General features: G+C 44.1%; 1 protein-coding gene across 3 annotated transcripts; it reads left to right on the forward strand.

Annotated features, from left to right (window-relative positions):
* Nucleotides 1-13655: 13655 nt before the first annotated feature.
* On the forward strand, nucleotides 13656-57617 carry LOC139376452 (leucine zipper putative tumor suppressor 2 homolog). 3 transcript variants are annotated; one of them, XM_071119066.1, is made up of 6 exons: nucleotides 13656-13900; nucleotides 38680-38800; nucleotides 50854-51447; nucleotides 51616-52203; nucleotides 52427-52690; nucleotides 55327-57617. In XM_071119066.1, the coding sequence occupies exons 3-6, from the start codon at nucleotides 50887-50889 to the stop codon at nucleotides 56065-56067; spliced, it is 2154 nt and encodes a 717-aa protein (XP_070975167.1). In that variant the 5' UTR covers nucleotides 13656-13900; nucleotides 38680-38800; nucleotides 50854-50886; the 3' UTR covers nucleotides 56068-57617. The 3 variants fall into 3 exon arrangements, 2 of the variants coding, with proteins under 2 accessions (XP_070975167.1, XP_070975168.1); XR_011627926.1 differs by lacking the exons at nucleotides 13656-13900; nucleotides 38680-38800 and adding an exon at nucleotides 45634-45791 and having other exon boundaries at nucleotides 55327-57082; nucleotides 57113-57617; XM_071119067.1 differs by lacking the exons at nucleotides 13656-13900; nucleotides 38680-38800 and adding an exon at nucleotides 45427-45791.
* The last annotated feature ends 12347 nt before the right edge of the window (nucleotides 57618-69964 follow it).

Consider the following 69964-nt stretch of genomic DNA (forward strand, 5'->3'; position numbering starts at 1 on the left):
AATCATGTAGTAACCAAAAAAGTGTTGAACATATAAAAATATATTTTAGATTTTAGATTCTTCAAGGTAGCCACCCTTTGTCTTGATGACAGCTGTCACACCCTGACCATAGTTTGCTTTGTATGTTTCTATGTTTGTTTGGTCAGGGTGTGATCTGAGTGGGCATTGTATGTTACATGTCTAGTTTGTCTATTTCTATGTTTGGCCTGATATGGTTCTCAATCAGAGGCAGGTGTTAGTCATTGTCTCTGATTGGGAACCATATTTAGGTAGCCTGTTTGGTGTTGGGTTTTTGTGGGTGATTGTTCCTGTCTCTGTGTTTGCACCAGATAGAGCTGTTTTGGGTTTTCACGTTTCTTGTTTTGTTAGTTTGTTCATGTGTAGAGTCTTTATTAAAGTACCATGAATAGAAACCACGCTGCATTTTGGTCCGCCTCTCCTTCACCTCAAGAAAACCGTTACAACATCTTTGCACACTTTTGGCATTCTCTCAACAAGCTTCACCTGGAACGCTTTTCCAATTGTCTTGAAAGAGTTCCCACATATGCTTAGCACTTGTTGGCTGCTTTTCCTTCACTCTGCGGTCCATCTCAAATTGGGTTGAGGTCGGGTGATTGTGGAGGCCAGGTCATCTGATGCAGCACTCCATTGCTCTCTTCTCCAGCCTGGAGGTGTGTTGGGTCATTGTCCTGTTCTGTTAAAAAAAATATTGTCTCACTAAGCGCAAACCAGACGGGATGGTGTATCGCTGCAGAATGCTGTGGTAGCCATGCTGGTAAAGTGTGCCTTGAATTCTAAATAAATCACTGACCGTGATGAAATTGCACATTGCTGCATTTGCAGAATAATTAAACTGATTCATGTGTATTCCACACAGATCTTACAGGGTCACAATATAGGTTGATCAAACATCAACAGCCAACAGTGTAATGACTTTAAAAGCTTGATTTCCAAATTCCTGTGTTTGTTTGACAAGATTCAAACACAGTAAACTTGCAGGTCTAAGCTGTAAGGACCTTGATGTGTTACACAGGACTGGACCTGAGTGAAAGCTGTGTGACATGAGCCGGATCCCTCTGAGGATGCCTGTCCTGGTGTGTTCTCTGTCTCTAGCTGTTGCTGGAGACAGAAAGGTAATCTGATGCGTGATGCTTACGTCTGCCTGCACCAACCTTTCCTTCGTCACCTTCAATTGCACTTAAACTTCACATCATGGTAAAGACAGCCTTCCTTCCCAAAAGCTAATTGCCCATGTAGATCAGAGACCGTGACCTACAGTTACTTCAACTCGGTGAAGTGTGCACACAGTTTGCAGAGACCTCACATGCTTTGCTACCACATGTTATCAGGGCTGGAACTTCGCTCTGACACACTCCTGCTGTCTCACTCTTACACACTGTGCTCAACCCCCTGCAATTTGCCTTTGAATGCGACAGGAGGCATTTCTGGAGAGCACAAGCCAAGTGAGCCCGGTCTTACATCATGTGCTTTGAGACCCAGAGAGACCCAACGGCTTAATTTGTGCACCATCAGGGTGGATGTGGATGCAATATAATCCAGAGCCCTGTGGGAGAGTGAGAGGAAAAGGGGGATTTCATGGCAAAGGTGCTGGCGGTGGGCTGATAATAGATGTATAATTAAATGCAGCGGTCAGACCATTAGAGGCTTAGGTGTTGGGAGGTGGAAAGATGGAGGGTAAAATAATCAGAGAGGGCGGATAGTGAGTCTGAAAGCTGTGGAGTGGGGCTTTTAGGAGCCATTGAACTCCTAGTGGAGGACACACAAAAAAACTCTGCTGGAGTGAGGGCCTCGTACTACTAATGAGGGGGCTTTCAAAATTAGCATCCCACTACATGCTGAATGAGTTGCCAGGCCTCTGACACCTCACACATGACAGCTTCACAGACAGGAGAGAAAGAGAGATAACAGAGCCACATAGAGGTCATGAGCAGATGAGCTCCCAAATTTTTCAGCATGTTTTTAAAAAAATATATAGATTTAGAGATAGACTTTTTTGGCAGGGACATATACAGGATGCTACCCTCCACAACATAACCTTCACTCCAAACCTACAACCTGATTTTGGATGGATATTATCTGCAAAGCTTATTCCCAAGCAAGCAGCAAATGCTCTGGCAAACAAACAGAAACCTGAAAACACCATCCAACCTGGAACTGAGTGAGTAATGTTTAGTCTGAAGCTAAATCTTATTTTCAAAAGCCAAGAAGAAAAATATATTACAATGATATATTTTACATTATAAGGACTGAATGCTAAATAAAGGCTAACAAGCTTGCTAGGACAAAAGATACAACTTTAATTATCACTGACATGGGAAGTGAAAGGTTTCAAAGCCCTTGAGCCCAACAGAGGTAATTAAAATATAGTACCCTATGAATGTAAAACAATTACAAGGCAAGAAAGGAGTACAAAATGAAGCTCCTTATGGAAAATCAATCTACACGTTTTGCTAACGGTTATAAAGATGGGAACATAAGCAACTTAATCTTCCACACAGACCATTCCCTGGCATGGCACAGTGCTATATTAACACACTACCCCTCTGTTAAGAGGGGGGATGTTACCGATAGGTGGAAACTCAGGATATTGGACAATGAGTAGTCAGCAAATGTGAACGTGTACAAATCTGGAACAGTAATTGTCACGTTCGTTGTACGGAGGAGACCAAGGCGCAGCGTAAGATGAATACATACTTTTAATGAAGACGAAGAACACTTAACAAACTATACAAAACAACAAACGTGATGCTATAATAATACTAGTGCAGACAAAGGCAACTAGATATAGACAATAACCCACGAAATATCCAAAGAAGATGGCTGCCTAAATATGGTTCCCAATTAGAGACAACGATAAACAGCTGCCTCTAATTGAGAACCAATCTAGGCAACCATAGACATACATAAACACCTAGATAGTAAACGACCCCATAAACCTACAAAACCCCTAGATAGTTCAAAAACACATACATCACCCATGTCACACCCTGACCTAACCAAAACAATAAAGAAAACAAAGAATACTAAGGTCAGGGCGTGACAGTAATGGTACAGGGAAACCCCAAACCATTTCAGCTGGATCTTCACATTTTCAAAAGAGAGAGCTGTGATTGGGAGTCCCATAGGGCAGCGCACAATTGGCCCAGCGTCGTCCAGGTTTGGCCAGTGTAGGCCGTCATTGTAAATAAGAATTTGTTCTTAACTGACTTGCCAAGTTAAATGAAGGTTAAAAATGTAATGTAATAAAATAAAATATAAAATCCCAGCACAGAGTGCTACTCCCTCATTTAAATGAAGGATAGATTCACCCAGCTGGAGGTAAGGCAGGTGGAGCTGGAACAGCAGGTGAACTCACTCCAGCAAAATCATCCAGCTCAACAACACCCCCTCAACCAAACCCAGAGAGCTGGAGGTGGAGAGAGACACATCTGCACTCTGGACTGTGGTGAGACAACATCAACAGGAGAAAGAGCAGGAGCAGGAGAAGAATAGAGCACTAGAGGAGAGGATCAGAGTGCTGGAGGAGAGGGTGAGGGGGAAGGCGTGTGACAGAGAACAACCATTAGAGAGGTGGCCACCCCCGCAGAGAAGCCAGCAGAACAGGCCACCTCAGCTCCCGACATAAGTCTTGACACCACAGCAGAACAGTCCACCCCAGACCCTGACCATAAGTCAACATCACAGCAGAACAGACAAATGAAAAGCCAAGCCTAGGGGATCCCACCCCCCTCTGAGTACGCTCCCTGTCAGCCACCCTTATAGCCCTCCTGAAAACAGCCCCACACCCACTGAGGACATACACGAGACACAGATTGTACTCCTTATGGATTCAAACAGGAAATATATACACTCAAAAGGAACATCAAACTCGACATACCAATTAGGATCTGGCTAAAAATACTTTAATCAGTTATAGAACCCATTGCCCTTTCTGGTCGGGGGCCGCTCACCAACCAAGAGTTAACAAAATGGGAAAAACACCAAATTGAGACTCTGCATGCAGAATACTGCAAAATATCCTACTTATAAAATCCAGATAATAGCAGTTAAATTATACAACCACCTAAAAGGAAGCTATTCCCAAACCTTCCATAACAAAGCCATCACCTACAGAGAGATGAACTTGGAGAAGAGTCCCCTAAGCAAGCTGGTCCTGGGGCTCTGTTCACAAACACACCCCACAGAGCCACAGGAGAGCAGCACAATTAGACCCAACCAAATCACGAGAAAACTAAAATATAATTACTTGACACATGGGAAAGAATTAACAAAACAACAGAGTAAACTAGAATGCTATTTATCCCTAAATAGAGAGTACACAGTGGCAAAATACCTGACCACTGTGACTGACCCAAACTTAAGGAAAGCTTTGACTATGTACAGTCTCAGTGAGCATATCTATTGAGAAAGGCCGCCATAGGCAGACCTGGCTCTCAAGAGAAGACAGGCTATGTGCACACTGCCCACACTGCACTTCCTAACCTCCTGCCAAATATATGACAATATTAGAGACACGTATTTCCCTCAGATTACACAGATCCACAAATAATTTGAAAACAAACCCAATTTTGATAAACTCCCATATCTACTGGGTGAAATACCAGTGTGCCATCACAGTAGCAAGATTTCTGACCTGTTGCCACAAGGAAAGGGCAACCAGTGAAGGACAAACACCATTGTAAATACATCCCATATTTATGTTTATTTATTTTCCCTTTTGTACTTTCACTATTTGCACATCGTTACAACACTGTATATGACATTTGAAATGTCTTTATTCTTTTGGAACTTCTGTGAGTGTAATGTTCACTGTACATTTGTATTATTTATTTCACTTTTGTTTATTATCTACTTCACTTGCTTTGGCAATGTTAACATATGTTTCCCATGCCAATAAAGCCCTTTAATTTAATTGAATTGAGAGAGTGGGTGAGAGCTGTGCTCAGCCAAGCAGGAGTAGCTAATACTCCAGAGCCTCCAACCGAGAGAAAAAAGCCAATTGAACTCTCTCTCAAATTAGGCATCTGTACAGGCACCTTCAAAGTGGGCCCTAGTAAGCCTAATCCACTATTACCAAACGCATGCAATGTCTGTCTACACCACCATGAAAGTCGGTGTGCAGCATGCTGTACCAGAGCCAATGATCTCTCGGCATAGCCATTAATTGCAGCATTATAGGCATAAGCCATGTCCCATAAGCCGATTAACTAACTGCGCAGTGTCCCCCCAATGGTCCTCATAAATATACCCTCAAAATATGCCAACCCGTCTATTATGTATGAGCGAGGGTCATTTTTTATTCATGTTTTTAGTCCTTATGCCTACTAAAGTGATGACTTTGCAGAATGACTTGGTAAGGTAGAGCGATGTAGATAGTGGTAGGCATGGCATTTTACCTTTATCAAAGGTGGCATTTCATCTCTTTCGTTTGAAGTATTGTGTCATTCTGTATTGGATATCATCAGGTCATTTAATCTGAAATAAAGTACCAGACTGAAACATTACATTAGAAAAACACATATGATATTGTACTTCAGTTACTGTAACGGTTTTCTTCTGGTGAAAGAGAGGCAGACCAAAATGCAGCGTGGTTATTTTTGTACATCTTTAATAAAGATGAAAATACAACAATCTACAAAACAAGAACCATGAAAACCCGAACCAGTCTTATCTGGTGCCACAAAGACAGGAACAATCACCCACAAAACCCAACACAAAACAGGCTACCTAAATATGGTTCCCAATCAGAGACAATGACTAACACCTGCCTCTGATTGAGAACCATATCAGGCCAAACATAGAAATAGACAAACCAGACACACAACATAGAATGCCCACCCAGCTCACGTCCTGACCAACACTAAAACAAGGAAAACACACAAGAACGATGGTCAGAACGTGACAGTTACCAAAAGAGTATTATAAACTGGGTGGTTTGAGCCCTGAATGCTGATTGGCTGACAGCCATGGTATACCACGGGTATGACAAAAAATGTATTTTTACCGCTCCAGTTACATTGGTAACCAGAGGGTGTGTGGTATATGGCCACTTCGCGTTGCGTCGTGCCTAAGAACAGCCCTTAGCCGTGGTATATTGACCATATACCACACACCCTCAGGCCTTGTTACTTAAATAAACCTGGCATCAAAGTAAGTGCACCATTCACTAAATAATAAAGCAATTCCTCTGGCCCTCTGATTGGCTACACAGGATAGTTTGCTTGGTTGGAGGACCTTTGGCTCCAAGCCGGTCAAGTCTCCAGCTCCAGGCAGTAATCACCAGACTGATGCCTGTAGAATTACAACAGATAAAAACCAGGGAGACTGAATCGAACCAGAAGGAAAATGTATGCTCATATTGAATGGCACATGTGGACCGCACAATGACTGAAAATAACACTTGCTATCCCCATTTCCCAGTCGTTCCCAGTCGTTGTCCCAATTGTTCCTTTACAAGCACATTAGAAAATACCTTTATTGATAAAAACGCAGGATTATGAGTAATGACATAACTGATATCTTGTTTTTACTCCATGGAAAGCAGTTGGAAATGTAATTTACAGTGGTAAGAAAAAGTATATGAACCTTTTGGAATTACCTGGACTTCTGTATAAATTGGTCATAACATTTGATCTGATCTTCATCTAAGTCACAACAATAGACAAACACAGTTTGCATAAACTAATAACACACAAACAATTATACATTTTCATATCTTTATTGAACACACTGTGTAAACCAAACGTTTTCTGTAGTTGCGGTCAGACCTGCACAACGGTCAGGAGGAATTTTGTCTGGTGTGAACCTCTCTCTTGAGGTCATGCCCTAGCATCTTAATCAGGTTGAGGTCAGGACTCTGACTGGGCCACTCCAGAAGGCGTATTTTCTTCTGTTGAAACCATTCTATTGTTGATTTACTTCTGTCTTTTGGGTTGTTGTCCTGTTGCATCACCCAACTTCTGTTGAGCTTCAATTGGCGGACAGATAGTCTTACATTCTCCTGCAAAATGTCTTGATTAACCTGGGAATTTATTTTTCCATTGATGATGACAAGCTGTCCAGGCCCTGAGGCAGCCCCAAACCATGATCCCCCATCCACCATACTTTACACTTGGGGTGAGGTTTTGATGTTGGTGTGCTGTGCCTTTTTTTTCTCCACACATAGAGTTGTGTGTTCCTTCCAAACAACTCAACTTTAGTTTAATCTGTCCGCAGAATATTTTGCCAGTAGCGCTGTGGAACATCCAGATGCTCTTCTTTTTTTTGGACAGCAGTGGCTTCTTCCGTGGTGTCCTCCCATGAACACCATTCTTGTTTAGTGTTTTACATATCGTAGACTCGTCAACAGAGATGTTAGCATGTTCCAGAGATTTCTTTAATCTACAGGATCGGTGGGTCCCCCGCGGGGCGGTTGAGCTAATGTAGGCTAATGTGATTAGCATGAGGTTGTAAGTGTGCTAGCACAGACTGGAATATGTTCCAGGATTCATAAAATAGCATTGAGGAGAATACCACCTTAGTCACCAGCTTCATCATTAAGCGCATCAACGACGTCGTCCCCACAGTGACCATACGTACATATCCCAACCAGTAGCCATGGATTGTAGGCAACATCCTCACCGAGCTAGAGGCTAGAGCTGCCACTTTCATTGAGCGGGACACTAATCCGGACGCGTATAAGACATTTCGCTATGCTGCCCTTAGACGAACCATCACAGGCAAAGCGTCAATACATTCACAAGGCGGATTACCAGGACTTGTACTTAGAACATGCGCGGAACAACTGGCAAGTGTCTTCACTGACATTTTCAACCCTTCCCTGACAGAGTCTGTAATACCTACATGTTTCAAGCTGATCACCAGAGTCCCTGTGTCCAAGAAACCGAAGGTAACCTGCCTAAATGACTACCACCCATAGCACTCACGTCAGTAGCCATAAAGTGCTCACATCAACACCATCATCCCGGAAACACTAAACCCACTCCAATTTGCATACTGCCCCAACAGATCCACAGATGCAATCTCAATCGCACTCCACACTGCCCTTTCCCACCTGGACAAAAGGAACACCTATGTGAGAATGCTGTTCATTGACTACAGCTCAGCATTCAACACCATTGTGCCCACAAATCTCATCACTAAGCTAAGGACCCTGGGACTAAGCACCTCCCTCTGCAACTGGATCCAGGTGGTAAGGGTAGGCAACAACACATCTGCCCTGCTGTTCCTCAACACGGGGGCCCCTCAGGGGTGCGTGCTTAGTCCCTTCCTGTACTCCTTGTTCACCCACAACCGTGAGGCCAAGCACGACTCCAACACCATCATTAAGTTTGCTGATGACAACAGTGGTAGGCCTGATCACCGACACCGATGAGACAGCCTATAGGGAGGAGGTCAGAGACCTGGCAGTGTGGTGCCAGGACAGCAACCTATCCCTCAATGTGAGCAAGACAAAGGAGCTGTCACACCCTGACCTTAGTTATCTTTGTTTTCTTTATTATTTTGGTTAGGTCAGGGTGTGACGATGGTGGTTTGTTTAGTTTTTGTATTGTCTAGGGGGTTTTGTAAGTCTAGGTGTTTATATGTCTATGGTTGCCTAGATTGGTTCTCAATCAGAGGCAGCTGTTTATCGTTGTCTCTGATTGGGGACCATATTTAGGTAGCCATATTCCTTTGGTAGTTTGTGGGTTCTTATTCTATGTTTAGTTGCCTGGCTGCACTAGCCATATTTGCTTCACGGTTCGTTTTGTTAGTTTTGTTCAGTGGTCTTTCTTTAATAAAGAAGTATGTAAGCTTACCACGTGGCGCCTTGGTCTCATCCATATGACGACCGTGACAGGAGCTGATCGTGGACTACAGGAAAGAAGGGCCGAACATGCCCCCATTCACATCGACGGGGCTGTAGTGGAGCGGGTCGAGAGTTTCAAGTTCCTTGGTGTCCACATAACCACCATCATGGTCCAAACACACCAAGACAGTCATGAGGGCATGAAAACACCCTTTTCCTCTCAGGAGACTGTAAAGATTTGGCATAGATCCTCAGATCCTCAAAGTTATACAGCTGCACCATCAAGAGCATCCTGACCAGTTGCATCACCGCCTGGTATGCAACTGCTAGGCATTTGACTGTAAGGCGCTACAGAGGGTACTGCATACGACCCAGTACATCACTGGGGCCAAGCTTCCTGCCATGAAGGACCTACAGTATATACTAGGCGGTGTCAGAGGAAAGCCCACAAAATTGTCAGAGACTCCAGTCACCCAAGTCATAGACTGTTCTCTCTGCTACCGCACAGCAAGCGGTACCGGAGCACCAAGTCTAGGTCCAACAGGTTCCTTAACAGCTTCTACCGCCAAGGCATAAGACTGCTGAACAATTAATCAAATGGCTACCCAGACTATTTACATTGACCCCCCCTTTGTGTTTACACTACAGCTACTTGCTGTTTATTATCTATGCATAGTCACTTTACCTCTACCTACGTGTACAAATTACCTCGACTAACCTGTATCCCTGCAGATTGACTCTGTACCAGTACCCTCTGTATATAGTCTCGTTATTGTTATTTTATTGTGTTACTTTTTATTTAAAAAAAATCCTTTCGTTTATTTAGTAAATATTTTCTTAACTCTTTCTTGAACTGCATTGTTGCTTAAGGGCTTGTAAGTAAGCATTTCATGTTAAGGTTGTGTTGTATTCGGCGCATGTGACAAATAAAATTAGATTTGATGTTACTTGGACCATTTCATCTGTCCTGCTAAGCATTCAAAATGTAATGAGTACTTTGGAGTTCGGGGAAAATGTATGGAGCAAAAAGTACGTTATTTTCTTTAGGAATGTAGTGAAGTAAATGTTTAAACAAATATCTATAGTAAAGTAAAGTACAGACACACCTACAAAGTTAAGTGTGTATTTTAAAGTATTTTTACACCACTGAATGGATCCCACAACACATGCCCCAACCAACTACGGCATCGAAACCACATGAGCGTTACACACTAGGATGCATCACTAGGGCTGTGATATGCAGGGCCAGAAAAAATAGGGTGTTAAGCTGATAAGAGAGTAGATCAAATGATAGGTGATTTTGTGCTGTCCTGATTTCCTGCATTGTGTCAGAGTGGCTGAGCAAGTTAGAAAGGGCAGGTAGGCATTGGGCTCAGGTGTCAGGGGATAGGTTAGGTGGGATGGGCTGCGAGCAGCTGAGGGGTGGTTTACGGAGATAGGTGGGATGGGCTGCGAGCAGCTGAGGGGTGGTTTACGGAGATAGGTGGGATGGGCTGCGAGCAGCTGAGGGCTGGTTTACGGAGATAGGTGGGTTGGGCTGCGAGCAGCTGAGGGTTAGTTTACGGAGATAGGTGGGATGTGCTGCGACCAGCTGAGGGCTGGTTTACGGAGATAGGTGGGATGGGCTGCGAGCAGCTGAGGGCTGGTTTACGGAGATAGGTGGGATGGGCTGCGAGCAGCTGAGAGGTGGTTTACGGAGATAGGTGGGATGGGCTGCGAGCAGCTGAGGGCTGGTTTACGGAGACAGGTGGGATAGGCTGCGAGCAGCTGAGGGTTGGTTTACGGAGATAGGTGGGATGGGCTGTGAGCAGCTGAGGGGTGGTTTACGGAGATAGGTGGGATGGGCTGCGAGCAGCTGAGGGGTGGTTTACGGAGATAGGTGGGATGGGCTGCGAGCAGCTGAGGGGTGGTTTTAAAAGCTCATGATCTATAATAGTTATGACTGAACATACTATTTATAATATATACTGGATGTGTTTAAGTGCTATCTATCCAGATGCAATGAATATCAAATAATTACACTGAACAAAATTATATAACGCAGCATGTAAAGTGTTGGTCCCATGTTTTATGAGCTGAAATAAATTATCCCAGAAATGTTCCATACAGACAAAAAGCTTATTTCTCTCAAATGTTGTCTACAAATGTGTTTACTTCCCTGTTAGTGAGCATTTCTCCTGCCAAGATAAACCTGACCGTTGTGGCATGTCAAGAAGCTGATTAAACAGCATGATCATTACACAGGTGCACCTTGTGCTGGTGACAATAAAATACCACTCTAAAAAAATGCAGTTTTGTGTCACAATACTATGCCACAGATGTCTCAAGTTTGGAGGGAGAGTGCAATTGGCATGCTGACTGCAGGAATGTCCACTAAAGCTGTTGCCAGATAATTTAATGTTAATTTGTCTACTATAAGTCGCCTCCAATGTCGTTTTTAGAATTTGTCAGTACTTTCAACCCACCTCACAACCGCATACCACGTGTATGGAGTCGTGTGGGCGAGCAGTTTGCTGATATCAACGTTGTGAACAGGGTGCTCCGTGGTGGCGGTGGGGTTATGGTATGGGCAGGCATAAACTACAGACAACGAACACAATTGCATTTTATCAATGGCAATTTGAATGCACAGAGATACCGTGATGAGATCCTGAGGCCCATTGTCATGCCATTTATCCACTGCAATCCCCTCATGTTTCAGCATGATAATGCGCAGCCCCATGTCGCAAGGATCTGTATACAATTCCTGGAACCTGAAAATGTCCCAGTTCTTCCATGACCTGCATACTCACCAGACATAACACCCATTGAGCATGTTTGGGGTGCTCTACATCGACGTGTATGACAGCGTTATGCAGTTCTCTCCAATATCCATTGAAGAGGAGTGGGACAACATTCCACAGGCCACAATCAACTCTATGCAAAGGAAACATGTCGCGTTGCATGAGGCAAATGGTGGTCACACCAGATACTGACTGGTTTTCTGATCCACGGCCCTAACTTTTTTTTTAAGGTGTCTGTGACCAACAGATGCATGTCTGTATTCCCAGTCATGTGAAATCCATAGATTAGGACGTAATTAATTTATTTCAATTGGCTGATTTTCTTATATGAACTGTAACTCAGTAAAATCTTTGAAATTGTTGCATGTTGCGTTTATATTTTTGTTCAGTATATATTTAGCTATATAACTAGTGTTTAAAAAAAGTGTGATGTATGTGAAATGTGTGTAGAATGCACAAAAATAATACAAATATTAAATAAAGATCTGGTTGGGTGAAGCAAGTGGCTTCCTAAGTGTTCTACACATGTCGTGTCAAGTGAAACAAGAGCAGGAGGAGAAGGCAGAACATCATTACAGAACATCTCCGGTGTGGTGTGTTTACCCTATACAACCCTGATCATATCCATGTGTAAAAATTGGCAATCTGTGCAAGTTATTATTGCAAAAGCTTCAGTTTACAATAGGCAAATTATAACTTGTGAATGTCTCTTTGTTTAAGTTCCTTGGCATACGATGCCATTGTGATTTATTGTCATTGCATGCACTGTGCTATGTGCTCATAATGGAAACTTGGACAGGTTTCAAATGAAGGAAATATATTCTCAAATGACCTAGTCTGTGTGCATTGCAGGGCCACTGAGTGACCATTTTGAGTTAAATGAGTTATGTTCATTGGCCAATTACTTTTGGATGATTATTTCCATTCTGCAAGTTGAGCTACCCCCCCCCCCACCCCCACCCCCCACCCCCCCACCCTACACACACACACACACAAAAACACTGGACACAGTGGAAACCATTACCACTCAAATTACAGCTAAGCAAGCTGTCTTGAAATGATAAACATCTTGAGCATGCACCCCTGGCTAAAGGGAAGGGAGAGCAGTGGAAAGACAAAAACACAAAAAGTCCCATTGCTCATACTGCAAGAGAGAGAGAGAGAGAGAGAACATTCAGTGGTTTGCAGAGCCTCATTGTTAATACACTTGCATCCAATTTACACAATTATCAATGAATATAACAAAAAGGCTCCTCAAATTGTCCCGTGGTCAAATAAGTAGGCCTATGGTTGAATTTCCCCTCATTTCCTTGTATGGCTGATTTATTTAGAATGATCTGTATTGATGCCTGGAACCCTACCCCAGGGCACAAAACAGCCTATTGGTAAATCCAATTACTGTGAGAATGGTTTTCAACTCTGTTCAAATAAAAGCAAGCTTGAAAAATCTGGCATGCTTATAAAGTGTGTACACAGTTGTGTGTGTGTGTAGGGAGCATTGTCACTAGGCAGTGTCTCGGGATAATGTAATGGGGACCCGGTAACGGGTCATGCTGAGTTCAACAATAGAAACGTTAGTATGTGGAAGAGAAATAACATTCTACCACCGTATATTACTGTATATATGTGGGCTTGTTTCATTTCAGTGAGTAAAAGCCGGTCTATGACGATAGAGACGAGTCAGGTACGACCTGGTTTTACATATTTAGAATAGAGGGGAAACTGTTGCGCTAGAACAGGTAGGGAAACTGTGTTACTTATCTTCAGGACAAACAATTGTATAATGAAGTCACCTGTTCATTTACTTGTGACTGAAAGTAGCCTATGACAGTCAGAGTGACATGCTATATGTGTAAAATCTTACATTGAAGGTCACTATTGGTGGTTGTGAGGAGCTGTTATTGTCAGGAAATCATCATTTCCACCTCCATTTGCACATACAGCATCACAAAAACAGCGGTCATAGACAAGGCAAGAGACCCATTTTTCAACTCATTGGTCATCCCATTAGTTGAGCCAGTGGTGGTGTAGCTATTGGGGGCTGGGCTCAGTAAGACAGACTCAACGGGCATTTTTCTACAAGCGTTCAGCACAAATTCAGCAGTCGGAACAGTGTGCTAGAGCGCTCACACCAACAACACGCGACATCGCGTTCGTTACAAAGAGGAAGAGACGGAGATGTTACGCACGAAAACTTTTCCAGCTACAAACGATAAGAGGACAGAACACCCACGCCAAACAGTTATTTTATAAAGAGTTTACCAAACGGTCAACCTCATCCTGAATTTATTCAGCGAGGCTTTTCATGGTAAGTTTTTTTTTTAATGCTGCAATATGTAACTTTTTGGGCGACTTGACAAAATTCACATAAACGTGATATATCGATCTGTCATTCTCACTGAAAGCAAGTCTAAGAAGCGGTAGATGTATTCTATGTGCTTTATTTCTATGCTTCATGTTTTTAAGATTCGTTTTTGCTATCTTTCATTTTTGTACACCAGCTCCAAACAGCTGAAAATACAATATTTTTGGTTATGGAAAATATATTTCACAGTGGTTCAGATGGTACAGTGATTCTCTGCACAATAATTGCTTGTTTGGTCACATTAACTGAAATTAGGCTATAACTATTAGCATTTTTGCAATCAGGAAATGGTGCAACGATTTCTGAAAAGGGCATTTGTAATTTATACAATGTTGCAGCCTGTGTTATAATATGTTGTGTAAATGTACTTTTATAATAGTTTTTGTTCACAAGAGACTGAGCGTCCCATATGGGAATAGTAGAAATGTTGAAAGAAGGCAGGCAGTGTAGCCTTTTGACACAGGTGTCGGCTGTCATACTTAACTGTCAATTTCTACATTACTTCTTTCAAAAAATAAGCTTCTCTGATAAATATATCTTTATACTGTCAGGCATGTAACATGCATGTCGTGGCATGTTTAACTGACCTATGTCTTTATCCTGATAGGTCAATAATGCAGAGCAAGTTGTCAATAACTGGCTCAGGACAGGAATGCATAATGACAATATTGAGTCGTTTTCATTTTACCGTCCAAACGCATTGTATGCAGCCGGCAATACATTTGTGGACCGTTCGCTAAACATTCTCTATTCAGCCTGCATCGGCTTTGATTTCCTCCATAACTTTATTTAAAGGGCAAGAAAGTTTAAAAAGACTGGGAAAATAAGCATACTTTCCTAATGAAACACAATTGTCCACCACCATGCTAGAATGGCTAAACGCTAATCCCAAACTGTGTGTATCGCGTTCAGCCAATCAGGTTGAAACTACAACCCAGGGATTTATTTTACACCTGCTGTGCAGCGGTAGGTTAATAAGGGTGAAAAATCACACTGCTGCAACACACCTTTCGGGATTAGCCTTTAGCGACTCTAGTATGGTGGTGGAAAATGGTGTTTCATAAAGAAAGTATGCCCCCCCCCCCGAATGCACTGTACAGTGCATTCGGACAGTATTCAGACCCCTTGACTTTTCCCACATTCTGCTACGTTACAGCCTTATTCTAAAATGTATAGTTTGTTATCAATCTACACACAACCACAATTTGGAATTTATGACCAAAATATTGTTGGTTAAAGCAACAGGTGGATAGTGTTTTTGAGTGCTTGTTTGTGTAATTTGCTAAAAAAGCATTTCCTCTTGTCTGTATGTGCAGCCTGTCCTCTGACAGGAATCCTCTGTAAATAAAGACAGAGCACTTTGCTAGTTAGGGAAATGGTGCCTTCAGAAAGTATTCACACCCCTTGACTTTTTCCACGTTTTGTTATTAACAGCCTGAATTTAGATTACATTTAGATTTTGTCACTGATCTACACATGATATCCCATATTGTCGAAGTGGAATTCTATTTTTAGATCCTATTTTTAGTCCGTATTTAACCCCTTTATAGCAAGCCAAAATAACTGCAGGAGTAAACATGTGCTGAACAAGTCAGATAATAAATTGCATGGACTAACTCGTGTTTAACATGATTTTTTAATGACTACCCCATATCTGTACACCACACATACAATTATCTGTAAGGTCCCTCAGTTGAGCAGTGAATTTCAAGCACAGATTCAACGACAAAGACTAGGGAGGTTTTTCCAATGCCTCGTAAAGAAGGGCACCAATTGATAGATGGAAAAAAAATTAAAATAAAAGCTGATATTGAATATTTTTGAGCATATTGAAGTTATTGGACTTTGGATGGTGTATAAATACACCCAGTCACTACAAAGATACAGGTGTCCTTCCTAACTCAGTTGACAGAGAGGAAGGAAACCGCTCAGGGATTTCATTGAGGCCAATGGTGATTTTTAAACCAGTTACAGAGTTCAATGGCTGTGATAGCAGAACTGAGGATGGATCAACAACATTGTAGTTACTCCACAATGCTAACCTAAATGACAGAGGGTAAAGAAGGAAGGCTGTACATAATATATATTTATATATATATATTGCACAATACAAATGTATTGCCAGCTGCATACTATGCAGATGAATGTTTGCAAAGCTCTTAGACTTACCCAGAAAGACTCACAGCTGTAATAGTTGCCAAAGGTGATTCTAATGTATTGACTCTGGGGGTTTAATACGTATCTCATCAAAATATATTAGTGTTTTATTTTCCATTAATACAATAACAAATAATACATCTTCTACTTTGCATTAGAGTATTTTATGTAGATCGTTGACAAAATGGATTTGTCATTTTTTTTAATCCCACTTTGTAACAACAACAAAATGTGGAAAAAGTCAAGGGGTGTGAATAGTTTCTGATGGCACTGTATGTTGTTAACGTTTGAATTCAAGTCAAGTGCTTACTTTAGCAAACAGCCTGGGGGACAATGGAGGACGCAAACATTTGCAGAGCCACGGGTTATTTACATAGCAGACTTCTTTAGAGACATTGTAGGCAGATACAGTGCCTCCTCCAGGTCTTTACCAGGACTACAATCTCAGCCTTGGGACGCTTTAGGTGTTGTCAAATTCCTACATACAACCTTTTGGACATGCAATGATTCATCTGAAATTGTTCCCTTTGCTACAGTGAGAGACACTGGTCTTGTTTAAAATATTTGACCAAGGACTTTGACTGAGAACTCATTTACAGCAACAAGCTGGAGAATAGTTACTGGGGATGGATGAGCCAATTGGAAGCTTGGGATTTTATTTTATTTTTATTTCACCTTTATTTAACCAGGTAGGCAAGTTGAGAACAAGTTCTCATTTACAATTGCGACCTGGCCAAGATAAAGCAAAGCAGTTCGACACATACAACGACACAGAGTTACACATGGAGTAAAACAAACATACCGTCAATAATACACTATAAACAAGTCTATATACGATGTGAGCAAATGAGGTGAGAGGCAAAAAAAAAGGCCATGGTGGCAAAGTAAATACAATATAGCAAGTAAAACACTGGAATGGTAGATTTGCAGTGGAAGAATGTGCAAAGTAGAAATACAAATAATGGGGTGCAAAGGAGCTAAATAAATAAAATGGATACAGTAGGGAAAGAGGTAGTTGTTTGGGCTAAATTATAGGTGGGCTATGTACAGGTGCAGTAATCTGTGAGCTGCTCTGACAGTTGGTGCTTAAAGCTAGTGAGTGAGGATGATCAGTGGTATGAGTGCCAGATTGGGAATTTAGCCAGGACACTGGGGTTAACACCCCTACAATAAGTACTAGAGGTCGACCGATTTAATCGGAATGGCCGATTTTAATTTGGGCCTATTTCAAGTTTTCATAACAATCGGAAATCAGTATTTTTGGGCGCCGATTTGCCGATTTATTAGATTTTTATTTTGTTTATTTTATTTGTATTTTTATACCTTTTTATTTAACTAGGCAAGTCAGTCAGGAACACATTCTTACTTTCAATGACGGCCTAGGAACGGTGGGTTAACTACTTTTCACCTTGTCAGCTCGGGGGATCCAATCTTGCAACCTCACAGTTAACTAATCCATCGCAATAACGGCCTGCCTCTCTCTCGTTGCACTCCACAAGGAAGTTGCTAGCTAGCATTAAACTTATCTTATAAAAAACAATCAATCATAATCACTAGTTAACTACACATGGTTTATGAAATTACTAGATATTATCTAGTGTGTCTTGCTTTGCATATAATCTGACTGAGCATACAAGTCTCTAAGTATCTGACTGAGTGGTGGTAGGCAGAAGCAGGCTCATAAACATTCATTCAAACAGCACTTTCGTGCGTTTTTCCAGCAGCTCTTATTTGTGCGTCAAGCATTGCACTGTTTGACTTCAAGCCTATCAACTCCCGTGATGAGGCTGGTGTAACCGAAGTGAAATGGCTAGCTAGTTAGCGCGCGCTAATAGCGTTTCATTATTTACTTGAGGCTAAATTGATTTTATTGATGTATTATATTAAGTTAAGTGTTCATTCAGTATTGTTGTAATTGTCATTATTACAAATAAATAAATAGAAATCGGCAGATTAATCGATATCGGCTTTTTTGGTCCTCCAATAATCGCTATCGGCTTTTTTTGGTCCTCCAATAATCGCTATCGGCTTTTTTTGGTCCTCCAATTATCGCTATCGGCTTTTTTTGGTCCTCCAATAATCGCTATCGGCTTTTTTTGGTCCTCCAATAATCGCTATCGGCTTTTTTTGGTCCTCCAATAATCGCTATCGGCTTTTTTTGGTCCTCCAATAATCGGTAAAAAATCATAATCGGTCGACCTCTAAGTACTTTGATCTTTAGTGACCACAGAGAGTCAGGACACCCGTTTCACTTCCCATCCAATAGACGGCACCCTACAATGTCCCCAGATCACTGCCCTGGGATCTTTTTATTTTATTTTTTAGGCCGGAGTAAAGAGTGCCTCCTACTGGCCCTACAACTCCACTTTCAGCAGAATCTGGTCTTCCATCCAGGGACCGACCAGGACCAACCCTGTTTAGCTTCAGAGGCAAGCCAGCAGTGGGGTGCAGGGTGGTATGCTGCTGATAGTGTCCTCCCAGCACCTCCCTTCCCACTCCCACTCTTGCATTGTATTGCTTAGCACAACAATTTACTGCTGTTGGTGCATTTTCGTGGATGTGCAGTATCAGTATTTGTTATACATAAGGCAGCAGAGAGCAGGCTTTAGATGTGCTTCTCTGAGACAATCCTCACGCAAAAGAGGCTGCATCTCTTTAATGAAGCGAAAACTGTAATACCTAATCTGGGCTCGAGGACCAAAGGGAATTTAAGACCGGATCTGAAAGAAATGCTGTCATTTTTCTTCTGTTCAATGATCAAGTTCATTTTTGTAACCTGTTATACTGCACTAGCATTGGACTTGTTTGGAATAGGGATCAAGCACTTCAAGTAGTGAAAAAGGGTGAGGTAGAGGGCTTTGTCAATATTTCAAAGTAGTGTTCGTCTGTGAGCATTTCGCTGTGTCATGGAGGAATTCCCCTTGTGGGACAGAAGGAGCTTGGGGAATATGAGGAAGAGGGTTTATGTTGTTTATTTTAACCAGGGTCGTGTCCCCTTCCCTGTTCAGTGATGAACTGCTTGTGTAAGGGATACATTGTTTTTGCCCTTGAAAGATATTGAAACTGAAGGTCAAGTCCCTCTAGATAAGAATACCAGTAGAATGGGGGATGTTTGTTTGTGTAACAGGGAAGGTAAAGTGCCATTGTGTTTCTGTGATTACTGTAGTTCATTTCAAATGGCGCATCTTGTAATGTGCTTGGACAGGTACTTTTTCCCCATATCTTCACGGTCTGTGGGATGTCTTATGTTTCTCTCCCGCTGCTGAATCCACCTCCTGTTTCTCATTGTAATTTCTGATGTTGCATAGTCTCCTTCCCACTCACTTCACCACAGTATGTTAAACAGTTTAAAACAACAACGCCATGGGTGGAAAAGTCTTGTTCTTTGTATATTTGGGTTGGGAGAAGTCTATGAAATGACTCAATCGTTTACGAGTAGAGGGAGGGCTGAGCTGAGCACTGACGACTTTATCAGATTGACGACTTTATCAGATTGACGAGATCAGAACTTCAGGGAGGCTCGGCCCCTAACCTGAAGGCTAATAAAAGGTTCTGCTAGTGGCTCGCTTCTGTCTCAACATACTGTTGAGATTTTCAGGTCTATTGTGTGTGTGTGTGTGCATGTGCGAGTGTGTGCCTACCACCTATCGACTTCTATCGGTCTGTGTTTGTAAAAGATCTGTCAACAGTACCACCTACCTTTTAGAATGGATCCTTTCCAATGCTCGATGATAGACCACAGATCAGGGCCACTGTCTTAGCCCCAGGCTTTAGTGATGTTCTCAGCCCTAACCTCAGTGAACAGCTGGGCCACACAGGTGTCTGAACGGCATAGACGGACAGGGGACAGTCAAAGGGACAGGGGGAACCCACCAGTTCTCAGTCCCTGGGAAAGGTTGAAGGTCTTCTGAGCCAAAATGTTGATATAAGATCTAGATAAACTGGAGATTATTTTAATTGAAGGCTCAATACTGTACGTCATGTCTCATCTTCAGAGGCAGGAGTTTTTCCTGGTCTGGTCACGATGTGGTTAGGATAAACTAAGGGCCTTGCAAAAAAAAATGTCTGAGTTGTATAGTGTATCCCAATGAACTAGTACTTTCGAGCCGGATCATAAACAGGGTCTCTCTGCCTCATGTTGTAAGCAGCTCTCTCAACCTTTGGTTCTCAGTCATCTCCTTGAGTGTCATACACAGACAACCGGAGTACAAACCCTGATATCTCCCGACCGTATTCAGTCAGTACTCCACCACTGTAACTACATTAACCTCTTTATCTTGCTCCAAAGCTCGCTCTTTCTTTTACATATCGCAATATTATTTTGGATGATATTATATAGATACTTTGACTCCAAGTTTCCACTTTTTCCCCCCTATGTAGCGTTAGCTTGCGCTTGTCGGTTGTACCTGTGCCAAAACTCTTGGGTATTTCATTTTATAGCATGTTGTCCATCTTATTTTAAAATAGTGAGCCAACATGTGTCAGCACTTTTATTTCCATGACTGATCAAAGCTAATTTTTTTTCATGATCATCTCGTCTCTTTGCAGCAGACATACACTGAGTGTACAAAACATTAAGGACACCTGCTCTTTCCTTTACAAAGACTGACCAGGTGAATCCAGGTGAAAGCTTTGTTCCCTTATTGATGTCACTTGTTAAATCCACTTCAATCAGTGCAGATGAAGGGAAGGCTACCGGTTTAAAGAAAGATTTTTAAGCATTGAGACAATTGAGACATTGATTATGTATGTGTGTCATTCAGAAGATGAATGGACAAGACAAAATATTTAAGTGCCTTTGAACGGGGTATGGTAGTAGGTGCCAGGCGCACCAGTTTGTGTCAAGAACTGCAACGCTGCTGTGTTTTTCACGCTCAACAGATTCCCATGTGTATCAAGAATGGTCCACCACCCAACTTGACACAGCTGTGGTAACCATTGGAGTCAACATGGGCCAGCATCCCTGTGGAATGCTTTTGACACCTTGTAGAGTCCATGCCCCGATGAATTAAGGCTCGGAGGGCAAAAGGGAGGGGTGCAACTCAATATTGAGTTCTTAATGTTTTGTTTACTCGGTGTGTAGTGAGCAATATGTATGGTGCATCAAATCTCAATAAAATCACAGTATCAAATTGCAATAGCCTACATATAGAATCGTGAGAATCGCAATACATATCGTATCGGTACCTAAAGTATCGTGATATCTTATCGTGAGGTCCCTGGAAATTCCCAGCCCTAATTTTTACACGGACTGTCAGTCTCATGGTCTTTGGTGATTGAATGTCAGTAAAATACTACTTTTGTGATGGTTCATTGCAGTACTGTTTTGCGGATAGGGATGTGTTATTACAGAACGAAGAATGACATTGACTAGGCGGCTAGGATAGAGCTGGGTGAAATCGACAAAAATCCATATTGTGATGAATTGATGTGATTCTTTAAACTATCCTTTTCCATCAAATACTAGTTTGATGGTTTTCGCCATCAATTGTCCCATTAACAATTACCCATATTAGCAAACTTATTTCATTTCAAAATTCACATTTCTATAATATAGGCTACTTATCGTATTGAACAATATCTGCAAAATGCCTGGGATAATTGGTCGGTGTCGATATTTTTCAGTTTATCGTCCCGGCTCTAGGCTAGGACCCAGGGCTGTTCGTTGGGGACAGTTAGACAGTCTAGCACCTTGTCTTGGGTCTGGGCCTTGCCGATTTCAATCAAGGAATGTTTATAGGTTAGCCTTGTGTCTGTTCTGGTTACTGTCAATTCAGATGAATAAAATACTCTGGATACAAATTGTAGAGGTTGAAAAATAACATGGTTAAAATGCAATGTCCTTCCTGAGTGCTTTGTGATTGGCCGCGGTAGTTTGTGTGACGAATACATTCCCAGCTGGTGTGGGACGGCCCTCATGGACTATACTTGAATACTCTTGCTGCTTTTCACTTTCCCCTCCCTAAAGTTTCCTGCAGCTGTCAAGGTATTAGCCAGGCTTATGGAACTGGGACGACCCTTCCCCGAGGTTGTTTTGTTTGGTTATTTTTAAATACACTTTCTCATTGCTCTTGCCTGATTAGCCTCCCACTAAGATAGAAAGGCAGATGTGTGTGTGTGTGTGTGTGTGTGTGTGTGTGTGTGTGTGTGTGTGTGTGTGTGTGTGTGTGTGTGTGTGTGTGTGTGTGTGTGTGTGTGTGTGTGTGTGTGTATACACACACACAATGAAAAGCAGACACTGGTCAGGTGTAGGTGACCCTTTGATAAGCAGAACATAATAGTAGTTGTCCTGTAGGAAGAAGCTGTTTGAGTGATTGGGTGCGATAGGCGAATTGAAGCAGGACGTGTTGTAGGTGGGAGGCAGAGGGTGATGTTGGAGCAGAGTGGAGGACTACGTGGGGGGCAGACGTGTCATAACGGCTTAAGCTGAGGGGAACTGGGTCTGAAGTAATTTGTCTGGAGAGGTGGTCTGCCTCTACTGCTGACACACACAGTGGGGTGGCCACCTACAGTGGGCTTTAGTTACTGACTACCTCCTCTAATCTCTGTTCTTTTCATTCACCAAGGAGGGGAGTCGTACACTTGACTCCACATGACCCTTGATTCACAATGTGCAGTGGTCTCATATTCCATTAAATGGTAATGTAGGGAGTAGGACAAAACCTACTCCCTACATTATAGTTCTAGTAGTTATAGTTTTAGCATATGGTCATTTTAGAATGTCTATGGAAGTATCTATGCAATTCCGAACCCAGTCCTTGTGTCTGACGATATTCCCTCCGTACCCTCCAGCCACTCTACTGTACATTAGAATTTGGAATGGTATTTTCCTCTTCGTCTGCGTGTTTTCAGGACAGGGGAAATTACTGAGGTTTTGGTTGCAATGAGGAGTAATCTCATAGAAAAATAATATTTTGACATCATCATATGTTTCTTCTTGTACAGACTTCGCTCTTTTCCCTCATGGATAAGTATACTAGTGTTCTCCTGGGCAGATGCCTGTATAATTTCTGTGCCATTCCGTCCATAAACAAATGCTATCTCTTGGACAGAATGACACATTTACACATTCGTACAGTTCAGCCTTGCTCACACAACCTTGACAGTGGCACCTAGTTTGAACTGGTGGTATTAGAGCTGGTAGAAATGGCCCATAACTGCCTGTCCATGGTCAGATTTTTAAATATCCTCCTCATATTTAAGGGTAGAATTTTGGACGAGGTAACCTGATCCTAGATTGGTGGTTAGCAAGAACCTCTACCTCGACTGTTTACATTACAATCATGGACCAACTGTTGTTTCATCACTTCCTTATTCCACCTCTGTGGCCATTTCCTTAATTCCACCTAGGGTGTGGTCCCATCACTGCTGAAGCCTTTAGCCCGATCCCAGATCTGTTTGTGCTGTATAGCCAACCAACTCCTTGGCACGCGGCTGTGCAATAACAAACCCTTGTGGGGAGTCTGAATCCAACTTTGAATCAGACTTAATTGAAAGAAAATGCCATTTAAACACCAGGGGATGCAGAACAGTAAAATGGACACAAACTATTTAATCCAACTGGACATTCATGGCCCACTTTGTCTCTCTAGATGTTTAAGGGTGTTTTTAAATGATGACCTTGATCTTAAAAGGGTTTGTAGCCTATGTCTTAATGTTTAGCCTAGTGTGGAACACAGAACACTGAGATGCAAAGTGTGATCTGACTCAGTCTGATCTCAGTCCTGGGGGGATTTTTGGTCAGATTTGGATGATAGATTGCTGGTTGTCCTGCCTGCAGATTATAGGGCTTAATCTGTCCTTACTTTTTTCTCTTTTGCCGTTCCTCACAATCCCAAACTGTCGATCAACGAAGTCTGTTTTTGAAGGGCACTTTATCTTGTCACGCATACCCTCACACAAAAGTATGTTCATCCAATCTTTAACTGAGCAGCGTAAACCCTTGACCTAGAACGGAATGGTTGCATATTTAGATGTGTCCTTTCCCTGCCCTCCGGCCATCCAAATACACCCTGAGCCCCAGCACTGAACAGCAGGCTTTTGGGCAGGGTGCTCTTGGCCAGGCTTTTATCATGGAAGTGTGTGGTAGCTTCAATCAGGGTTCAACTCCCCCCTAATGACCAATATCCAACAGCTTTAGTCATTCTCAAATCGGATAGGCCTAGATTTCGCATGAAAACGTTCTTCTCTCACATAGACTAAAACTATATTAAATAGGTTGTAGTAATGTATGAGAATCGGGACATTATGGACCTGATGTTTGTGGCAAGAACAGCTGAACCCCCTGCCTGATAAGAATTAGATATTGTAAAGTTGTACACTTCTCTTTTTTTCTTTTTTTCGCTGTACATCACATCCTCTATCTTATCAGTTACTGGTCATAAATACTATAACCAGGTGATATGTACATTTATGGCTCAGCCAAGGTTTTGTCCTACTCCCTGTTTTCTCTCCTCTGGGATTTCCTTCCCTAGTGGGTGACTCAAATCGTCTTTTCATTTCTGTCTGAAACTGAAGCTGCAAGTTATGTTTTATGCATGCTTTGTACCAAGGCAGCCGACAGGGGGTGGAGAAAGAGCGATAGTGAGAGAGAATGAGATGAAGAGCGAAAGGGGAGAACAGAGATTATTTGTGGAAACAGACATTTATTCACACTAAAGGCACAATTGAGTGCCATATGCACAGCCAATGACTTTGCAAAGCAGAGAATTGACCTAATACTTCCCCTTTTAGGGTAGGTTTATAAGTCCTTGCAAACACCCTTAGTATGTGACTAAATCAATCAATATGCAGGTTAGATATCCAAGCATACCCTCGGATATGAACCTGTAAACCTCTCCCCTCAAGAGATTATAACAGATAAGAGATATCAAATAGCTGCAGATCTCCATTACTTCACTATCCTACACTACTGTTAGATCTGCGATTCAAACTGGTTCGCTAGCCCGCCTCTTCAACCCCAAGGTAGCCTGCTAAAAAGGCCTGTCGATAGTAATGGGTCAGAGGTTAGAGTTATCGATTGCTGTCTATGAAGGGTCTTGTTTGGCAGATGAATAATGAAATGGTAATCTGAGAATTATCTCGCTTTCTCTCTCTGCATGGCGTTTAATCCCACTCTCTTTGGCAGCTGGTGGGGCAATAACGTGGATTACTGCTGCCAATCGATCCAGAGTAGGAGGTAAGAGAGGGCTGTCGCAGCTAAGCAGCTAGTGGGCTGTGTGTGGGACAACAATCAGCCTCCAGGAGATACTATGATGTTGTCATATCATCTGATATGTCTTGGAAGCATCTCTCTAGCAAACACTGCATACCAAGGGTATTATCCAACACTGGCATTATATTGCCACAGTGATGTTTATGAAGCCAGTTTTAAAGCCTGGATTGGCTTGAGCTGCATTATGTGTGGGAAGCCACAGTCCTCTTAGCAATTCCATCTGTTTACCAACATATTTACTCTGCCTGGCTGAAGGAAAAAATGTAAATAGGGCTCAAAGCATTTTCCAATATTCCTCTGCTTGTAATTGAAGAATCAAGAGCTTAGCGAACATCTCTGATCCTGCATATATCCAGGATATATATTAAAGGCCCAATGCAGTCAAAATTCAGTTTTCATGTGTTTTATAACATATTGTACAACAGGTGAAACTAGCTAACACTGTAAAAGTGTGAATACATTTGATCAGTGTTATTTCCTGATGGTTGCTAGTTGAAAATACAGTCTACACAGTACCTTCTAATCAGCAGGTTCTGCATGGGTGGAGTTTTGTCTTTGCCTGGTGACATCACCAGGCGGTATTTAAGCAATAAGGCACAAGGGGGTGTGGTATATGTCTTTGATACAGCCCTTAGCCGTGGTATATTGGCCATATACCACAAACCCCAGAGGGGCCTTATTGCTATTATAAACTGGTTACCAACATAATTAGAGCAGTAACAAGAAATGTTTTCTTACCCGTGGTATATGGTCTGATATACCACAGCTGTAAGCCAATCAGCATTCAGGGCTTGAACCACCCAGTTTAGAAAAGTTCATATAGACCAATAACAAAGCGAGTTCCAAACCTCTGCCAATGACAGATTTTTTTTCAGATAACATATCCCTGCCCACCCATACCATTCCAAGATAGTACTAGCACAATTCTTGCTTGAGAAATAGTTTTTGGCTAAAAAGCTATTTTTCTTTTTACCATTTTAATGGAAAACTACTACAGTAAGGTACTTCATTGTTACCCCAAAATGGTTTGATATTGAGATCAAAATGGTTGCAGTGCATTGGGCCTTTAACCAGTTACCTACTTATGTTATTTCAGCTTTAGTGTTACCACAAAAATGTACACAATGTTTTCACCAAACAGCAAACATCTTACAAGGTAAGCTTCAATTTGGTCTGAGTTTGAGCTATAGTTACATGGGGGGTATCAAATTAATCCCTAGGTTGGCAGGAACAAATATTTTATTTCCAATGTTATCTGATGATGATGCATGACCTAATGGCAACATCGAATGTCCACCGAGTTACTTTCTTTTTGTGCATCAAAAATATGATGTTGCCTGCTTACGGCATGAAGCAGGTATCCATATCCCCTGTATGTCCCACGACACCACCACAATGTTTGAGAGAGGTTGTTGTAGAAATGTAGTTTTTATAGTGAACCATAACTTTTCGGCACATCCAGTGTGCAAAAACAGTGCAATTACCACATTCTGACACTTTGGAGAGGTTGAAAGGACACGAATGTACCCTGGATACCCCCATAACACCACAGTGTTTGCGTGAGGTTGATATGGTAGAACATTTATTTTTATATTGAACAAATAGCATTATGGGATTGTAATTATGTAATATGACTGGACTTGTCTAATTTACAGACATACAGTGCCTTGCGAAAGTATTCGGCCCCCTTGAACTTTGCGACCCTTTGCCGCATTTCAGGCTTCAAACATAAAGATATAAAACTGTATTTTTTTGTGAAGAATCAACAACAAGTGGGACACAATCATGAAGTGGAACGACATTTATTGGATATTTTTTAACAAATCAAAAACTGAAAAATTGGGTGTGCAAAATTATTCAGCCCCCTTAAGTTAATACTTTGTAGCGCCACCTTTTGCTGCGATTACAGCTGTAAGTCGCTTGGGGTATGTCTCTATCAGTTTTGCACATCGAGAGACTGAGACTTTTTTTCCCATTCCTCCTTGCAAAACAGCTCGAGCTCAGTGAGGTTGGATGGAGAGCATTTGTGAACAGCAGTTTTCAGTTCTTTCCACAGATTCTCGATTGGATTCAGGTCTGGACTTTGACTTGGCAATTCTAACACCTGGATATGTTTATTTTTGAACCATTCCATTGTAGATTTTGCTTTATGTTTTGGATCATTGTCTTGTTGGAAGACAAATCTCCGTCCCAGTCTCAGGTCTTTTGCAGACTCCATCAGGTTTTCTTCCAGAATGGTCCTGTATTTGGCTCCATCCATCTTCCCATCAATTTTAACCATCTTCCCTGTCCCTGCTGAAGAAAAGCAGGCCCAAACCATGATGCTGCCACCACCATGTTTGACAGTGGGGATGGTGTGTTCAGGGTGATGAGCTGTGTTGCTTTTACGCCAAACATAACGTTTTGTATTGTTGCCAAAAAGTTCAATTTTGGTTTCATCTGACCAGAGCACCTTCTTCCACATGTTTGGTGTGTCTCCCAGGTGGCTTGTGGCAAACTTTAAACGACACGTTTTATGGATATCTTTATGAAATGGCTTTCTTCTTGCCACTCTTCCATAAAGGCCAGATTTGTGCAATATACGACTGATTGTTGTCCTATGGACAGAGTCTCCCACCTCAGCTGTAGATCTCTGCAGTTCATCCAGAGTGATCATGGGCCTCTTGGCTGCATCTCTGATCAGTCTTCTCCTTGTATGAGCTGAAAGTTTAGAGGGACGGCCAGGTCTTGGTAGATTTGCAGTGGTCTGATACTCCTTCCATTTCAATATTATCGCTTGCACAGTGCTCCTTGGGATGTTTAAAGCTTGGGAAATCTTTTTGTATCCAAATCCGGCTTTAAACTTCTTCACAACAGTATCTCGGACCTGCCTGGTGTGTTCCTTGTTCTTCATGATGCTCTCTGCGCTTTTAACGGACCTCTGAGACTATCACAGTGCAGGTGCATTTATACGGAGACTTGATTACACACAGGTGGATTGTATTTATCATCATTAGTCATTTAGGTCAACATTGGATCGTTCAGAGATCCTCACTGAACTTCTGGAGAGAGTTTGCTGCACTGAAAGTAAAGGGGCTGAATAATTTTGCACGCTCAATTTTTCAGTTTTTGATTTGTTAAAAAAGTTTGAAATATCCAATAAATGTCGTTCCACTTCATGATTGTGTCCCACTTGTTGTTGATTCTTCACAAAAAAATACAGTTTTATATCTTTATGTTTGAAGCCTGAAATGTGGCAAAAGGTCGCAAAGTTCAAGGGGGCCGAATACTTTCGCAAGGCACTGTATACCACTGACCTCACCTGACACCACTTACTAAAACAACTGCCCATTTCTAGTTGTTAGGTCTATCAATCACATTTTTTTTCTGATATTTTTCACATGTTGTGAAAGCCATCTGATGTGTTATTTAGCTCTGGGAATCAATAATTCACTTTTAGCTTTTCAATGAAAGATGACTTTGAAAAACGGTTTTGTGTGTGCTTGATCTTGTGTCTTCTTAACATTTCCTCATAATCTCCCATATGTCTTCTTACATGTCAGAATCATGTAATTACATATGAATAGCAGTTACTTTTGGGTATGTAGAAATCTACATTTTGCAATTCTTGCTTGAGAAATAGATTTTTGGCTAAAATGCCATTTTTCTTTTTGCCATTTTAATGGGAAACTAGTACTTAATTGTTACTCAGAAATGGTTTGATATTGAGATCAAAATGGCTGCAGTGCATTGGGGCTTTAACCAGTTACCTACTTATGTTATTTCAACTTCAGATTCACCACCGTTTTTCAATGTTCCCCTGAAATTAAGTACAAAGATCATTTGAGGAACTACCATTGTTTTCGAGCCTTGTTAGGCACTAACTGACCCCATGGGATTAACGATGCCTATGGTTTTTGTGTGTAAATGGCACCAGAGTGCACTGGACAGAGGTGGGTTGTAGTGTGTACTTAAGTACATTTCTGGAGGAACTAGTACTTTTCAATTTGCTTTCTGTGGGCTGTACTTGTACTCAAGTATTTTGACTCCCGTTACATTTTGCCAAATCACTTCAGTTACATGGATTTATATTATTATATCGTCGCTGTCAGATGAAAACCTTGTCACTCTAAATGTTGTGATTTCTTTTTTTTACATGAATCGATACTATAGGTTCCACTTTACGTCTGTAAGAACGTTTCATAAGCTCTTGACCTGTTACACCCTGATCTGTTTCACCTGTCTTTGTGCAATGTCTCCGCCCCGCTCCAGGAGTCGCCCATCTTCCCCATTATTCCCAGTGTATTATACCTGTGTTCTCTGTTTGTCTGTTGCCAGTTCGTTTTGTTCATCAAGCCTACCAGCGTTTTCCCCCTTGTGACTGTCTGTTTCTATTTCCTGTTTTCACAGTTTTGACCATTGTGCCTGCCCTGAACCTGAGCCTGCCTGCTGTTTTGTACCTTGTCACATCACACTGGATTATTGACCTCTGCCTGCCCTTGACCTGTCGTTTTGCCTGCCCCCTGTTCTTGTAATAAACATTTGTTGCTTCGACACTCTCGGCATCTGGGTCTTCCCTAAAACGTGATTGTACGAACTGGCCATGACTGACCCAACAGACTCAGACCAGCTCCACAATGCTGTCTTCCTGCAAGGAGCCACCATTGGAAGATATGGGGAGTTAATTCAATGCCTTATGGAGGGACTCCATAGCCTGGCATAACGCCATGACCAGGCATTCGATACTTTGCTGTGGCAATTCCACAGATTCCCTACTGGGCAGCGGGTCAAACCCGTAATCTCCCAGCCTACCCCAGTGTCCCGAGAACCCCGCTTACCACCTCCGAAGATTCCGGAACCAGGCTTTTCTCTCCCAGTGCTCCCTCATTTTAGAGCTGCAGCCTTCTTCGTTCCCCTCGGACCCCTCGAGGATAGCTTACATCATAACGCTGATGTCCGGGAGGGCACTTGCCTGGGCTATGGCGGTGTGGGAGCAACAGTCCGCCGTCTGCCTCAGTCTGGAGGAGTTTGCAGAATAAGTTTGATTCTCTGTTGTTTGAGAGAGAGGCTGCTCCAGCTACGTCAAGTCTCCAGTAATGTGGTAGACTACGCAGTGGATTTTCGCACGTTGGCGGCTGAGAGTGCCTGGAACCCGGAAGCATTGTTCAACATGTTCCTGCACGGAGTATCGGAGGAAGTGAAGGACAAGCTTGCAGCCCGGGAACTACCGACGGGTCTTGACTCGCTCTTTGCCTTGACCATTTCGGATTGATGGGCGACTACGAGAGTGAAGGAAGGAGAGGTTCAATTTCACTCACCCGCCCAAGGCATTCACCTCGCTTCCGAGACATCCCAGAAGTCCCCGACGGCACCGTTGCCAAGAGAACCCGAGGCTACCCAAGGTCTCCCGAGAGTATCTAAAGTCTGCCAATTCATCTCTTCCTGAGTCGATGCAACTAGGCAGAGCTAGGCTGTCCCCAGCCGAATGGCAATACAGGCTTCACATGAAGAGTTGCCTGTATTGTGGGACTGCTGGTTATTTCGTGGCCACCTTTCCACTAAAAGACCAGGCTCACCGGTAGAAGCAAGTACTCTGGTGAGCCATACAGAGAAGTTTTCCTCTCCCCTTACTCAACCCCCTTTTCATGCCATCTTGCTGTGGGGGAACCAGTCGAAAGGCCCGGGCCACTTCTCTTCCGCCGCACCGACCCTATGAATGCAGCATCAATCTTCTCCCAGGCACCACTTCGCCCCGGGGACGACTGTACACTCTGTCGGGTCCAGAGACCAAGGCTATGGACACCTACATTGAGGACTCCCTATCTGCAGGGTTCATCCATCCTTCTGCCTCCCCCACCGGCACAGAGTTCTTCTTTGTGGAGAAGAAGGACAAAACCCTGTGCCCGTGCAACGACTACCGGGGCCTCAGCGACATCATGGTGAAGTACCGCTACCACTCATCTCCTCGGCCTTCGTGCCACTCCAGGGGGCCACTGTGTTCTCCAAGCTGGACCTATGGAATGCCTACCACCTGGTGCGGATATGGGAAGGGGGCGAGTGGAAGACTGCCTCAAACACAGCTAGCGGTCACTACAAGTATCTGCTCATGCCATTTCGCCTTACCAACACCCCTGCTGTGTTCCAGGCTCTTGGTGAATGATGTTCTCCATGACATGTTGAACCGATTCGTCTAACTCTGACATCCTCATTTTCTCCTGCTCAGCCCAAGAACACGTGCTCTACGTCCGACAGGTTCTCCAACATCTCCTAGAGAACCAGCTTTTTGTGAATGCAGAGGTGCGAATTCCATCGCTCCACCATCCCCTTCCTGGGTTACATCATCACTAAAGGGATTGTACAGATGGATGCCGGGAAGTTGAGAGCTGTGGTTTATTGGCCCCAGCCTACGTCCAGAGTACAACTAATGTTTCCTGGGATTCACCAACTTCTATCGCCGCTTTATCCGGGGTTACAGCACCCTGGCTTCCCCCCTGTCTGCACTCCCCTCTCCCAAGGTTCCGTTCATATGGTCCCCAGCCGCTGACCGGGCATTCCGGGAGCTCAAACACCCTTTCACCAAAGTCCCATCTTGGTTCATCCTGACCCGTCCTGCCAATTCGTGGTGTGGAGGCCGATGCTTCAGATGTCGGAGTGGGGGCTGTTCTGTCCCAGCATTCCTCCCAGGACCTCAAGTTATATCCCTGCGCTACCTTCTCCCATCACTTCAATGCCACAGAGAAACTATGATGTGTGGAATCGTGAGCTTCTCACGGTGCAGATGGCGTTGGAGGGGTGGATGCACTACCTGGAGGGGGGTGGAACATCCGTTCATTGTGTGGACCGGCCACAAGAACCTGGAATATCTTGGGAGGGGGGCAGATAACCGGATGTTTGTTCCTGACACGGTCCGCTCCTCGGTCCTGGAGTGGGCCCACTCCTCCAGGCTTGCCTGCCCCACGGGCTCCCGTTGGACTCTGACCTTTGTGTGACAACGCTTTTGGTGGCCTACCATGGTTACTGACGTCTCCACATTCGTCGTCGCATGCACAATCTGTGCGCAGAACAAAACTCCTCTGCAAGCTCCGGCTGGTCTCCTTCAACCTCTGCCTCTCCCTCACCGTCCCTGGTCTCGCATATCCCTGGACTAATGGCAACACCACCATCCTGACAGTAGTGGACCGGTTTTCCAAAGCCACCCACTTCATTCCTCTCCCCAAACTACCCTCTTCCAAAGAGATGGCCCAGCTCATGGTGCAGCACATCTTCCGGATCCATGGACTCCCAGTGGACATGGTCTCCAACCGGGGTACTCAGTTCTCGTCCTGGTTCCGGAAGGCTTTCTGTACACACATTGGGTCGTCGGCCAGCTTGTCCTCTGGGTTTAGGGAAGACCCAGATGCAGACCGTGTCGAAGTAACAAAAGTTTATTACTAGAACAGGGGGCAGGCAAAATGACCGGTCCAGGGCAAACGGAGGTCAATAATCCAGTGTGGTGTGACTTGGTACAGTACAGCAGGTAGGCTCAGGGTCAGGGCAGGCAGAATGGTAAAACCTGGGAAAACAGGAACTAGAAACAGACCGGCGCAAGGGGGAAAAACTGGTAGGCTTGACGAACAAAACAAACTGACAACAGACAAACAGAGGATACAGGTATAATACACTGGGGAAGATGGGCGACACCTGGAGTGGGGCGGAGACTAACACAAAGACGGTTGAAACAGATCAGGGTGTGACATAAACTATGGCAAATATTCAAAATAGCTTTGCATCAACTTTTGTCCATTAGCTTTTCAAACCCTTTTATTTCCACCACCGCTCAAGCACACGTCTTCACTGCTAAGGAGATTTTTGTTTGTGGGCCACCCAGCCAAACTGAGCAATTGGGAACCCGATGGTCACTCTGACATAGCTCCTCTGTGGAGATGGTTGTCCTTCCGGAAGGTTCTCCCATCTCTGCAGCACTCCACCAATCAGGCCTTTATGGTAGAGTGACCAGACGGAAACCACTCCTCAGTAAAAAGCACATGACAGCCTGCTTGGAATTTGCCAAAAGGCACCTAAAGGACGCTCAGACTATGAGAAACAAGATTCTCTGATGTGATGAAACCAAGATTTGGCCTGAATGCCAAATGTCATGTCGGGAGGACATCCCTACGGTGAAGCATGATGTTGGCAGCATCATACTGTGGGAATATTTTTCCAGGGCAGGGACTGGGAGACTAGTCAGGATCGAGGGAAAGATGAACAGAGCAAAGTATGGAGAGATCCTTGATGAAGATCTGCTCCAGAGCGCTCAGGACCTCAGACTGGGGCGAAGGTTCACCTTCCAACAGGGCAAAGACAACGCAGGAGTGGCTTTGGGACAAATCTCTGAATGTCCTTGAGTGGCCCAGCCAGAGCCCGGACTTGAACCCAATCGAACATCTCTGGAGAGACCTGAAAATAGCTGTGCAGTGACGCTCCCCATCCAACCTGACAGAGCTTGAGAGGATGTGCAGAGAAAAATGGGAGAAACTCCACAAATACAGGTGTGCCAAGCTTGTAGCGTCATTCCAAAGAAGAATCGAGGCTGTAATCGCTGCCAAAGGTGCTTCAACAAAGTACTGAGTAAAGGGTCTGAAACTTATGTAAATGTACTATTTCAAAAAAAAAAAATCGTCATTATGGGGTATTCAAATCAAATTTATTTATATAGCCCTTCGTACATCAGCTGATATCTCAAAGTGCTGTACAGAAACCCAGCCTAAAACCCCAAACAGCAAGCAATGCAGGTGTAGAAGCACGGTGGCTAGGAAAAACTCCCTAGAAAGGCCAAAACCTAGGCAGAAACCTAGAGAGGAACCAGGCTATGTGGGGTGGCCAGTCCTCTTCTGGCTGGGCTGGGTGGAGATTATAACAGAACATGGCCAAGATGTTCAAATGTTCATAAATGACTAGCATGGTCGAATAATAATAAGGCAGAATAGTTGAAACTGGAGCAGCAGCACGGCCAGGTGGACTGGGGACAGCAAGGAGTCATCCTGTCAGGTTGTCCTGATGCATGGTCTTAGGGCTCAGGTACTGAGAAAGCGAGACAGAGAGAATTAGAGAGAACACACTTAAATTCACACAGGACACCGAATAGGACAGGAGAAGTACTCCAGATATAACAAACTGACCCTAGCCCCCCGACACATAAACTACTGCAGCATAAATACTGGAGGCTGAGACAGGAGGGTCAGGAGACACTGTGGCCCCATCCGAGGACACCCCCGCGCAGGGCCAAACAGGAAAGATATAACCCCACCCACTTTGCCAAAGCACAGCCCCCACACCACTAGAGGGATATCTTCAACCACCAACTTACCATCCTGAGACAAGGCTGAGTATAGCCCACAAAGATCTCCGCCACGGCACAACCCAAGGGGGGGCGCCAACCCAGACAGGACGACCACATCAGTGAATCAACCCACTCAGGTGACGCACCCCCTCCAGTGACTCAACCCCTGTAATAGGGTTAGAGTCAGAGAATCCCAGTGGAAAGAGGGGAACCGGCCAGGCAGAGACTTGTGTTTTAAAAACATAACAAGAAGTCAAGAGGTCTGAATACATTCCGACTGCACTGTAAATAGCTAGTTAGTGATATCATAAACTGGCTAATCTAGTGCCAACCATGTAGCTAGTTGACTAATGTTAGCTAGATCAACCAGTCAGCCCAGTGTAGAATCCTTCCTATAGGCACATCCGTCATGCAGTGAAACATCTCAGTAAGCTTTTTGTAACATATAGCTACTATAGTTTGTTGGTGTATTTTTCTTTTTATTTACAACTTCTAGCAGCACAACTGAGGGGAAGGAGAATGGGCTAGGCAAGAAAAGAAAATAACTTTCACATTGGAAGAGAAGGTGGATGATGGGTAAATCCTAATTTGGCAGGAAAAATATGATTCTGTTGACTATTGCAATTGATATCTGCACCGTTTGATTATTCATTACTTGCATGATTCTTACCTTGATATTTAATTCCATGCTGAAATCTGTCTGATTTGCATACGAGTAACATGATTCATAGTGAAATTTCAGTATTTGTTTGACATCACACTTGGTGAATGCGTACTAGAAATATTTACACCATCACATGTACTTGAAATTATATTGTAAAATACATTTTTATTAATGCTATTGAAATTGAGAAATTATGCCAATGTCTCAGACCGTTTTTACTAGGCATGGGCGGTATACAGAATGCCATACAATACCTTCATAGCAACTCTGTGCCATATTGGGATATTCGGTAATACCGGTATTGAACCCAGGGGGCGCTATTTTCTAACCACACAGCCTCTGTAATCCGAAGGTTAGCAATGCTAACAAGTACATGTAAAATCTCGTAGAGAATGCTAACGAGCGCATTGTGAATTTTATACAGTCTCTGACCTAAACTATTTTCAGTACAAACATCCCAGCTCATAAAGTTAAACAAGTAACCAACATTTTTTTGCTTCAAGCACAAAACAAATATTAGACAGCAAGGCTCTTGTTCCAGGTGGGGATTCTCTGCTGTTACCAAACAAAGCTTGATTTTAGATAAGGAGCTACTAAATTAGAAAACAAAATGCACAACTGCAGAGCTGTAATGGATTTCCTCTTCCGAGGAGGAGTAGGAGAGATCAGACCAATGCGCAGCGTGGTACGTATCCATAATATATTTCAATGAGAATGAATACAAAAAGAACAAGAGAATCAAAATGAAAACCGAAACAGTGGTGCAAACACTGAAACGGAAAATATTCACCCACAAAACACAGGTGGGAAAGTATGATTCTCAATCAGAGACAACGAACGCCTCTGATTGTGAACCATACCAGGCCAAACACATAAACACAATCTAGAAAAACGAACAGACTGCCCACCCCAACTCACGCCCTGACCATACTAACACAAAGACAAAATAAAGGAACTAGGGTCAGAACGTGACAAGAGCATTTAACACATTTTAGACAGTTAACTTAACAGTTATAGGATATCTAGCTGGAAAATATTTAGTTATGAATTCCATACTGTAACTAGATCACCTGGCTGCACAGCAGTGAGTGACTCACAAGGCTCTGGTCTCTCTTCATTGGTTGCTTGTAAACAAACACCACATGACTGGGACTACCGGTAAGCTTCAAAATGAAAAGTTGTGACAGGTGAAATGAAGAACGCAATCTTCTTTATCTCCTAACGCATTGCACATATTGACTGCAGGTATTTAGTATGAAACATGTATGCACTCACTGGATAAAAATGCTGTTTTTTTTTAAATACAAAAGTAGCTACAAATATTCAAGTTTAGAAATTGTTTTTGACAGTACTGAAAAACAATCCTGTGACTATTTCCAAATAACCCGGTAAACTGCCCAAGCCTACCGTTTACCTTTTTTTTTTAATGAAAGTGCGCACATTGCTAGATATTAAGTCAACTTTGAATAAGACTGTACAGCCTACCCGTCCTGGGGGACATCTGCAAGATGATGCTGACAGGCTTAAATAATAAATGCACTAAGTTGTTTTTTTTGTTTGCTGTCACAATTTACCATAAGGTGTACTTTTTTTCCCTTTTTTTTTTACTAAACTACATTTGTAACGAGTACTTAAGTCGTTTTCTGACCGGATATTTTTTACTCTTAAGTAGTTTCTTAAGAGGGCTACATTTACTTTTACTTGAGTAAATTACAATCTAAGTAACAGTACTTTTACTTATACTTAAGTACAGATCTTCTACCCACTTCTGGCACTGGAGGCAATGAATTAGTGGTTCAGTCCTGTGTGTGTGTGTGTGTGTGTGTGTGTGTGTGTGTGTGTGATTTAATTAGCATATATACATTGAAAAATAAAGGAGGGAGTGACTCAGTGTGTAGAATGGGGTCAGGGGAATTGATCCTGGCCTGACTCACATTGAGGAGAGTGCAAGGTATTGAACGTCACAGATAGAAATTCCATGAATGGTGCTGACATGCCAGAGGAGGCATGTTGATATCTGAACATTCCTCAACATTATGCCCAGCCCTGGTTAGCACAGTCAGCCAGAGTGTTGTGGCTGCCATGGCTACTTTCATATATGAATGCTTTCTCCAGCATAAGTTTGCACTGCAAGTTTGTCCTGTGTCGCCCCTTAAAGAAATGGAGGAAGGAAGGATGTATTATCAGAGTATTAGAACAGCGGCCCAGTCCAAGAGCCTGCTAGGATGAATTCCTGTGATCTGCTGGTAGTCTGATCCGCTTCACAACCAGGCTGCCATGGCTACCAGAGGGCTTTATTTCCCCTTGGAAGCTCTGTATGCCGGACTTGAGTCTTGAGTTTCACCCATACTCTGGCTCTCAGAGGAAGACAAAAGAGGGGACAGAGGCGCTTTAGAGAGGACTAATGAACATAGTGGAGAGGTGAAGTATTCACTCAGCGCTGTCGTAAATGAGGGAAATTCACAGTTCGTTAAGTGTTCTCTTATGTTTGCATGGAATTCCACTCTGCGTTCCACCATCATTGACATGATGACTCAGATTTTCCTTGGAAAGGTTACTTCCTCCTTACAAAACAAGAGTAGTATTTCTACACACTCATTACTACACTCATGACCCTTCAGGTTTTCCGGCTCAGTGTTGGTACTGTAGTAGTTTTAGCTAAGGTCCTGTGTTCGTGGGTTGTGCTTAGGACTGTTACTGTGACCATATTACCGCCACACCGGCGGTCACGAGTCATTATGGCAGTCAAATTCCACCTGACCATTTAGTTACAGTAATTAGGTCATTAGTAGCCTACCAAACTTGCTAACTGCCTGGTACTCAGCACTCTATTGTCCCTCTAATCACTCTGACATCAATGAAAATGTTATGAAAAATCTAATCAAACTCTTCAAAAGAACCCATGAGCTCATGTTGCAGAACATTTCTATAGGCTATGCAATTGCATGAGAAAACAGGGATGGCCTATTAAAAATAGGAAGATCCCCTCCGCTTTCTATAGGCTAGGCCTACTATATTTATCTCTCACCCTTCCTAATATTAAGCACATCGCTTCTCTTTATAACAGGTTGGTATGAAAATGAACCACGGGAATAGCGTCCTCCATTCACTATTTAAGTGCATAGACACGTATTTTTTTCACTGCCCCTGTTTCGAGACATTCGCATGATAATGGTCCATTCTAAATCAAAACAAATGTCACACATATATTATTTAGTATATGCAAAGACAAGATTAAATCAAGAATCGTCTGATGGGTGACAATATTAGCCTCTCACTTGTGAATGATGTATTTTCCACGAGGAAATTTAAGGCATTATCAAGTGCTTGTCAAATCGTGAATGAGAGACTGGTGCTAATTTCATTTTTCTTTCTGTTTGTTTCTGTAGTCCATGAGCAGAGAGGGAGTAGAGCCCCAGCAGCGGCAGTGAGTCCATGGGATGCACGGCCGACCTGTTCCGCCTACTTCTCTCAGGCCTCCAGAAGCTGAATACAGGGTGCCATTGAGAGGTGAGCGAGCTGGAGAACATAATGTGCTTCTGATTTATATGTGCGTCGCTCAGTTGGTTCTCCTAGAAAGAGATGGCTTTCTGTCTTTCACATACCTTTTTATTTTGTCCTGTACCTTGAAGTTACACTCTGTGGAAACATTCTCAAATGACTACTGAGATTTATTCTCTGTCAGAGTGTTACTTTAGAGCTCACAGCTGCTTTTGTCTTTATGCTCTGTTTTAAGGGTGCTCTCAGATAGTCTTCTAGAAGTCACTGCAGCGCTTGGGCTATTGCGGCTTTACGTGAACCACACTAAGACATTATAAGGGTGTTGCTATACTATGTGTTGTAGAATGCATTATGCCCGGTGGGCTTTCAGTAAAGTGCTACCAAGTCAGTGTGTAGTCAAGCCGCTTTGTCCTCTACGTGTGGTTGTTGTTCTCCTAATTCCAGCCGTGCGTGCGAAGTAACCATTTAAATCACTTAACCACACTAGCCTACTTCTCTAGCTACCCCACCTTTAGTCTACACTGTCGGAGCATACAACTGATTTAAAACAAAACGTTTTCATTGATTGAGGTCAGATGGAGGATTTGCAGGTCATGGCTGAGGCTGAATGGTGTCCCCACTTGACCACACTAAATTCTGTACCTCTTAAAATGGAGGCGTAACCCCTAATCTCTTTGGCACACCATACTGTAATCCAGAGTGCGAGTAAGTAAGGTGTCTTCCAAGTGAATACTCTACAGAGTTGCACTGTATACCGAAACTAGTACAAGGAACTGTTCGGTACTAGAATTTCTGTTACTTTCGGTACTTCTGTCAAATGTGTCTCATGTCATATGTGGATTGAGAGGTTCGAGTCTTGTCGAGTAATTTGTCTTTATCTTCTTAAGGGAGTAGTAGTAAGTAGTAAGCAGTAGTAAGCTAGCCAGGCTGCTTGCGAATGCAGCTGACACAGCTCAAGCCATTTTTGGCAAGCGAGAGGAGAGCGAAAATACTGACAGCATTTTTTCAGCGAAACATAATAGACCACGTCCGCAGCTGGTTGACAAAACTGCCGCCAGAAGCAAACTATGGTAATATTTTGCTTACCAAAACAACTATGCTAAATGTGTTATATAGCAGTGCAGTGTAAGAGGTTTAGTTGCACATTTTTTTTTTTTTTACACATGACTTTTTGCATTGCAACGTTACCAACTAAATTCAAATTCCTTTTTAGTGACAATGACATGAGCATTATAGTATGATTACAACCCAAAAGTAATTAATCTGTGACCGCAATATATTTAAACTACTTCACTAGCAGTTTGCTAGCAGTCACCACTAGCCAGCCAGCAGCCCTGGGTCATGGCTAGAAGGGATCCAGCTTCTGTCAAATTAACGTCAAAAGTAGAATTTCTTTGTATTTTAGTTACAATTCCTAACCTTAACCTAATTCTCCTAACCTGCTATGTTCATTTTCCTAACCTGCTGATGTTAATTTGACAAACGCAGCCCTGGGAGTTGAAATGTACTCTAGGAAAAGTAGTATGCTGTGTAAAATTCATTGGATTTCTATGTTGTGTAGACTATTGCAATATACAAGCTTAGGAAATTAACTTTAAAGTGCTTTTTTGTTATTTTGGAACTAAATGATTAATTCAATAAATTACATTATTTAGCTGTAATGAATCATAGAATCATTACCCAAGAACGCCAAGGTAACCTGTGTAAATTACTACCACCCCGTAGCACTCACGTCTGTAGCCATGAAGTGCTTTGAAAGTCTGGTCATGGCTCACAGCATCATCCCAGAAACCCTAGACCCACTACAATTCGCATACTGCCCAATAGATCCACAGATGACTCAAACTCCATTGCACTTCACACTGCCCTTTCCCACCTGGACAAAAGGAACAGCTACGTGAGAATGCTCTTCATTGACTACAGCTCAGCTTTCAACACCATAGTGCCCTCAAAGATCATCACTAAGCTAAGGACACTGGGACTAAACACCTCCCTCTGCAACTGGATCCTGGACTTCCTGATGGGCTGCCCCCAGGTGGTTAAGGGTAGGCAATAACACATCTGCCATGCTGATCCTCATCACAGGGGCCCCTCAGTGGTGCATGCTCAGTCCCCTCCTGTACTCCTTGTTTACCCACAACTGCGTGGCCACGCACGACTCAAACACCATCAAGTTTGCCAACGACACAACGGTGGTAGGCCTGATCACCGACACTGATGATACCGCCTACAGAGAGGAGGTCAGAGACCTGGCAGAGTTGGTGCCAGGGCAACAATCTCTCCCTCAACTTGAGCAAGACAAAAGAGCTGATCGTGGACTACAGGAAAAGGGGGGCCGAACACGCCCCCATTCACATCAACAGGGCTGTAGTGGAGCAGGTCGAGAGCTTCCAGAGGGTAGTGCGTACGGCACAGTACATCACTGGGGCCAAGCTTCCTGCTATCCAGGACCTCTATACCTGGCGGTGTCAGAGGAAAGCCCCGAGGAAGGCCCCACCCTAGTCATAGAGTTCTATCTCTGCTACCGCACAGCAAGCGGTACCGGAGCGCTAAGTCTAGGTCCAAAATGCTCATTAACAGCTTCTACCCACAAGCCATTAGACTGCTAAACAGTTAATCAAATGGCTACCCGGACAATTTGTATTGACCCTCTTTTTTTTAAAGCTGCTGTTACTTACTGTTTTATCTATGCATTGTCACTTTACCCCTAACTACATGTACATATTGCCTCAATTACCTGGACTAACATGTACCACCGCTCATTGACTTGGTACCAGTACCCCCTGTATATATTGTTATTGTGTTTCCTTTTTTTCTGTATTTAATATTTTTTATTTATTTTTTATTTTTTTGCAAATATTTTCTTACTTTTAAAATAATTATTGGTTAGTTCTACACCTGTTGTTTTCGGCGCATGTGACACATAAAATTTGATTTGATTTTGATTTAGGTCTAATGAATGTCATATGACCCAATATTATGGTAATAGATTGAATTAACCCGGATATGTATCAAATTAAATTTGAAAAACATTTAGATTTAATTGTACAATGATTTTGTATGCTCCAAGTCTCAGATATGGTTTTTGCATTTAAACAATTTTTCTGTTACTTAATATGGTGTTTTAATTTTTGAAAGAAATAGAAAATATTTTATTTATTTTAGTAGTTATCGAAATGCTTATTTGTAGGTTCCTTCTCGACAATACAATAAGAAATAATACAAGATAAGAATATGAACATAAAGGAAATGGCTCCATAGAATAGAATAAACATTTTAGCGTAAGTATAATACAGAAAGGCACAATTTATAGTGCAATATTTACACATTTATCAGAGAAAGGGGAGGATTGTTTAAATTGAACATTATTAGTAATATTAAATAAGAGGCTGGTAGGAGCAATTGTGGTGTGTGGATGTGTGCTAAGGTCCAGAGCGTAATTGCAGGTGATCAGTCCAGTTCAAGTTTTCAGCAGTCTGATAGCTTGTAGAAACTGTCTCGGAGCCTGTTGGTATCTATCAGACCTAAGTGAGATAACAGCCCGTGGCTGGGTTGTGTGGGGTCCTTGATGTTGTGGGACTTCCTCAGTCACTGTTTCAAGTAGATGTCCTGGAGAGTGGGAACACGGCCCCAGTGATGTACTGGGCCGGATGTAGCAATTCCCGAACATAGAAATTCCCATACCAGGCTGGGATGCAACCGGACAGGATGCTCTCAATGGTGCAGCGGTAGTATTTGGAGAGGACCTGGGGTGGAATGCCGAATTTCTTCATCCGCCTTAAGAAGTAGAGATGCATTTGCGCCCTGTTGACAAAAGTGGTGGTGTTGTTAGTCCATGACAAGTCCTCAGTGATGTGGACGCAGAGGAACTTAAAACTGCGGACTCTCTACTGCAGTCCCGTTGATGTAGATCGGGGCCTGTTCCCTCTTCTGCTTCCTGAAGTCAAAAATCAACTCCTTTTGTTTTGCTGAGGTTGTTGTCCTGGCACAACATTGCCAGTTCACTTACCTCCTTCCTCCCTACAGGCTGACTTGTCGATGTTGGTTATCAGGCCTACAACCGTGGTGTCGTCAGCAAACCTGATGGAGTTGGTCTTGTGCGAAGCCATGCAGTTGTGGGTGAACAGGGAGTACAGCAGAGGGCCGAGGACACACCTCTGAGGGGCCCCTGTGCTATTAGAGCTCTTACTAGGAATAGCTATTTACTGATTTTTTTTTCATATCCACTAAGGCAACTCCAGTTAATGCCAATGTCTTTTTCAGTGGAAACCAAATAATGGAAGTGCCAAGCGGTAAACATCTGGGTGAGTTTATTTGTTGAAGCATTTGGGATCATTGTATTTTGATGGTACTAGCCTTGGAATCACAACTGAATCATGCTATGTTAACATTCACTAGTTTTAATTTCGAAGCTAAGTAATTGGTGCCATAGAGAGGGATTTTTGGGAGAGGGTTTTGTTAGGCAGTTTTAGCTCCAGCTCCCGCAGGGAGTGATGTTGTGAAGCGAAAGCAGACCATACACTGATGGATGGCCTAGCTTTCTGTTCACCACAGACATGAGCCTTTTTTATGAAAATATAATAGGGGAACAGCCAGACGGGTACACTGAGATGGCAGGTCTCTCATTGATGGATGAGCACTACCAGCATCAACTTTAAATATAGATCAGCAAGGGATTTGGGGATGACTAAATGTTTTGGTTTGTCCTAGGTAATACCATAATGTCCCAAGTACAGACTGGGGGATTTGAACTGTGAAGGAAGTCATGCTGGAAGTGTTTGTTTAACCTGTTGGATTTCTCCATGCCTCCTTAGCTAGGCTATATCCTGGGGTGTTTCTCAATAGCGTGAAGTGGCATCCTCTCCGTGATTTACTTTCCTTCATCCAAAGGGGGAAAATATTAACTGGTGAAAATAATTACATGGTAGCCATCCACCATATTGCTTTCACCTCTGTAAAACCTCTAAATCAGCCCTTTGAAGGGTCACTGCTGAGTCATGTTAGGTTGTCCGCCACTCCCTCCTCCCCACTGGCCCATAAAGAGGCTGCTGTGTTAATGGTGGCAGCAGTGGAATCTGGGATGATTTGCTGCTATAGGCACTTTCTCTGTCTGCTGGTGGCCTTGGATGGGTGGGCGACTGGGCTCATGATTGATTGTCACCCAGTCTGGACACTCAGGGGGGGTTCTCGTTGTCCACTCACCTGCAGACAACTTTAGAGCTCTTTTATAGTACCGGATTGGACCAATCACCGGGGTCATGTTCAGTGGCATAGAGCAGTTTTGTGGCCCACCCAGCAAAATCCGAGCCATGAGGCTAAGAGAGTGCCTTCAGAAAGTATTAACACCTCTTGAATTTTTCCACATTTTGTTGTGTTACAGCCTGAATATTTAATTGAGATTTTGTAACTGGCCTGCACACAGTGGAATTATGTTTTTAGAATTTTTTATAAATTCATTCAAAAGGAAAAGCTGAGAGTCAATAAGTATTCACCCCCTATGTTATGGCAAGCCTAAATAAGTTCACATTTAAAAGAAGACATTTGAATATTCCTTTGAGCATGGTGAAGTTATTAATTACACGCTGGATGGTGTATCAATACAACCAGTCACTACAAAGATGCAGGCTAACTCAGTTGCTGGAGAGGAAGGAAACCGCCCAGGGATTTCACCATGAGGCCAATGGTGACTTTAAAACAGAGTTTAATGGTTGTGATATAAAAACTGAAGATGGATCAACAACATTGTAGTTACTCCACAATACTAACCTAAATGGTAGAGTACAAAGGAAGCCTGTACAGAATACAAATATTCCAAAACATGCATCCTGTTTGCAATAAGGCACTGGCTACACCAGTGGTCACCTTGCTGCATACCCCTATCTCACCCTCACTTTGGTGTCCCTCAAGGTGAGTGGCGAGGTCTACCTTTTCAAACCCTTGCTGTGTGAAGGACACAAGCAGAACACTGGGCAGTGTGGCCCACTTGTAGGCCCTTAGAAATTGTGTGTGCTGTAGCCTACTTCTCTAGTAACTACCCTACTTTAGTCTACTCTGTCACACGGCTTAAAACTGATTGAAACACCGTTTTTTTTTTCATTGATTGTGGCCAGATGGAGGATTTGCAGGACAGTGCTGAGGCTGGGTGGCATGTCTGTTTGGAGTATAGTATAACTCCTCTGGAAACAAGCAGGCTGGAAACCGAGACTGTCTGGGTGTCAGAGGGTGTTTGGACTTCACTGTCTGTCGGTTTCATTAGGCGACTGTAACACACTCAGCGACTGATCTGAAGTGGGACCCTCCTATGAACTGTATAGGGTCCTGTTGCTTGGTTGTGGCATGTTCCCCTCCCCCTTAGCACTACACAGATATTTATCTTTTGAGGTGAACAGACCATATATCTTTTACACATGCATGCATGGGCACACACAGATACTGCCAGTTATCTGATTAGTTAGGAAAGTATGTCTGCAGCAACATCAAGGGAGCCATAAAAATGACCCTATATCAGCAAGCTGGCCCAGTTTCTTTCTTTCCCTCTTTAGACTGGAGTATGGCAGAATTCCCATACGACTGGCCACTCTCTCTCTCTCGCTCTCTCTCTTCCTATTTTTACTGCCTGACAAAGGCAGAGAGGCACACTATGCTGTGTGGAGCCTATTTGGTCAAGCCGCACAGGAGAGAGAAGTGGAGAGAGAGTGAGCGCCAGCCAGGGAGAGAGAAAAAGAGAGGTGGCGTGGGGGAGTTTGTGTGAGGGAGAAGGAGGGGTAGAGAAGGAGGGACCGGAAAGTCCATTCACATTGGTGGCATTTGGCCTGAGCAATGAGCCGCGTTTGGACTCGGAGAGAAGTTTCCCTCAGGAGAAGAGAGTAGAGAGACCGACACAGAGCTACGGGAGGATTGGAACAAATTGAGTGGATATAACTCTTCTGGGAGCTGAACGACTTTGAAGTGGACGAGAGGAGGCCCAGTGCAGAGGCAGCTATGCGGGGGTCAGCTTGGGGTACGTGAGTAGTAACTCTGTGCTGGGGAACTTTTGGGGCTTTGAATAGGGCACTGGGGAAAAGGAAGTTTGATGGAAAATAGAAACAGGCAAGATGGTTTCCACCAGAAACTGTAGACGTAGAACATTTGTAGACAGTGTGAGCCATGAGGGTTAACTGTTACCCTTGATGCCAGGTGGTGTAATTAACCTCTCCTAGAGTTGAGTGCTTTTTATCTATTAGATTTTTGTTTAGTCACACCTACATTTAGTTTAGTGCACTTATTTTGAGTCAGTTGGGGTAAGCGAGTCTGCTAAATTATAACAAATAATGGGATGGAAGTGATCAATCCAATGACCAGAGTCATCTAAAATAGGACATTGCCTTGGCTACTATCCCATCTCTACTAAAGATCAGTGGTTCCTGGTCCTGGGGACCCAAAAGGGTGCATTTCTGTTTTTGCCCTAGCACTACACACCTGATTCAAATCATCAAAGCCTTTTGATGAGTTGATGATTTGAATCAGCTGTGTAGTACTAGGGCAAAAGGACCAGGATTGAGAACCAGTGCTATAGATGACTATAGCGTGGGAGAGCGCTCTCTCTCTGCTCACTGAAAACAAAAACAAAGACCGTGACAGGCAGAGAAAAGTTCTCCAGGAATGTGTGTGCGTGTGTGTGTGTGTGTGTTGCGTGCGCATACATGGGAGAAGAGGCCTCTCTTCCTCACTGGTCTCATCCTTGGCCATGCTCCCTTAATTTGTTAGGCCACAAATGGAGAGAATGGCATTCAGTATGAGTGTAGGGCAGACCTCATTATCCATAGAAGCATGATGACAACCTAACAATGTGGGATTTAGCACACTGACTGGGGCTGTGAAAAACGGGTCAATTGTCTTGGAAAGGTAGGTTGTCTGTTGGACCAAAGTAGCAATGTCACATTTTTTCCTCCGTGGTCTACTTTCAATTTTGGACACTGAATCAAGAGGGAAAGAGCAAGGGAGAGTGGATTAGATTAGGAGGGAGATGGAAAGTGGAGGAGGGGATTTCCAGACTGTTTGTTCCCAGCTGCTCATGCATAAGCTCTTGCTCTTCATTATCTCACTTTCTCTCATTTTCTCTCTTCTTTCTCTCCCTCTCCTCTCTTGTTCTAAATCAGAGGCGCTGCTCTCCGTTCTCTCTTGTTTCTCTCCCTCTCCTCTCTTGTTCTAAATCAGAGGCGCTGCTCTCCGTGCCTGAATCCAAACCAGCCAGTAAAACAGAGCAGACTTTTTTTACTGCCCCTGACACATCCCCTCTTGTGCACTATTTTTACACCAAAACCCCTCTGGCTGTGTGTGTGTGTGTGTGTGTGTCCAACTGACTCACAAAGAGGGATTTACTGCGTCCTCTTGGTTTGTATCAAAGCATGTTTGTGTGACGTTGCATACTAGCCAAGCAGGGTCTGCTCCACCTATATGTTTGTGTCCATGCAATTCTGTGTGTAACACCCATAAATGCAAAGCTTTCATGTTTGGTCTGCCCCTGTGCTTAGTGTGGACCATGCCTATACAGCAGATTTCAAAGCAGATTTGTCATTCAAACACTTGATTTACGTGAAGTGAATAAGCTAAATGAATGTGCTGCTCTGCTGGGTTGCAGCCTGCAACTATCAGTCCAGTAGTCTATAACCCCCTGCATCTCTCAGTCCAGTAGTCCTATAACCCCCTGCGTCTCTCGGTCCAGTAGTCTGTAACCCCCTGCATCTCTCAGTCCAGTAGTCTATAACCCCCTGCATCTATCAGTCCTGTAGTCTATAACCCCCTGCATCTCTCAGTCCTGTAGTCTATAACCCCCTGCATCTCTCAGTCCAGTAGTCTATAACCCCCTGCATCTCTCGGTCCAGTAGTCTGTAACCCCCTGCATCTCTCAGTCCAGTAGTCTATAACCCCCTGCATCTCTCAGTCCGGTAGTCTATAACCCCCCTGCATCTCTCGGTCCGGTAGTATGTAACCCCCTGCATCTCTCGGTCCAGTAGTATGTAACCCCCTGCATCTCTCGGTCCAGTAGTATGTAACCCCCTGCATCTCTCGGTCCAGTAGTCTGTAACCCCCTGCATCTCTCGGTCCAGTAGTCTGTAACCCCCTGCATCTCTCGGTCCAGTAGTCTGTAACCCCCTGCATCTCTCGGTCCAGTAGTCTGTAACCCCCTGCATCTCTCGGTCCAGTAGTCTGTAACCCCCTGCATCTCTCGGTCCAGTAGTCTGTAACCCCCTGCATCTCTCGGTCCAGTAGTCTGTAACCCCCTGCATCTCTCGGTCCAGTAGTCTGTAACCCCCTGCATCTCTCGGTCCAGTAGTCTGTAACCCCCTGCATCTCTCGGTCCAGTAGTCTGTAACCCCCTGCATCTCTCGGTCCAGTAGTCTGTAACCCCCTGCATCTCTCGGTCCAGTAGTCTGTAACCCCCTGCATCTCTCGGTCCAGTAGTCTGTAACCCCCTGCATCTCTCGGTCCAGTAGTCTGTAACCCCCTGCATCTCTCGGTCCAGTAGTCTGTAACCCCCTGCATCTCTCGGTCCAGTAGCATCTCTCGGTCCAGTAGTCTGTAACCCCCTGCATCTCTCGGTCCAGTAGTCTGTAACCCCCTGCATCTCTCGGTCCAGTAGTCTGTAACCCCCTGCATTTCTCGGTCCAGTAGTCTGTAACCCCCTGCATCTGGAGAAGACAAAGGTAGTGTTCCATTTTTATTTTTAACCAAATCTGCTAAAGACATGTCAATTTTTTGATTAGTTAAAATGTCTAAAAATACCTGATGGGTAAGCTGCCATTGCTTCATTGCCCTTTACGGAGCGCCCCCTATAGCCGTGTCATGTGAGCGATGACACGCAGTGGTTGTTGAATCAAGGTGGACTGGCCTGGAGCCCTTCCACCTACCAGTGTTATTCAACTGAGAAACCAGTCGTTACAGCTGACGTGGCTGCAGATTCCTATTGCTGAGGGAGTGTCTGTCTGCCTGAACAAATACCTCCAGGGCTTTTCCCAGACAGACACAAACAATCTGCCCAGAGAACGTCTACGACGCTGCAGTCAGCTGAGTTGAATGAGAAACATGGCTCTATTTTGGGGCCGATGTCCTCCATGACGAAGCAGCGCTGACTTGATGTCATTGGTTAAACTAGGCCTATGTGAGTCAGTGTGATCGGTCTATCTGGTCTCCTTCAGAGTCTTTGAGGTGCTTAAGGAGAGGGTCCTGCCAAATACGAGTCCGCCCCGCCCGTGTGAAACAAAAACAGGACATGCGGTTTGGGGGCTATCAAAGCTGTATAGGAGACGAGTTGATTCTTTGAATCTGGTGTGTTTCCTAGGAATGCGCTGATGAACACTAATCCACTACTCTCTAGTCTGGACAGTCTCACCCATAGTTCAGGGATTACAGCTTCAGAAGAAGACAACTGGGCCCCAAACTATTATGGGTGGAATGCATGGAAAAGGCATAAGCAGTCAACCTGCTTATCCTCCCAAAATAGTGTGTTCAAGGTTTAGTGTACTTCTGCGAGCACAAATTTGTAAGAGAGTGAATGTGTGTTTTTATGACACTGCCCGTACAGATTTTCATACATCTACAGAATGCGTTGTACTTTACTCTGTATGTAGGCCTACAGTATGTCTGTTTGTCATACAACTGGGCCAACCTTCTGAGTCAATCCATTATGATCCAATACATTAAGTAGAGATCACATTTACAACCTCTCCCCTCTGTGCTAATTAGAATGTAGTAATCACAGTTAACCTCAGTTGTAGGCTTTTTTGTCTTGGCAGGGTGGCACAGTGCGTGGGCAGAGCAGTGGCCGTCTGGTGCCAAACTGGCTGGCTGTTTTGAAATAAGGAGCTGGCTGGTTGATAGACACGCCACAGTCCCATTAATCATTTTCCTGATCTTAACGTGTGTGCACGGATGCATGTCTATTAGGGGTGTAATGATACACGTATTTGTACCGAGCCACATAGCTGCAGGAAGTAGGGGTGCTGAGGGGTGCCGCAGAAGTCACTCCCTGATGAATCTAAATTAAAACTCCTTAAACATGTTGACACATTTGCACCGAAATCACCCCAGGATTCCTACCACCGTATCGGAGTTTACATCCTGACTTCGTAGAGCTCTGACACTCGGCTGTCTCCCACAGGACACACCTGTCCCTGGGACATCCGTGCTGGATGACTCATACAATAGTGATGATGTGTTTAACATGTGCAGCTGGGTGCCAGCAAACACAGAGCGTGACCTCATCGTCACGCGCCTATGTCCTGTCTACTATTGTCTTCCTTTCCCCGGCAAACGCTGTGCCTTGGGACTGATGATGTCACAGTGTGTGTACTGTGTAGTATCACTGTTTGGATGAGGAGATCATCTGATTTAGATGAGATCACTGGTTGATAGGAGTCGGTTGCCACCTCACTGGAGCAGGCTAATTGGGATCCTAATAAATCAAATCACTAATAGTTGTTTACTAACCTGTTCGTGAACAGTAGCTTTTTACTTTTTAATGAGAGATGTCATTACCAATTGAGTGCCCTACGATGTTAATTCTCTCCCCCTAGTTTGCACATCATTGTTTTGAAAGGAGGTTGAAGGGATGTAGGGAGACGGACAGTTGCTTCCCGTCATGAGCATCATGTCAGAGACCATTTCCGATATGAGGCCTGAAGCCAATGTTTGTGTCTGTCCGTCTATTTTTCATCTACTGTATGTCTACCATATGTTAATTTAACTGTAGGAGGAGAACATATTTTCTTTGTATCCATGCAGTTTTTATGATTTTACCAGGGTCACAGAAAGTTCAAACATTATTTTCTGTAATGTTGAATATTTTACATCACAACAAAGCATGTCTGTGAACATTTATTTAGGGAATCATGGAGTCATATATCAATAGAACAATGTTCAGAATGCTGAGCTCTCCTTAACACGACCCTGGATGGTTCGATAGTCCAAACATGCTCCCTCTGATACATATTCCTGCTGTAAAGATTTGTTATCGCTTTGCTACTTTGAAAGTTCCCATTCATTTGACAATGTGTACCCCTGTTTCTCCCTCTGTCCCCCAGATCGTGTGGGTGTCCCACTGAGCAGCAGCCATCATGGCCCTGGTTCAGGCTCTGTCCATCCCTGCTGAGTGCCACCACACCCCCGGCCTCAGCGGAAACCCTCGCCCCCGCCCCTCTGCCCCCCACACACCCCCCAACCTCCCCTCCACCTCCAACTCCCAGGAGGCTATGGGCTCCGTCAGCAGCCTTATCGCCCAGCGCCCCGGCCCGGCCCACCTGGTGCGTCACTACCGGCCCGTTGATGTTGTCCCCGAGCCGGGCGTCACCAGGCTCCACAGAACCACGTTGGGCGCCACTTCCCGCCTGGCCTCCTTTGACACATCTCAGGATCCGCTGCTCAGTAGCCTCACTCCGCCTGGCAACAGGAAGCCTTTGATGGTGATTGGCTCCAGTAAGGACAGCGGGACCAATGGGAATTACTCGTATCTGAACCAGGACTATGTGGGAGACTGGAATGACAACACTGTGGTTCATGGTAGCCATGGGACCGGGATTGACACAGGGGAGGCCAAGGATCGGCAGCTTGGGAGCCTCAACGGGAACGTGGAAGAACCCCCTCCCAAACTGGTCCCCGTGTCAGGGAAGCTGGAGAAGGTGAGTGTGGCCCAGGCTATATGGAACAGTCATTCAGTCTCTTTGAAGTAGATCAATCCACTCTCACAATAACACGATTAGAAGAAATGAATGAAACATTCACTGAATATACATTAGTTACAACCTCTTACCCAACAAACCATTTGGTCTTTCCCTCTCACCTCTCAGAACATGGAGAAAACAGTGATCCGGCCCACTGCCTTCAAACCCGTCGTCCCCAAGAGTCACAACTCCATGCAGTTCCTTTCCCCTCGCCACGACAGGGCCAGTCTATCAGACTGCCAGAACAACCTCAACCTGTTGTCACCTGGTAGCCAGATGGACACCTTGCCGCCCTGCTCGGAGAATCGCAACTCCTACAGCGGCGGGCGCCACACGGGCGGGGGCAGCCAGACCTGCTCCATGTCTGACTCGGGACGGAATTCCCTGACGAGCCTGCCCCCCTATGGCAGCATCCCCTGCAGCCTGGCCCCCGCAGACTACCCGCCTGGCAGTGCCCACCTGGAGCCAACGAAGACCGCACACGGGCACTCCAACTCGGACAGTGGGTGCTCCTCGTCCAGTAAGAGCACAGGCTCGGTGAGTGGACGTGGCCAGCCCCTGTCGGACAGCGGGTCGAGCGAGCGCTCGCCAGCCCCTGTGGAGGGGGGGTACGAGGGGGTAGTGAGGGACCTGGAGGATAAGCTGAGGGAGAGAAACGTGGAGCTGCAGCAGCTCCGAGACAACCTGGATGAGAACGAAGTGGCTATATGCCAGGTACGTGGTGGGGTAGATGGACAAAAGAGCATTGGACACATTATCTTGTCATATATTCTAAAAAGCATGAAGACACCAAGCTCTCTCTCTCTCACACACCATGTACCATCACACACACAATGACAAATGTCATGACTTATTGGGACACTAAAACCCTTACAATCACAACACACACACAATGCCACCTTCACCTACCCAACCCCAGTCTTCCCTCTTTCCCCAGGTTTATGAGGAGAAGCAGAAGCGCTGTGAGCTGGAGCTGGAGGAGTTGCGTCAGAGCTGCGCCACGCGGATGCAGACCCAGTCCCAGAAGGCCCAGCGTGCCCAGCAGGTGCTCCAGCTGCAGGTCTTCCAGCTGCAACAGGAGAAGAAGCTGCTCCAGGAGGACTTCGGCCAGCTGCTGCAGGAGAGGGAGAAGCTGGAGGAGCGCTGTACCTCCTACGAGAAGATTCAGTTAGGGTCCAGGCTGGAGGAGACCAAGTGGGAGGTGAGATAGACCCTCACTGTCTGTGGCCCCATTCCAAATCCACCCCTACTTTAGTCCCTACCTCCTAGGTCTTAGGCACTTCTGTAGATCTTGTTGATGAAGTGGCTGAGGGTCTGCCCCAATGCTAGCAGTATGTGTCTACTCAGGTACTCTGGTATAGACAATAAAGACACAGTGAATTTTACACAAGCCATGAATGCCACTGTAACTCATTTTGAGTAATTGTTGTCACAGTCGGACAGGCATTTTAAATGAAATGATTCAGTACAATGGGGTACTGATAGTGTAGTATAAATGGTACCCTCAGTAATATGCTTCCCCAGGAATGTTTGGCAGGCTAGAGCCTGGCATGGTGTCCCACCGTCATCAATCACATTGTAACAAAGACACCAAGCTCCCTGCTCTCTCTCTAATATAATTCCTCATACACTGAGTGTACAAAACATTAGGAACACTTTCCTATTATTGAGCTGTACCCCCTTTTGCCCTCAGAACAGCCTCAAAATGTAGGGGCATAGACTCTACAAGGTGTCAAAAGTGTTCCACAGGGATGCTGGCCCATGTTGACTCCAAAGCTCCCTACAGTTGTGTCAAGTTGGCTGGATGTATTTTGGGTGGTGAACCATTCTTGATACACGTGGGAAACTGTTGTGTGTGTGTGTGTGAAAAGCACAGCAGCGTTGCAGTTCTTGACACACTCAAATTGGTGAGCCTGGCACCTACTACCATACCCCGTTCCAAAGCACTTAAATCTTCACCCTCTTAATGGCACACATACACAATCAAAGGCTCAAGGATCAATCAATCAATCAATCAATCAAGGATCCTTCTTTTAACCTGTCTCCTCCCCTTCATCTACACTGATTTGAAGTGGATTTAACAAGTTACATCAATAAGGGATCATGGCTTTCTCCTGGATTCACCTGGTCAGCCTAAGTCATGGAAAGACTTACTAATGTTTTGTACACTCAGTGTATGAGGGAATATATTCAAATGTTTACACAGTATACAGTGCATTTGGAAAGGATTCAGACCCCTTGACTTTTCCCACATTTTGTTACGTGACAGCCTTATTCTAAAATGTTTTTGTAATCGTTTTTTCCCTTTATCAATCTACAGACAATACACAATACCCCATAATGACAAAGCAAAAACAAGTTTTTAGAATTTTTTACAAATGTGTTAAAACATTTAAAAAATATATATATGACATTTACATAAGTGTTCAGACCCTAGTACTTTGTTGAAGCACCTTTGGCAGCGATTACAGCCTTGAGTCTTCTTGGGTGTGACGCTATAAGCTCGGCACACCTGTATTTGGGAAGTTTCTCCAATTCTTCTCTGGTTGGATGGGGAGTGTTGCTGCACAACTATTTTTAGGTCTCTCCAGAGATGTTCCATCGGATTCAAGTCCGGGCTCTGGCTGGGCCACTAAAGGACATTCAGAGACTTGTCCCGAAGCCACTCCTGCATGGTCTTGGCTGTGTGCTTAAAGTCATTGTCCTGTTAGACTGGGGCGAAGGTTCACCTTCCGAGGTCCTGAGTGCTCTGGAGCAGATTTTCTTCAAGGATCTCTCTGTACTTTACTCCTTTCATCTTTCCCTTGATCCTGACAAGTCTCCTAGTCCCTGCCGCCGAAAAAACATCCCCACAACATGATGCTGCCACCACCATGCTTCACCGTAGGGATGGTGCCAGGTTTCCTCCAGATGTGACGCCTGGATGTGATGTGACGCATTCAGGCTAAAGAGTGTAATCTTGGTTTCATCAGACCAGAGAATCTTGTTTCTCATGGTATGAGAGTCTTTTAGGTGCCTTTTGGCAAATTTAAAGCAGGCTTTCATGTGCCTTTTAATGAGGAGTGTCTTCTGTCTGGCCACTCTACGATAAAGGCCTGATTGGTGGAGTACTGCAGAGACGGCTATCCTTCTGCAAGGTTCTCCCATCTCCACAGAGGAACTCTGCAGCTCTGTCAGAGTGACCATCGGGTTCTTGGTCACCTCCCTGACCAAGGTCCTTCTCCCCCGATTGCTCAGTTTGGATAGTTTGCCAGCTCGAGGAAGAGTCTTGGTCAGTTCCAAACTTCTTCTATTTAAGAATAATGGAGGCCACTGTGCTTTTGGTGACCTTCTATTTCGCAGAAATGTTTTGGTACCCTTCCCCAGATCTGTGCCTCAACACAATCCTGTCCTAGAGCTCTACGGATAATTCCTTCAACCTCATGGCTTGGTTTTTGCTCTGACATGCACTTTCAACTGTGGGACTTTATATAGACAGGTATGTATGTGCCTTTCCAAATTATAACCAATCAATTGAATTTACCATAGGTGGACTCCAATCAAGTTGTAGAAACATCAAGGATGATCAATGGAAACAGGATGCTCCTGAACTCAATTTCAAGTCTCATAGCAAAGGGTCTGAATACTTAAGTCAATCATTCTAAAAACCTGTTTTCACTTTGTCATTATGGGGTATTGTGTGTATATTGATGAGGAATTTATTTTATTGAATACATTTTAGAATAAGGCTGTAAAGTAACAAAATGTGGAAAAAGTCAAGGGGTCTGAATACTTGTCATATTGTCACATATTTGTGGTGTGTTTCCTCTATATGACACTAGTTGTGTTTTCATCCAGGTGTGTCAGAAGTCTGGGGAGATCTCCCTGCTGAAGCAGCAGATGAAAGATGTCCAGGGGGAGCTGGCTCAGCGCATGGGGGAGATCGTCTCTCTGCGTGGACAGCTTCGGGACTCCCTTGGCGAGCTCACCACCAGCCAGGGCCTGCTGCAAGAGGCCAACACTGCCGGCCACACGCGCACAATGGAACTGGAGGTGTGCCAGAATGAGCTGCAGCGCCGCAAGAGTGAGGCCCAGCTCCTCCGCCAGAAGGTGGGCCGACTGGAGGAGGAGACGGCCCGCCTCCGTGCTTCCGCCACCAATCAGACAAGCCTCCAGAGCCCCGCCCACAATGGTGGTGGAGGCAGGCAGTGCCAGGCCTTCCCAGAGGGGGAGGAGCCACACTTGTTGACCTATGAGAGCGACGAGGCCAGGGCCTATGAGAGCGAGGCCCTCCAGAGCCTCCGGCTGCAGATGGACGGTCTGAGGGCGGAGTTAGTCACAGAACGCCAGCGGGGGGAGGAGCAGGCGTGTAGCTTTGAGGAGGAGCACAGGGTCTGGCAGGAGGAAAAGGACAAGGTGATCCAGTATCAGAAGCAGCTGCAGCAGAACTACGTGGGGATGTACCGGAGGAACCGGGCGCTGGAGCGCATGCTGCGCAAGCTCAGTCTAGAACTGGAGACCCGGGACGAGCTGGAGGAGCAGGATGAAGGCAGTGGCAACGAGATCAACTTTGACGAGATCACAGCTACTGAGATCTGACACCACCACTTTTTCTCTCTGTCTCCTCCGTCTCCCTATCAGCCATATACAACTGATCCCCTAGGAGCGTCTATAGGAATCCAGATGGCCTCTATAATGACTTAGTTGGTCTACTCTCCGTATGTTCCTGCTTTTCCATGCCGTCTCACTGTCTCATTAGTATGCTGGCTAATGTCGATGCACACACACACATACATGAAAGAATGCAAACACACACTTCTGTCACTCACAGACATGGTGAGTTGATGTTGTTGAATGAGAGTTCACTAACCGGGAGAGTGATTTTGAAGTCGGTTGAGTCTCGTACAGCGTGGAGGGAATACATCCAGTTTTTTTTAAAGTTTTTTTTTTAGCTATTCCTAGAATTACTCGCTGAACATCATGCAAACACATAGGGGGGCTCGGCTCTTTTCCTAGGAATTTGTACTTCCTCGTCATTCACTGTGGGTGGTCTTGTGTTCTTGGTAGGCAGAGCTTGATAACACTAGTGTTCTTCAGCATGTTCTCAGATACTTCAGGTTCAATGTAGATACTTCAGGTTCAATGCAGATACTTCAGGTTCAATGGGAAACGCTTCAATGTTACCAAAAGCCTCCTCATTCCATGTGACACATTTATTAAGTATCTAAATATGGACCTTAGTGGTCTTGAATTTCTGTATCTATACAGTATCTCTAGCTACAAAACGAGACACCGTGGAAATTCAAGGTAAAAGTCGCTAAAGCACACTCTGATATGCTTTCTATTATTGTGAAGAGAATCGACTTTACCTTTGATCTCCCATCACCGAAGTACAAAAGCATGGATGGATGAATCTCTATGGATCTTTGTGTTTCTCTGGCAATATTTGTACGCTGCACTGGCTGTTTGTGAAGGTGCTTTTTGTACAGGCTGTGAGAGAAGACATGCACTAAGTGAGCGACGTTTCGGGCTCTATTCAATCCACATTGCGGAAGTTCCGCGTTAGAGTAATCTAAATTTAAAGGCAATGTTCCCGCGTTAGATGAATTTAAAGGTAATGTTCCCGCGTTAGATGAATTTAAAGGCAATGTTCCCGCGTTAGCGGAGACTGCATTCACAGTAACCACTGTATATGTCGGATCAATCTCTACCGCTTCAGTGACACAGGTTTAATAGAGCCCATCGTCTTTTAAAAAGTTAAATTAGACTGACCCTGATAGGACTTATCTTTTCATCAACTTCTGTATAAAAAAAACACACCCATTCACAAGAGGATGACACTTAAATGTCCCTTATCGCTGTTAACCCTTCATTGTAGATATCCTTAATACTGACATCGTATATGGTGAAATATAATAGATTTCTTAGAGATATAATCTATTTCGAAATAAACATAGCCACTGTGAATAGACCAAAGCAATGTCACATGTCCTGTTGGTTCCTTACAGTACCATGTCTGCATATTGGTGTATGTGTGAATGCTACTCATGGTTCTACAGTACAATTTTTTACATTAAATGTATATTTTCATGCTGTAAATGTCTTGTACCAACTGACTATGTTTCTAATAAAACGAACGATAAAACGAATAGCTGCTTTTCAAATGGATTACTGATGGTTGGCTCTAAACTTCATTTTATGACAAACTGTTACATGATTACGGTTTGGTTAAATTATCATAAAGCATGTATTGAATGGTTGATTCTATTCGGTCAGACAAGGAACATCAAGCCACAGAAGTAAAAAATGATCTGATACTCTTATTTTATGATGTTAAGCCCTGTTTATACACGTACATTGTGGTAACATGTCACTCTCCTCCTTTATCTAGATTGTATCGCCTGTGTAGACACTTCTCTTCTCTATTTGGTCAGACAGGGAACATCAAGCCACAGAAGTAAAAAATGATCAGATATTCTTTTATTTTATGATGTTAAGCCCTGTTTATACACGTACATTGTGGTAACATGTCACTCTCCTCCTTTATCTAGGTTGTATCGCCTGTGTAGACACTTCTCTTGACACCAAGAATTTGAGAAACTTAGGGCATGTTTACAACTGATATCAACATGTTCATGACTGACAGGTGGATGTGATCTAAGCCTGCCATCTTCTGGTCACTAGCAGCACTCCCACCCACCTCTCCACACTGGCTCAGACAAACAACCATTAGTTCACTTCACAGGGGTCCTGAAAGGCAGTCGGATTACAGTTTGCATAAATTAGCCGGTGTGTTAATGATTTAAGTATAATTCTATGAAATGTCTATATAGATGTGTATATTTATTTTGCATAATTTTCGAAAGTGTCTGTGATAAATAACATAACTAATGTAAAAGGAAGAATTGTGTGAACTGGTCTACTGTTGGCTCAGAGTGGCTTGATGCTTTAGGACAGCACACAAGTCACTGGCTGCTGGTTCCCATGGCGGCAGGTCTCTTCCTCCCCTCGTTTGATTGGTCAGATCCTCCTGGGTCACCATAGAGGGAACAGAAGTTTCCTATTAGCCCACATAATTCATTCAGACCTTCACTTTTCACTATAGCCTGTGGAGCTTCTGTTTGTGTTGCTCCTAGGCTTTAGGTCATGGAACTCCAAACCAAACCCCATTTTTCTGTGAAGGGAGTCAGTCTTTAGTCAGGGACTACAACATTAGTGGGTAGATCAGCTTTAATATTGCAGATTGTGGCTTCCATCAATGTAATTGTCTGCATCATTTCCAATACCCCATATTTTTGGGGTAAATATATAAAGTGTCCAAACTTTGGACTGGTACATCACCTCATTCCAGGGTTTTTATTTATGTTTTACTATTTTCTACATTGTAAAATAATAGTGAAGACATCAAAACAATGAAATAACACATATGGAATAATGTAGTAACCAAAAAAGTGTTAAACAGATTCTTCAAAGTAGACACCCTTTGCCTTGATGAGAGCTTTGCACACACTTGGCATTCTCTCAACCAGCTTCATGAGGTAGTCACCTGGAATGCATTTCAATTAACATGTGTGCCTTGTTAAAAGTGAATTTGTGGAATTTCTTTCCTCAATGCGTTTGAGCCAATCAGTTGTGTTGTGACAATGTAGAGGTGGTATACAGAAGATAACCCTATTTGGTAAAAGACCAAGTCCATATTATGGCAAGAACAGCTCAAATAGGCAAAGCAGGACTACAGTCCATAATTACTTTAAGACATGAAGGGCAGTCAATCTGGAAAATTTCAAGAACTTTCAAAGTTTCTTCAAGTGCAATCACAAAAACCACCAAGCGCTATGATGAAACTGGCTCTCATGAGGACCGCCACAGGAAAGGAAGGCCCAGAGTTACCTCTGCTGCAGAGGATAAGTTCATTAGAGTTACCAGCTTCAGATATTGCATCCCAATTAAATGCTGAAGGAGTTCAAGTAACAATCACTTCTCAACATCAACTCTTCAGAGGAGACTGCGTGAATCAGTTCCTCATGGTTGAAATGCTGCAAAGAAACCACTACTAAAGGACACCAATAAGAAGAAGAGACTTGTTTGGGCCAAGAAACACTATCAATGGCCATTAGACCGGTGGAAATCTGTCCTTTGGTCTGATGAGTCCAAATTTGAGATTTTTGGTTCCAAACGCTGTGTCTTTGAGACGCAGAGGAGGTGAACGGATGATCTCTGCATGTGTGGTTCCCACCGTGAAGCATGGAGGAGGAGGTGTGATGGTGTTTTGCTGGCAACACTGTGAGATTTATTTAGAATTTTCATGGCACACTTAAAACCTATTTTGGCTAGGGGGCAGCATTTTCACGTTTGGATGAAAATCATGCCCAGAGTAAACTGCCTGAGACTCAGTCCCAGTTTCTAATATATGCATATTATTAGCAGATTTGGATAGAAAACACTCAAGTTTCTAAAACTGTTTGAATGATGTCTGTGAGTATAACATAACTCATGGTGAAAACCCAACCAGGAAATGGGAAATCTGAGGTTGGTCGTTTTTCAACTCATTCCCTATTGAAGATACGGGGGACAAAATGGCGCCGTAGAGAGAACACTGTGTTTCAGCGAGCTCCCGTGGCATTCGTAAATTAATATTTTTACATTAATCTCCTAGCTTGAAAAAGTGGTAGAATTGGCTAAATACGTTATCCTACAATGAGTCTTGACGGCTATTTCTCAAAAATCTCCGACAACATGCCCAACAGAACTTCCCTTTTAAATGGTCTCCCTCAGGTTTTATGTATTTGGGTATATTTGTAACTCCTAAATTCCAGCAAATGTACAAAGCCAATTTGTTCCCTTGTTTGATACAATAAGACAGGATCTGGAGCGCTGGAACTCTCTCCCGATTTCTTGGTTGGGTAGAATATCCCTCTTGAAAATGAACATTTTACCTAGACTACTTTACCCAATCCAAGTGATCCCAGTATTATTCTCCAATAAGGTAATAAAGGATGTAAATGGATGGCTAAGTTCCTTTATATGGAGTAAACGCAAGCCAAGACTTAAGATGGCAATATTGCAGCTGCCAAGTTCTATGGGCGGCTTGGATCTGCCCAATATCAGGTTCTATCAGTGGTGTGCTCACCTATGTTATATTTCTGACTAGATCACAAACGATGACTCCTCTATTTGGTTAGACATTGAGACTTCTCTTTCAAAATACCCCTTAAAGGATCTTTTATTTTTCAGAAGTTTCAAGTCTGTAGATGATCACTGCAATAATCCCATTACACTTAACACACTCAAAGTATGGAGGTCAGTTCAACGCTTCCTGGGAAGGTCCAAACTAACCTCTGCTCTTACCCCAATTCTTAACAACCCAGATTTTGGTCCAGGATTTATGGATGCTGGCTTTCACTTTTGGCTTAATAAGGGCATACGCAGACTAAATGACTTATTTGCTGATAAGATTTTATTGTCATTTGAGCAGATGGTCGAGAAATATCGACTCCCGAAGCAGGACTTTTTCCGCTTCCTACAAGTAAGACATTATATTCTGAAGAGCACCACCTTAATTGGTAACCCTGATGTGCCTGTCATTGAAAGAATGCTTTTTTCCCACAAAGGAAAATGTCTAAGTCTGTTTTATGATGTTGTAAGGTCCTTTTCTGCTGTCAACACACAGAGGGTGAAACAAGTGTGGGAGAAAGAATTGTCTGTTACTATTGACGAAGAGATGTGGGAGGACATTTGGAGATATGCAAAAACAATAACAATATGTAATCCTACTAGAGCAATCCAGTTAAGAATAATACACAGATTGCATATATCCCCAAATCACAGACATGCTTTTAGCCCCACTTCCTCTTCTCAGTGTCTTAAATGTAAAACTGATACAGGCACCCTAACACATTGTTTATGGTCATGTACCAAAATACAAAGATACTGGTCTGGTGTTCTGCAAGAAATTGAAAAGATCCTAGGGGTTGATCTAGAATTGGACCCAGTTTCTTTACTGTTGGGTCTCCCTAGTAGGCATGTTACTTCTGTGGGTAAGAGGAGTCTTTACAACATCCTGACCTTCGCAGCGAGGAAAAACATCCTTTTACAGTGGATTAGTGATAAGGTTCCTTCTATTAAAGATTGGCATAAGATACTATTTGAATGGGTGCCTTTGGAATATCTGACATGTACATTGTATTCTAAAACAGATCAGTTCTACAAAGTATGGGAACCTTATCTAAATGACCTAGAACCTGAGGTATCAGCTATTATGCTACAAGGATTCTCTTAGAATGGTGGTAATCTATGTATTTCAGAATTACACTGTACGTTCCATGTGTGGAACCTAACTTCTTGGTTTAAACTGAGCTTTTTTGTTTATTTTCTGTTTGTAAATTTGTTTAAAATGCATGTATTGAGAGACGCAATGATGGGGATGGGGTGAGAGAAGCGCCGAGCGGGAAGAGGAAAATGGTGTACGTGTGTGTGTGTGTGTGTGTATGTATGTATTGTGGCAAAGAAGGGGGTCGAGTGATAAATGGCAGATATGTGAGAGCAGAACTAATGAACGGGCTCTGCCCGATCACTAAAATGGCCACCCCTGTCAGAACTACAGATGACAAAATGGCCGACCGCCAAAACTACAAGTCCCAGAAGCAAGGGGAACCCTCAGAAGGTGGAGCCGACCCACAGATAAAGGGTCAAGAAACACCAGGAAGAGGAAGAGAGAGTGCTGGAAGGATCTATGAACAATAGAGAAAGAGACAATAGAGATTGGCTGGATTTACCGTGTATGAGCTGGATTGTTTTGGATTTACCTGTTGGCGTTTGGACCTGGACCTACCGAGAACCCGATTTGTGTACTGAACCCTGATATCCTTGACCTCGCCTACGGGCCTGGGTGGACCAGGACGGAGAAACAAACACACAGGTACTGTCCTGTTCGAAAGAACTCTCATTCTTGGGTGATTTGGTGACAGTTTACCACTTAATTTGTGAAAAACGCTCCTAACCTTGAAGAGGTTTGCCACATGTGGTGGAGAATGCGGGCATGGACTAACCATACCACTGGTTAGGTAGAAGAAAAAGAAAAATGTTCAGTTAGCACTCCAAAGGGGAGTCAGGTTTTTTTTTTGTGGCTTTGTTTGGTTAGGACAGTTTCTCAGGAAAATGAGTATGGAGGGAGCCATACAGGCCCTGTTACAAGCGGCGGCCGCCCAACAAGAGGCAACTAGAGCTCAACAAATAGCTCATCAGGATGCAATGCGAATGTATCAGGACACGTTACAGGTCCAGCACCGCACCAACCAGCTGCTCAGAGAAGAGCAAGAGAGAAACACCCGGGAGTTAAGAGAAGGCCTAAAGGGGCTAGCGGACCAAATTGGGGCTCAATTACCAGCTGCAAATACCCAGAGGCGGGCCAATCATTTTCTTCAAAAAATGACAGCACAGGATGATGTGGAAGCATATCTTACCACCTTCGAAAGGACGGCAGAGAGGGAGAAGTGGCCGAAAGAAGAATGGGCAGGGCTTCTGGCACCATACCTGGCAGGGGACGCTCAAAAAGCGTATTTCGACCTGGAGTTGAAAGAAGCACAGGATTACGATAAACTAAAGGGAGAGATCCTGACTAGACTGGGAGTGACCGATACCGTGAGGGTACACCGCTTCCACCAGTGGTCCTACCGACCGGGACAACCCCCACGAACACAGATGTTCGACTTGATTCACCTGGCACGGAAATGGTTGCGACCAGAGACCCGGTCATCCGCCGAGATCGTCGAGACCATCGTACTCAACCAGTTTCAGCGAGGTCTACCCCAAGAAGTGAGATGATGGGTTGGCCAGAACGAGGTACTTTCCGCCGACCATCTCGTGGGCCTGGTTGAATGGTATTGTACGGCAGGAAAAGCTGAGCAGGCACAGGAGGAAAGATTCCCGTTCCCCAGACCTGGGCGAACCAGCGGACAGGGTAAGGCTGTCCCAACATATGGAGAGGGAAGAGAGCAGCGTGAGGCCATGAGGAAAGAATCAGAATCAGGCCGAGACGCTAAGGGAAAAAACGGAAACCGGGACTGGGTGTCGAGGGGGCCACCCCCCGAACCCCTATTATCTGTTACAATTGTAATCAACCGGGACATATTGCAGCCTACTGCCCTATTAAAGAAGAGCCAATGCAATGTAACCTCGGTGAAAATGAAGATGATATACGGTATGCATGTCCTGTTGTAACCACTGTACTTGAAAGATCAAGAAACAAACATATGTGCAGGGTGAAGGTTGAAGGGAAAGAGGTTGAAGCACTGCTGGATTCCGGCAGTATGCTAACCCTGGTCGTTGCAAGCCTAGTGCCGAATCATAAACTGGATACAAGACAGGATATCAGTGTTACATGCATTCATGGGGATACCCGTCTGTACCCCACGGCCATAGTGAGCATACAAACAGAGGACGGTCTGCTGGATTATGAGGTCGGCGTGGTCCCAAAGATGCCATATGATGTAATATTGGGTAGAAACTTTCCTAACTTTGCTAAGTTAGGCCACAAGAATGGCATATTTGAGAAGCCAACAACCCTGACCAAGCAGGAAGAAGCATGGGACCTTCAATTAAAGCCAAGAAAAGAGGTCTCCCAGGGGACAACATCACAGGTGCTAGTAGGGGAGGAGGAGGATGAAGTGGCAAACCTCGCTGATAATGAATAGCCCGGTACTAGTGGGGCTGGGTTCGATCTGAATTCAGAAGACGACGATCTAGAACCAGCAGACCTGGCAGGGTCCTTGACTAATTTTGGGACGGCCCAAAACCAGGATCCAACCCTGCAGCAAGCCAGAGCAGATGTGCAGTTCGTAGATGGTACTCCCATAAATGTTGGGATGATGCCTAATAGTTTTCCCCACTTCATCATGAAAAAGGGTTTGGTGTACAGAGTCTCGAAAATAGGGGTTGATGTGGTGGAACAGTTGTTGATTCCCACCCGGTACCGGAGGACAGTACTGGATCTAGCTCATGGGCACATTCTGGGTGGACACCTTGGTATCGATAAAACCTGAGACCGAATTGTAAGGAGGTTTTACTGGCCAGGAATTCAAGCTGAAGTGGCTCGGCATTGTGGAGAGTGCCCGGAGTGCCAGTTAACAGCTCCCCGACCAGCTGTTAGAAGCCCGATAGTGCCACTCCCCATAATCGAAACGCCATTTAAGAGGATAGCGATGGATTTAGTGGGCCCACTACCCAAATCCGCCAGAGGGCACCAATACATTCTGGTCATTCTAGATTATGCCACTCGCTACCCAGAAGCCATTCCCCTTCGGACGATGGCTTCCAAAAATATTGCAAAGGAATTAGTGCTCTTGTTCACCAGGGTAGGGGTTCCAAAGGAGATCCTTACCGACCAGGGGACCCCCTTTATGTCCCGCCTTATGGCGGACCTTTGTAAACTGTGGCAGGTGAAACAGTTGAGGACATCGGTTTACCATCCTCAGATGGACGGGCTGGTTGAGAGATTCAACCGGACCCTGAAGTCAATCCTCAGGAAGGTAATCGATAAGGATGGGAAAAACTGGGATTGCATGTTGCCGTATCTGATGTTTGCCATTAGAGAGGTTCCTCGAGCCTCGCTGGGGTTTTCTCCCTTTGAGCTGGTATATGGGAGGCATCCCCGGAGAATCTTAGACATCGCCCGGGAAACCTGGGAGCACCAATCCACCCCGTATACTAGTGTCATAGAGCACGTCACGGCAATGCAAGACAGGATAGCCACAGTCATGCCCATCGTCAGAGAGCACATGAGACAAGCACAGGAGCACCAGCGGCACACTTATAACCGGCAGGCTACCCTGAGGGAATTTCAACCGGGAGATAAGGTGTTATTGCTGATCCCCACGGTAGAGTGTAAACTACTAGCCACATGGAAAGGACCATATGAAGTACTGGAGAGAATAGGAGAAGTCAATTATCGGATCCGACAGCCAGGCCGACGCCCCCAGGAACAGATTTATCACATAAATCTGTTAAAAGCATGGAGAGAGAGAGAAACACTAATGGTCACATACCCCACACACACTCAGGAGACAGCCGAAGTAAATATTTCACCCACTCTGTCTCCAGCACAAGTACAGGAAGTAAAGACCCTGATCCAGAAAAACAGAGATGTGTTTTCAGAGGTACCTGGCCGAACTGAGGTTACGGCTCATGATATCGTTTCCCTACCAGGGAGAAAAGTGAGCATGAGGCCATATCGGGTACCCGAGGCTCGACAGGCTGCGATAAGAGCAGAGACGGAGAAAATGTTGACAGCTGGAGTGATCGAAGAGTCACATAGTGAGTGGTCTAGCCCAATTGTGATGGTCTCCAAGCCCGATGGGTCTTTGCGGTTCTGTAACGACTTTCGGAAGGTAAATGAAATCTCCAAGTTTGATGCCTACCCCATGCCCCGAGTAGATGAACTACTGGAGAAAATTGGTAATGCTCAGTACATTACGATCCTTGATCTGACAAAAGGGTACTGGCAAATTCCTCTGACTGCCAGGGCCAAAGAAAAGACAGCCTTTGCAACACCTGACGGTTTGTTTCAATACACCGTCATGCCATTCGGCTTACACGGGGCCCCAGCCACCTTTCAACGGCTCATGGACAAAGTCCTAAAACCGCACAAAGCATACGCCACAGCTTATTTAGATGACGTGGGGATCTACAGCCCAGATTGGGAATCCCACTTACCCCGGGTACAGGCAGTGTTAGACGCCCTTAGAAAGGCAGGGCTCACGGCAAACCCTGCCAAGTGTTATGTGGGATTAGAGGAAACAGAGTATCTGGGGTACACTGTGGGAAGAGGGTTAATCAAACCCCAACGTAAGAAGGTGAAGGCAATTATACAATGGCCGAAACCAGTAAATAAGAAGCAGGTTCGAGCCTTCCTAGGGCTGACCGGTTACTACCGGAAGTTCATCCCAAGTTATGCCACAGTGGCCGCCCCACTTACCGACATGACTAGAGCCAGAGGGCCAAACATGGTCAAATGGGATGAAAGGGCCACCAAAGCATTTAGGACATTACAGGAGGCTCTCTGCTGTAATCCAGTGCTGGTGGTACCCGACTTTGAGAGAGAGTTTGTCGTTCAGACGGATGCCTCAGAGGTCGGCTTGGGAGCAGTGCTATCCCAAGAGGTAGAAGGGGTGGAACACCCCATCCTGTTTTTAAGCAGGAAGCTGGAACCACGGGAAACCAACTACTCAGTCGTTGAGAAAGAGGCGCTGGCAGTAAAGTGGGCTCTAGAAAGCCTGAAATACTACCTGCTGGGGCGCCACTTCACCCTCATCAGTGACCATGCCCCACTCACCTGGATGCATAGGGCTAAAGAGAAGAACGCTCGGGTGATGCGGTGGTTTTTGAGTCTCCAACCGTTTCATTTTGACTTGAAACACAGAGCAGGGAAGGAAATGGGAAACGTGGATGGGTTATCCCGCATGCACGCATATTTTGCTGCGGTAGCCCGACCTAGGTGGTCGGATCTAGGGGAGAGATGTGTGGCAAAGAAGGGGGTCGAGTGATAAATGGCAGATATGTGAGAGCAGAACTAATAAACGGGCTCTGCCCGATCACTAAAATGGCCACCCCTGTCAGAACTACAGATCACAAAATGGCCGACCGCCAAAACTATAAGTCCCAGAAGCAAGAGGAACCCTCAGAAGGTGGAGCCGACCCACAGATAAAGGGTCAAGTTAAACCAGGAAGAGGAAGAGAGAGTGCTGGAAGGATCTATGAACAATAGAGAAAGAGACAATAGAGATTGGCTGGATTTACCGTGTATGAGCTGGATTGTTTTGGACTTACCTGTTGGCGTTTGGACCTGGACCTACCGAGAACCCGATTCGTGTACTGAACCCTGCTATCCTTGACCTCGCCTACGGTCTGGGTGGACCAGGACGGAGAAACAAACACACAGGTACTGTCCTGTTCGAAAGAACTCTCATTCTTGGGTGATTTGGTGACAGTTTATCACTTAATTTGTGACAAACGCTCCTAACCTTGAAGAGGTTTGCCACTGTATGTATGTATGTATGTACAGTACATGCATGCAGCCCCAACTTAAAAAAAACATCCTAGATACATCATGCTGAACTGAATTTGCCAAGCACTACGGTACTGATGTTAAAACAGAAGAGATGTTGGTGGCCAGAAACTTTCTTGCACGGAAAAGAGAGGCTGGATGTCCTCCCAAAGATATGCTTTCTGTACATAACCTCCTGGATGATGATATGTTTCGTTCTCTGAAGGAAATCATTCAGGTTGCCCTCACAGTTCCAGTGAGCAGCTGCTCCTGTGAAAGGTCCTTTAGTGCACTGTGCCGGCTGCACTCCTGGTTGCGTAGGACAATGGGTCAGAAAAGGCTTACAAGTCTTGCAGTCATGTCCATTGCGGGTGAAGTGCTTGGGCCACTAAGCCACAATAGTGTTATTGACCACTTTGCCACCTTTAAAAATAGGAGATACACTTTGATGCATCCAACCACAAAATAACCATCAAAAGAGAGAAGCAGGAGGAGCAGTTCTGTAATATAGGTTGTAATATTTTCTTTACTTTTTTATAAGATTTATAATTATTTTTCTGTTTTTTAAATTTTATTTAGCTCATTAGTTGAATTTAGTTTTACGTGGATGATACTGTTTAAATATTAGATCGGTGTCTACCTCAAACTATACTTTTAGCCAACCTTGACCAAAAATAACTAACCTTATTTTGATGTATTTTTAGCGTAACAACAGGTGTAAAATCTATCATGAAAAGATATATATATATATTTTTTATCCTGGGGGAGTATGCCCAGACCCCCCTAAAAGAGGCTTAGCCCCCCTATCCATGAATCTCTAGTGACGTCCCTGGCTCAAGTTCATCGGCCACAGATAAAATGAGGTCAAATCACGTTATGTCTACAGTCGCTTTAATTGGACTGATCAATCATGTCAACATCATACTTTCTCAATCTTAGCTAACAAGCAGTTATCATCATGAATCACATCTACAATCTACTGGCAAATCCCTTTCAATCCTTGTCATATGAAGATAAAGTATAGATAAAACGTATCGGTGCTCATCGGCCATAAACATTACACAACTAGTCGGAAATTGCAAATTAAACAATGAGTGGTTTGGAACGATTCAGTGGCTAACTGCAAGCATCTCAAAGCAATCACTATTGTGCTTCCCCTGCCTGCTATTCAGTGGAGGGTGTGTGGTCCAAGTCTGGGTTTAAACATGTCTGAAAGGGTCTCTTTTCCATGTTTAAAAGGACAAACATTCACATGAAACATCATGGGCCAGAAAAGGTTGAATAGATTGGCCATGCTGTCAATCCAATCCAGCATGACTTCTGCCGCTTTCAAAACAATTGGAAACGCGGAACTCGGAAATCTCAGACTTAAGTGAGTTCAAGACACCTGGGAACTCATAAAAACAAGCTCGGACTGGGAAAATACGTTTTGAATGGTTATTCAACTCGGAGTTCCAAGTCGGGAACTCGGGCCTCTTTCCAGAGCTCCGACCTGAAGATCACTAACGTCATGATTCAACCTTGTCGTCATGATTCAGTTGTTTTGAAAGCACCATTAATCCAGAGAATGACAGACTTAGACGACAAAGTTTGCCCACAAGGACAGCCGTGCCACGTTTGAGTGAGCACAGCACAGTCCAAGAATATGTCTTGTAGATTGATGAGGGGAAAAAATAGAATAAGGCTGAAACGTAACAAAATTTGGGAAAAGTGAAGGAGTCTAAATACTTTCCAAATGTACTGTAGGTCTTTCTCATCAGTGTCTAATTCATCATTATGTATTATGTTATCTCATGTGCTTTTCTTCACGAGGAGGGGATAGTACATCATCTTTTTGGGTCTGTAACCATGTTATCCATTGACAATCTCTTCACATTCAAATATTATTTTTTAACAAAAAGTTCAGTAATATAGATAGACCCATGTAATTCCAGTTGATATTGCAAGGGTTGTTTTGTTTGCGCAATGCGCTGTCAGTGCTTCGGTATATTGTCTATAAAAGTGGATCCTCGTAATTGTATTGTCCTTCCAGTCACGTTCTGACCTTAGTTCCTTTATGTCTTTGTTTTAGTAAGGTCAGGGCGTGAGTTGGGTGGGTTGTCTATGTTCCGTTTTCTATGTTGTGTTTTTGCGTTTGGTCTGGTATGGTTCTCAATCAGAGGCAGGTGTCGTTAGTTGTCTCTGATTGAGAATCATACTTGGGTAGCCTTTTTCCCACTTGTGTTTTGTGGGTGTTTATTTTCCGTGTCAGTGTTTGTTTCCACACGGAACTGTTTCGTTTTTTTTTTGTCACGTTGTCGTTTATTGTTTTGTTCAGTGTTCTTATTAAAAACCAAGATTACCACGCTGCGTATTAGTCCGATCCTCAGAAGAGGAAGAGGAAAGCCGTTACACTTCCTTTGTAGACCACATAGACCTAATAAAATACTAACATGCTGTGTAGTGGCATTGCTGTCA

The sequence above is a fragment of the Oncorhynchus clarkii genome, chromosome 20 (assembly GCF_045791955.1).
Source record: "Oncorhynchus clarkii lewisi isolate Uvic-CL-2024 chromosome 20, UVic_Ocla_1.0, whole genome shotgun sequence".
Taxonomy (NCBI): Eukaryota; Metazoa; Chordata; class Actinopteri; order Salmoniformes; family Salmonidae; genus Oncorhynchus; species Oncorhynchus clarkii.

Bases quoted from the DNA above. Each gene is read 5' to 3' on its own strand.
- LOC139376452 (XM_071119066.1), top strand. From the start codon at position 50,887: ATGGCCCTGGTTCAGGCTCTGTCCATCCCTGCTGAGTGCCACCACACC. The intron at 51,448-51,615 runs GTGAGTGTGGCC...CTCACCTCTCAG, and splicing joins TGTCAGGGAAGCTGGAGAAG to AACATGGAGAAAACAGTGAT. The intron at 52,204-52,426 runs GTACGTGGTGGG...CTCTTTCCCCAG, and splicing joins ACGAAGTGGCTATATGCCAG to GTTTATGAGGAGAAGCAGAA.